General features: G+C 43.3%; 1 protein-coding gene across 2 annotated transcripts; it reads left to right on the top strand.

Moving 5' to 3' along the window:
- The first annotated feature begins 25,623 nt into the window (after positions 1–25,623).
- Positions 25,624–52,649, top strand: LOC147461466 (ABC transporter B family member 19-like). 2 transcript variants are annotated; one of them, XM_086509022.1, is made up of 11 exons: positions 25,624–25,815; positions 26,051–26,690; positions 27,061–27,115; positions 27,421–27,596; positions 27,791–27,991; positions 28,076–28,335; positions 28,429–28,969; positions 29,037–29,452; positions 29,747–30,177; positions 50,648–50,889; positions 50,984–52,648. In XM_086509022.1, exons 2-11 carry the CDS (start codon positions 26,475–26,477, stop codon positions 52,208–52,210), a joined length of 3,765 nt encoding a protein of 1,254 aa, XP_086365148.1. In that variant the 5' UTR covers positions 25,624–25,815; positions 26,051–26,474; the 3' UTR covers positions 52,211–52,648. The 2 variants fall into 2 exon arrangements, with proteins under 2 accessions (XP_086365148.1, XP_086365149.1); XM_086509023.1 differs by lacking the exons at positions 25,624–25,815; positions 26,051–26,690; positions 27,061–27,115 and having other exon boundaries at positions 27,463–27,596; positions 27,882–27,991; positions 50,984–52,649.
- The last annotated feature ends 19,440 nt before the right edge of the window (positions 52,650–72,089 follow it).

Below are 72,089 nucleotides of genomic sequence, written 5' to 3'. Positions count from 1 at the left end.
ATAAGAGAAAACCATAAAGAGCCTCTGAAAACACCACAAGTATTTCCAAATCCAATCCAAGACCCCCAAGATAAACCGCAGGGGCAAAAAGGGAAGAATCGTAAAAAGAAGGTTGGGACGTACCCAAACCCAGTAGACGAGATTGAGCAAGTGAAACATCTAAGAGGTTTAGTGGAGGAGACTCAAAGGAAACTAGAACCAGAACCCATGCATGTCAAAATTCATGAACACAGTGTTTCCCACGCAAGTTCATCCACCCCACATGAACCATAGACCGTTAGCCATATCTAGTATCATCCAAGAAGGGAGTGAGGACGGGACATCAGAAAGTGAGCATACACCTTTCTTGTTGGAAAGGATGTTTAACGAAGGAATACCTGATCCCATTGAGGAATATGAGATTCCATCCTCACCAGTTCCTAGTCAAGGACCTACACCCTGCAAAATGCCAATGAATGTTGCCAAACTAGTGGACTTCATGTCTTCTGAGGTCCGAACCACGATCATAGCAAAGCTGTATGGAGATCCTGAGTTATTCCTTGCACTTCGAGCATTCCTTAACGGAGAGCTACGAACGGGATTACCGCAGTTTGCGCAACCAAATAGGCCTGACTCGATTATGATTGATGAGGAAAATCATGTGCAATCACTTGACTTAGATGGACACGAGTCTGTGATCGAGGTACCCATTAGGGCAGTATTTTGAAGGCGACGAGTCTAATGCGACCCTACCCATCACTACCAAGGGATTAACTATAAAGGGAATTCTTGATGGTGGTGCGGGAGTTAGCATCGTTACAAAAGATTGTTGGGAATCCATGGGAAAACCCCGCCTCAGTGTTACTAACATTGTGGTAAAGATGGCAAATGGTACCATAGCCAAACCTATGGGGATGCTCAAGGATCTTAAGATCAAAGTTCTAGGACACAAGGTACGACATACGTTCATTGTAATGGATTTCTCTAAACACCTTATGTCATATGAAATGATTTTAGGACGACCATTCATGAGGGAAGCACAAATGGTTCATGATTGGTCTAAAAATCATGTCTATTTGCAATTCCAAGACTCTGTCCTTAGAGTGGATTTGGTGACTGGTAAGGTACACCCCTTAGGGAGTAAAACCATTATTGATCATCGCTCTGACACCACAGTTCACTCGGCCCCACTACAATATTGTTACACTTGTAAGAAGGATACAGACATTGGCCAAGATTCTCCTTACATGGATGTGTTACCGGGTATGACGGAATCAGACAACGTAGACTGGGTACACCTAGCTGCAACCATAGATACCTGGGGAAATAGAGGAACCACTTGGGTCACACCAGAGGGGGAAGAGGTACCACAAATTGCACCTCTGAACATGATAAGTGCCATACATGCATCTTCTAAGGGCAAGGCAATTGTGGACCAATCTGACAGTGACACCGATAGCTCAATAGAAGACTTTGACCAACACGACTTGGACACTGACTCCCAGAGTGAAACGGATTCTGAATCTCATGAATTAGAGAGTGGAGCAAGTTCACAGTCAAAACATTCGGAAGGACCGAGCACATCAACCGATGATAGCTCCCCCGAGAGTGAAGAGGACACCAACGAGGACTCCTTTAGTGAGCCAGATCTAAATGCAAATCAAAAGCAGGTCTCAAATAAGAAAAAGAAAAACCTTAAGAGGCGTCGATATCGAGCCAATGTACGTGCTAGGATAAAAAAGAAGAGATCCTCAGCAGAATGGCTCAGTTATATAGGGGCATGTGATGCTCATCAAAATTGGTAGACAATTGGGGTGAATATCTCCAAAATGTTATGTGGTGTAGACCACGACCCCATGACATAGCCCAATTAGAGATCATAGACAAGCCAAGGTTGAGCCGCACTGCAAGGAGGCGTCAAAACCAAGAGTTAGCTCGACAACACAAGAAAGCAGAAATGGAAGCACAAACCAAAGCACAACCAGAATCCACAGACTTGCATCCTGCACCAGAACATTTCAAATCTTACACCACAGGGGAAGCAAAGGTTGTGTACACAAAAGCCCAAAGAATACCTATCGATGGGAATAATGGAATCTATGATGGTCCGGCAATAGTTAAAGAAATAGAATTAGCTGACCCCGGTGAAGAATCAAAACCTGTTTTTATTGCCCAAGACCTCACAGAAGTTGAAGAGACGGTCCTCAAAGAGCTTCTCAAGGAATTCAAGGACGTATTTGCTTGGACATACCATGATATGAAAGGTGTTCCACCTTCTGTGGTCCAACATACAATCCCTATGATTAGCACTGCGAAGCCCATACAACAAAGACCCTACCCGATGAATCCTAAGTACGCAAAGATCATTCAAGAAGAACTAGAAAAGCTTATCAAATGTGGGTTTATATATCCTATTGAACACTCTGAATGGGTGTCTCCAATAGTTATCGTGCCAAAAAAGAATGGGAAACTCAGGGTGTGCGTGGACCTCAAAAAAGTTAATGCAGCTACTAGAAGAGACCATTACCCCCTACCATATTCCGAACATGTACTCGAAAGAGTTGGAGGCAAGGAAGCTTATAGCTTTCTAGATGGGTACTCAGGCTACAACCAAATCACGATAGCGCTAGAGGACCAAGCTAAAACTGCCTTCATCACAGAATTTGGCGTGTTTGCATTTCGTGTGATGGCTTTTGGTTTAACAAATGCCCCTGCTACATTCCAACGATTAATAAACACTGCTTTTAAAGAATATTTGAGAGAGTTTTGTGAAGCTTTCTTAGACGACCTTTGTGTTTACTTTCTTGGAAGGAACATCTATCATGTTTACGGAAGGTGTTTGAAAAGTGTAGGTTATATCGTATCTCATTGAACCCGTTCAAATGCCAATTTTGGGTCAAGCATGGAGTTATTTTAGGGCATATAGTATCCAAGAATGGTATCTCAACCGATGAGAGCAAAATTAAAGTGATTCTAGAGTTACCACCACCAACCAATTACAAGGGAGTTCAAAGGTTCATGGGACACGTGGGTTATTATCGACGGTTTATTTTATTTTTCGCTGAGATAGCACGTCCTTTGTACAAGCTTCTCATTGAATTTAAATGGACTGAAGAGTGTGACCAGGCCTATGAACAATTGAAGAAAACACTAGCAAGTGCTCCGATTTTAAGGACACCTAACTGGGATGTCATTTTCCATGTGCATATTGATGCATCAAACTTTGCTATTGGGTGTGTTCTCACTCAACCAGGAGAACATAAATTGGACTATCCCATTAGCTTTGCAAGCCGTCAATTGAACGATGCTGAAAGGAACTACACCACTACAGAGCGAGAAGGTTTGGCAATGGTTTATGCAGTAAAGAAATTTCGCTACTACCTTCTGGCAAACAAGTTTGTATTTTATGTGGACCATCAAGCGTTGCTGTATCTGGTAAACAAGCCATGCTCCACAGGAAGAATCACACGATGGTTGTTAATTCTTCTGGAGTTTGACTTCACGATTGTAGTGAGACCCGATAAAAGGCACGTCATGGTTGATCATTTGTCTCGCATACCCAATGGTGAAGCCCCTACAGGAGTTGATGATGAATTACCCGATACTTCCCTATTCATAGTTGAGACTATGCCTGAATGGAGTGAGAACATTGTTAACTTTTTAGTTAATGGTTTTCCACCCAAGGAACTTCGTAAGGATATCGCTCGAAGGCTAGTAAAAGAATGTGAACCCTATTGTCTGATTGCCGGAACTCTGTATAGATTAGGCAAGGATGATATTCTTAGGCGTTGTGCCCGCGAGGATGAATATTTGTATATCTTGCAAGAAGCACATATGGGCATAGCAGGAGGTCATTTTTCAGGAGACCTGACTGCTAGAAAGGTGCTGCAATCAGGCTATTGGTGGCCAACTTTATTTAAGGATGCATCACTTTTTGCAAAAGGGTGTGATGAGTGCCAACGTTACAAGACCACACAGCGCAAAGACAGAATGCCCTTACATCCTATTAAAGTAACCCAACCATTTGAAAAATGGGGCTTAGACTTTGTAGGTCCAATTAGTCCCGCAGCTCGCAACACTCAATCTTGATATATTCTAGTTGCTACGGACTATGTAACAAAGTGGGCTGAAGCTAAGGCTTCACAAAAAGCTGACGCGAGGACAACAGCTATGGGCTTATCGTACTGCTTATAAAGTGGCTATTAATTGTACGCCATTCAAAATGGTATACGGCCAAGAAGCGGTTATGCCTTGGGAGTTTGTCATTCCTAGTCTTAGGGTAGCTTCGCAAGAAGGATGGAATGGTAACCCCTTAACCGAGCGTTTGTATATCTTAGAAAAACTAGACGAAGAGAGACAGTTGGCTGTGCAAAATGCTCTTGTGGAAAAGGATAGGAGAAAGAAGTGGTTTGATCGCCATGTGAAGGACAAGGACATCAAAGTTGGTGATAAAGTCCTTATGTATGGAGTACGTAAAGAGAAGAAAAAGTTGAAATATGCTGGTAAAGGACCATATAGAGTATGTGAAATTACCCCACAAGGTACCCTTCGTGTGGAAACTCTTGATGGAGTTGAAACCATTGGATTCCTCAATGGGAGTAAATTCAAAAGATATTATGATCCTTTAAGCCAAGAAGAACTACGGGCCATTCATCAAAAGAAGGCCGCCAAAGCACAAACCGAGTTAAACAAGATACAAGCTCAAGCTGAGGCTAAGGAGCGACAACAACATATAAGACAAAAACGAGAGGCTAACCTTGGAGTCACAAATGCATTCCACGTGGAAATCGAAGAGGATGGGTTGGACTTTGACACACCTCTACGATACCCCATTGAGTTAAATAGTGCCTATGGAAAAGTGCTATATAACGCCTTATTGGACACGGGTGCTAAATATAATCTGCTATCCTATGGGGTGTGGTGTCAGTTAGGGAAGCCACCTCTATCTGAGAGTATTATCCAAGTCAAGGGTGTCAACAAGAAAAAAACTACGGTTTTTGGAATCTGGCACACTTCTGTCAGTTATGACAATGGGATTGTAGCTCAAGACTTTTTGGTCATGCCTACTGGAACTATGGAGGGTAATATAAACCTAGGCCGCACGTGGATGATAGCCACCAAATGCACTATTGATTGGGGGACTGGGGGTGTTACAACGCAAAAACCAACTCTTAGCCCTACCACTCAAGCCATAGTCCCTGAGATATTGCCTAAAGAAATAAAACCCAAGACATTGCATGTCCAGGAGGTTAAACCACACGTCCCCATAGCCCAACTCTCTAGAGCTTCAACTGATGTAGTTGAAAGAAAGCTTGAGACACACAAGCACCAACCTAATATAACACAGAAAACATACAAGTGGGTCCATAAAGCCTCTGTAGTGAGCATGGTTGATGCAAAAAAACGGAAACCTAGTAAGAACCGTACCACTCACTCCAAGAAATGTAAAGAAACGTTGCGTTGGATTCCTAAACGACTATTGGAAGCCCAAGGATACTATGAAGGAAATGATCAAATCTGGGTGCCCAAACGTAAAGTGTACTCTTACCTGTCACCTAGCCCATGTAAACCCAATCCTGTGGCTCCAAAACAAATTGAAAATCGCGGAAAGGAAAAAATCATGGAATGTTACACACCCGATCTAGAGCTAGTTTGGGTACCAAAGAAAGAACGATTTGTTCCACCTAGCTCAGGAACAGGGAAATCAAATGAAGCTTCTTGCTCTTCATGTAGTTCCTATACGCAAATAGAAGCTTCGACACAACCTCCACCTACCACTGTACATATCCATACAAGCACGAAAGAGTTTGCACCTCCCGGGGTAAGTTCACCACCTACAACAACGTTGCAAATAAAATCATGGGAGAGTACCTTACCACCCTTGCAACTAGATGAAACGCATAGGGCGGTCGAAAACTATTGGTTAAAACCTTCACCCATAACAACTTGGAACAATTGGTTTCAAAAGGTGACGACCTCCTTCCAAAAGGTATGATCTACCCAAGGAAGGGGGGAGTGTTTGCTAACCTCAATCATTCACTCGCTCCCCTCTCAACCTTCCTCCCTGACCTCTCAATTCCAATATTAGGGAATGTATATATATAGCCTTATACTCACAAAAAAAAATAATAGTAAAGAGCAAGAGCGACTAGCAACGAGAGAGCACCCTATCAGATCTTACATATAAGACCAAATTCGCCGTGTCAATTCAAGCAACACACAAAAACAACTCTTATGTTTTAAAGGCCTAACCAAATCTATCTCTCTTGTCAGAAATGGCTACTTCACCAGAGGCATGCACTTCTATTTTTTATGAAAGGTACCCTTTGTCTTTTCCTCAAGTGTTCTACGTATGCTACCCTATACTTTCTTGCGAATGGGATTTGATAGAGAGCCTTGCATGTGAGAGAAATTTTGAGGAGTTAGAATGGCTGATACGTCTATGGCTAACTAGTGATCCCTACCCAGTAGCGAATGTGTCTCCAATGGCACATGCTTATTCTTTTGCACAAGATGAGTATCCACGCATCGCGAGGTTCTTGATTAGCATGCTTGCACAAGAGGATGATGAAGAGGAACTAATAGAGACCGAGGAAGACTATGGCCTCACGGACAACGATTTTATTTATCTAGATGATGAGGATAGAGGCCTAGCCTTAGGGTGGCCACCCGGTTTATATAATATCCTCTTTCCTTGATTCCAAAAGGGGTGACAGATAGGTAGGTTAGGGGTCTAGATTGTGTTTTGAGTTTGTTTTTTAGGCGTTTTAATTTTTCACACTGACATGCCTCCTAGAGGTATAGTGTCTGTTTTTGGATGTGTTAGGTAGAACTTATATGGATCTCCATCCACATGGCTGAGGACATCTGCTTCAACGAAATGAGCCACTCCATACCTCCAGGTGTACTACTTTCCATGATTCATGTTGGTGGATATGTGTAATTGCTAATAATGATTTTTCATTCTTTGTTTGAGTGCAATAGTTATGATGTTATCTGCCATTATAGATGTATAAATTTGTCTTTGCTTAAGTTGATTGAACTCCAGTTTAATCTTATGGATGAGCCTGGAGATTAGGAGACCGTGACTTTAGGTTAACTCATTTACTTGACCACTAGGCCTAGCTAATAAAATTATCCGAGTATTTGAGACCTTAGGAATGTTTTAGGCAGAGAAAGACTTGCTCACTCAAACAACGAAAAACACTAGTGCGAATACCAAGGAAATGGAAGCAAAAAAAAAAAAAACACACAAGTGCCACAAATGAAAAATCTTACGCTGGAAGAGAAATCCTGGCTTGAATTGGTACTTCACTCACATGTATTGTCTATGGTACTAGAGCCCTAGAGGTTCCCAGTGTGGGCGCTTTTCCTTGAGAAGCAAAAAACCCCGGACATACAAAATAAGCACACACGTCACATGATTGTGACCCAAAGTAAAAAAGTATTAAAAAATAAAAATTTTAAAAAAAATTATTAAAAGACTTCCATTGAGCTTACAGTTAACATTTCAAGCTTTTGTTTGCAGTTGTGAGAGCGAGTTGGCTAATCAAAGCTGAAAAGCATAATTAGGGAATCTTGCATTTAGATAATTTTCTTAGCTTAGCTAGTACTAGAGTAGTTGTTTTAACCTTAGTCATAGCTAACTAATTGAGAGACTCACCCATAAGCTCAAAACTCTTGATTAATTAATTTCCTCAAAGTGCAATTTATTTGTCCTTAATGGCAGTCTAACATTTCATAAATCTTGCATTTACTCATTTCCACATGTACTTTACATTCCCCTCATGATTTATGGCAATATAATTCCGCTTGCTAAAACAGTGACTTTGCCTTGCAGATTCAAATCTAGATGCTCTACAACATGGACTTACCAAGCTTCAACTCAATAGCTTCCGAGGACGGAATCTACATCAGGAAGGGGGGCAATGTTAACCCTCGTGGCTCACGGACACCCTATCGCCTACGACGGACACTGTAACCATATTATTTATTTAAGTAGAGTCAGGCACCGGGCTTGTCGGTCCAATAGGGAAAGGTAGAGTGATCGCCGATGAGAGGCGCACTCTAACACGAACATGCTAGGGTTAGTTGGCTAAGCATGGGCGCCCAAGTGTGAATGGGGTGAGCTCACATAAAAGCCAATTAAACCTAAAATTGAGTCATTCTCTCATTGTGCAATAGAAGCTGCTCTTGCTCCATCTCCACCTTCTCCTTCACCATCTCCTTGTGTGTGTGCGTGTGAGAGAGAGAGAGAGAGAGTGTGAGAGTGTGTGTGCGATCGAGCGTTGCGGCGGCACGACGGCGGCGAGGCGGTTGAGCACGGCGTAGCGGCGTCTCCCTCTTCTTCGCGGCGAGGAATCCTCTACGGCAGGAGCATAAGGCGGTGAGTGACACACCATTGCCCTCTTTGAGCTTACTAGTTAAACTAGTTGTGTGCTTGGAGCCGTCTGCGGCTCGTACACGGTGTATCGGCAAGTCCCTTGCTTCGACAGTGCGGCAAGGAGCGCACATTTTTGGCGTCGTTGCCGGGGAATAGCCCTGCACTAAGCCCAAGAGGCACTTTGTGCTTCTTGTATGAGTGGTTTGCAGTAGGAAAGAAGAGGGAGAGGACGGCGTATTTTTTCTGCAAGTTGTTAATTCTGTTTTTCCAATGCGCACAGTTTGCATTTTCTGTTTTTCTGCTGCGTACATTCAGTAATTAGTTAGACAGTTAGCAAAATTCTGTTTTTCTGTTTACACACAGTTAGCATTTCTTGCGTTTTTTTTTCATTTTCTGTGTTTTCACTGCACAGTTCTGTCAAGTTTCAATTTCTGTGTTTTCTGTGTTTTTTGGTTTGTGCACAATTAGGCGCACAGTTAGTTAATTAAGTAGGTTAGTAATTAGGTGAACCACTGATTAGCAGGTCAGTAGGTAGGTGGGGCAGTAAATAGTTAGGTGAGGTCAACGCGTACCAAAACGCGTACCAAATAATATCTCAAAAAAAAAATTCTTGAAAAAAAAATCGGGAAAAAAAAAAGGAAAAAAATAAAATAAAATAATAAATTCCGGAAAAAAAAAACCGAAAAATAAAAACGCGCGTGAGTGGGAGGTTAAATTTTCGAAAATAAAAAACGTGAGTTATAAAAACGTACGGGTTGGTTTGTATAAAAGTTAGATCGAGATCGAGATCATTTGCCCAAGCCCAAGCCCAAGCCTCAGTCCCCAGTCTTATGATATATACTAGACTCACTCTTATATATATACCCTACTCCCTCAAGAGAGAATGAGAGCATGTGGGACAAGTCCTCCACTCTCCTCCCTTCTCTTCCCACTTGCACCCTTAGACTTTCTAGTTTGGGCCTAGTTCCCTACTGGAAATTGACAGTTTTAGGGATTCCGAGGGCATAGAGTGACCAAGCGGAGGGCTGTAAAGCACGGCACGACCCTCTGACCGATACGCTCGTTTCGAGCTATCACACGGCCCATTCCACGACACGCTCTAAAAAATCTAGCAAAAAAACAAACAAAAAACACGCTAAAAACTAATCACAAGGCCTCCTAGAGCAGCTTTTTGACACCTTAGGGTATCAAAAGCACATGCACTTACGCTCTGAGCGGGTGCTAGAACACGAGCATATTGAGGGTGCCTCTGTTCATACGGACACCCATTACCCATCCACGATAGGCTCTAGACCCTCAGCGGGGACACAAGGTAGCACCACCCAAGACCCTAAAATAGCCGCTAGTGATTCCTCCTCCGACTCAGAAATCATGGAAGCATACCCTACCCAAAACACTGAGAGAGAAGGCCATGCACCTCCCGAAGCTCCACAGCCTAGTACTAGTATGTTTAGCCGTTTCATGGAAACATTAGGTAGAGCTACTCGCTCGGAACCTGATGCAAATGAAGCACACGAAGGGGGTGGGAAGTGGACTCTCCTTTCACATCGCACGTGGACCCCACACCCCCAAAGAGTGTCCATGTGGATATCCTGCCAACTTCTTACCAAGAAGGCCCTATTGAGCTGCCTCCTTCAGAAGTTCCCTCTAGAGTACCGTTGGTGACAAGTAAAACCACGGGGAGCAACATTGCTTCTACCTCACAAGAAACCGTTAACACTTCGACTCTAGAAGGATTGTTCATTAATGATCATTGGACATACGACCTCCACACTGAGGTGTTGACGGATCTACACTCTGGCCACGCCTACCATGTAGGATGGATAGAGATTGTACAATCCACCTCTAGTGCCACGAGCATCGAAGATCAACAGAAAATGATCTGTAATGTTATCCATGGCATTATTCAATCAGAAAGGCAAAACCGAGGGGTAAATATACTCTCAACTGGCCCCATGAGATTTCTGGATACGAGCAAGGCTCAACAGCCTACTCTATCACAAATGGAGACTCCTCTAATGAGCCCCATGGACCCATCTTACGTCATTTCACCTGGGGTCTCTATGCAATCTGAGCCTCCGAGCGACAACTTTAGCTTCCCTAACTTGGCTCAACCCTCTATTAAGGAAAACACAGTGCTCACTCCAGGGATAAGCCTGACAGAGAATGTACCGATGACATCTACGGTTAGCGCAGTGCCACTACCTAGTGTCGTAGTACCTAATATGGGGCCTCGACCGTATGTGCCTCTAGCCCCTTATGCACACATGGCCCCCACACCTCCAATTGTACCACTTGTTTATGCTCCTCGAGTGCCGCTCCCTAGCCCTTATCCGAGTGGACCTATGCCCGGTTATGTTCCATATCCTGCATCATCCACACATATGCCAAGACCGGTACCCATCCCTCTCCCACATATGATTCCAAGAGTACCTCCACCGGCCCTGCCTCCTCACATAGGTGACTTGGCAGCGTTTGCTCAAACCATAGGTCGATCTATCGCCGAAAATATGCGTCACGCATCTGATAGAGAGCCTAGAAGTAAGGCAGTAAAAATTGCCAAACTCACGCAAAAATTCAATGGGGACGAAGATGCTAGAAAACACATTGAAGTGTTTGAACAAGTATGTGATTCCTTAGGGGAACGCAACGAACTACATAAGTGCAATGCCTTAAACTTGACATTAAGTGGGAAGGCTGGAGATTGGTATAAAACCCTAAGGGTGGACGAGAAAACAATCTACCCTACCCTTCGAAGGTTGTTTCTAAAGGAGTACATACGAGAAGGTGTGCTTTGGGGTGTAGCATCTCAGCTACAGAAGGCCGAACGTAAGGAAGGAGAGTCAGTAAGGGACTTCATTAGTCGTCTAAAGCACTTAAACTCTCGCTGCCCTGTAAATGAGCGCTTCAACAATAACCAACTGCTTGATCGATTCATTCGAGGGTTGAGGAATGAAGGAATCTATAATGGACTAGTGATTAGAGGTATCACAACCTGGGAAGATGTCACTGCCAATGCAATCCAACTAGAGGACAACTTGATGATAGCAGGCATGAGGGTGTCTACTGACACGAGATCCACTAGCTCACAAGCCATTGAGTATGAACCCATGACTGCAAAGCCCATTGCCAATGAGCCAAAGGTATTTGAGACATTCTTGACAGACCTCACCAAGGCAATCGAAGAGTCTCTTAAGGATAATCGACCCCCTCAAAATAGTCACATGTATCCAAGAAGGGAGCAACAATGGTGTTCCATTTGCTTAGGTCCACATAGCACTAGTGAGTGCCCTACGTTTAGAGTAAAATTTAATGGAACTTGCAACGCATGTGGTAGGTATGGTCACCAAGCTAAGGATTGTTTAATGATCAAACGTATGTGGCAAATAGACCACCTGTAGCCTGGACAGATGCACCTCGAGCTCCTGTATTGATGCCTGCTCCACCTGTTGAGCAACTACCACAACACATGGTCCCTAGATCTCAAAATGTTGTACAAGCTACACCGTTACCACCTCCTGTGCTAGGACCACAGCCCCCGCATCCAAGGGTCGCCCCTATGAACCAAGTGGGTTGCGAGCCATCTAATGCTTATGCAGATGGTTGTGAGGAGGAAATAGACACTAGTATTGCCTACGGACTTGATACATTGGAAGAGTGTCCTATATACTACATGGAAGATTGTTGGGGGCAAGTCAAGCCGGTTTATCAAGCTGCTGCTCTCGCATCCAGAGGTCAAAATATCAACACCCAGGCTAGGAGGCCACCTCTTCAATGCTACGAGTGTGGTGGACCACATCGGGCAGCGGAGTGCCCTATTAGGCTGCAAAAGAATGCTGCACAGATGCAAATGAATCAAGGGAGCACGTCTACAATGCCAATACTCACATGTAATCGTTGTGGCATAGATCACTTGATTGCCCAATGCCCCTATAACCCAAATGCGCCTAAAATCACACCCCTAAATTTGGTCGAAATTGCTAGTGTGACATCGCCAATACCACCCGTCGCACCCGCTTATGCGATTACACGGTCCATGCTTCAAGGACCATGCCATATCCTCGAAGAGAGAGATACCGCGTCAGTTATCCAAGCAAAGAAAAAGAAGACACGAAGGAAGAGGTCGCAGAATACGGGAAATTCAAAGCCAAGTTCCAAAACAAACATAGGAACAGGAGATGACCCCATGTATATGAATGACCTCGAGGATGATTCAGATTCAATCGAGACAATGGAGACTAGAACCAATGCCACAAAGGGAAAGACCGACAAAGAAAACCGTAACATGGAACCAAATGAAAACCGAATAAGAGAAAACCATAAAGAGCCTCTGAAAACACCACAAGTGTTTCCAAATCCAATCCAAGACCCCCAAGATAAACCGCAGGGGCAAAAAGGGAAGAATCGTAAAAAGAAGGTTGGGACGTACCCAAACCCAGTAGACGAGATTGAGCAAGTGAAACATCTAAGAGGTTTAGTGGAGGAGACTCAAAGGAAACTAGAACCAGAACCCATGCATGTCAAAATTCATAACACAGTGTTTCCCACGCAAGTTCATCCACCCCACATGAACCATAGACCGTTAGCCATATCTAGTATCATCCAAGAAGGGAGTGAGGACGGGGCATCAGGAAGTGAGCATACACCTTTCTTGTTGGAAAGGATGTTTAACGAAGGAATACCTGATCCCATTGAGGAATATGAGATTCCATCCTCACCAGTTCCTAGTCAAGGACCTACACCCTGCAAAATGCCAATGAATGTTGCCAAACTAGTGGACTTCATGTCTTCTGAGGTCCGAACCACGATCATAGCAAAGCTGTATGGAGATCCTGAGTTATTCCTTGCACTTCGAGCATTCCTTAACGGAGAGCTACGAACGGGATTACCGCAGTTTGCGCAACCAAATAGGCCTGACTCGATTATGATTGATGAGGAAAATCATGTGCAATCACTTGACTTAGATGGACACAAGTATGTGATCGAGGTACCCATTAGGGCAGTATTTTGAAGGCGACGAGTCTAATGCGACCCTACCCATCACTACCAAGGGATTAACTATAAAGGGAATTCTTGATGGTGGTGTGGGAGTTAGCATCGTGACAAAAGATTGTTGGGAATCCATGGGAAAACCCCGCCTCAGTGTTACTAACATTGTGGTAAAGATGGCAAATGGTACCATAGCCAAACCTATGGGGATGCTCAAGGATCTTAAGATCAAAGTTCTAGGACACAAGGTACAACATACGTTCATTGTAATGGATTTCTCTAAACACCTTATGTCATATGAAATGATTTTAGGACGACCATTCATGAGGGAAGCACAAATGGTTCATGATTGGTCTAAAAATCATGTCTATTTGCAATTCCAAGACTCTGTCCTTAGAGTGGATTTGGTGACTGGTAAGGTACACCCCTTAGGGAGTAAAACCATTATTGATCATCGCTCTGACACCACAGTTCACTCGGCCCCACTACAATATTGTTACACTTGTAAGAAGGATACATACATTGGCCAAGATTCTCCTTACATGGATGTGTTACCGGGTATGACGGAATCAGACAACGTAGACTGGGTACACCTAGCTGCAACCATAGATACCTGGGGAAATAGAGGAACCACTTGGGTCACACCAGAGGGGGAAGAGGTACCACAAATTGCACCTCTGAACATGATAAGTGCCATACATGCATCTTCTAAGGGCAAGGCAATTGTGGACCAATCTGACAGTGACACCGATAGCTCAATAGAAGACTTTGACCAACACGACTTGGACACTGACTCCCAGAGTGAAACGGATTCTGAATCTCATGAATTAGAGAGTGGAGCAAGTTCACAGTCAAAACATTCGGAAGGACCGAGCACATCAACCGATGATAGCTCCCCCGAGAGTGAAGAGGACACCAACGAGGACTCCTTTAGTGAGCCAGATCTAAATGCAAATCAAAATCAGGTCTCAAATAAGAAAAAGAAAAACCTTAAGAGGCGTCGATATCTAGCCAATGTACGTGCTAGGATAAAAAAGAAGAGATCCTCAGCATAATGGCTCAGTTATATAGGGGCATGTGATGCTCATCAAAAATTGGTAGACAATTGGGGTGAATATCTCCAAAATGTTATGTGGTGTAGACCACGACCCCATGACATAGCCCAATTAGAGATCATAGACAAGCCAAGGTTGAGCCGCACTGCAAGGAGGCGTCAAAACCAAGAGTTAGCTCGACAACACAAGAAAGCAGAAATGGAAGCACAAACCAAAGCACAACCAGAATCCACAGACTTGCATCCTGCACTAGAACATTTCAAATCTTACACCACAGGGGAAGCAAAGGTTGTGTACACAAAAGCCCAAAGAATACCTATCGATGGGAATAATGGAATCTATGATGGTCCGGCAATAGTTAAAGAAATAGAATTAGCTGACCCCGGTGAAGAATCAAAACCTGTTTTTATTGCCCAAGACCTCACAGAAGTTGAAGAGGCAGTCCTCAAAGAGCTTCTCAAGGAATTCAAGGACGTATTCACTTGGACATACCATGATATGAAAGGTGTTCCACCTTCTGTGGTCCAACATACAATCCCTATGATTAGCACTGCGAAGCCCGTACAACAAAGACCCTACCCGATGAATCCTAAGTACGCAAAGATCATTCAAGAAGAACTAGAAAAGCTTATCAAATGTGGGTTTATATATCCTATTGAACACTCTGAATGGGTGTCTCCGATAGTTATCGTGCCAAAAAAGAATGGGAAACTCAGGGTGTGCGTGGACCTCAAAAAAGTTAATGCAGCTACTAGAAGAGACCATTACCCCCTACCATATTCCGAACATGTACTCGAAAGAGTTGCAGGCAAGGAAGCTTATAGCTTTCTAGATGGGTACTCAGGCTACAACCAAATCACGATAGCGCTAGAGGACCAAGCTAAAACTGCCTTCATCACAGAATTGGGCGTGTTTGCATTTCGTGTGATGGCTTTTGGTTTAACAAATGCCCCTGCTACATTCCAACGATTAATAAACACTGCTTTTAAAGAATATTTGAGAGAGTTTTGTGAAGCTTTCTTAGACGACCTTTGTGTTTACTTTCTTGGAAGGAACATCTATCATGTTTACGGAAGGTGTTTGAAAAGTGTAGGTTATATCGTATCTCATTGAACCCGTTCAAATGCCAATTTTGGGTCAAGCATGGAGTTATTTTAGGGCATATAGTATCCAAGAATGGTATCTCAACCGATGAGAGCAAAATTAAAGTGATTCTAGAGTTACCACCACCAACCAATTACAAGGGAGTTCAAAGGTTCATGGGACACGTGGGTTATTATCGACGGTTTATTTTATTTTTCGCTGAGATAGCACGTCCTTTGTACAAGCTTCTCATTGAATTTAAATGGACTGAAGAGTGTGACCAGGCCTATGAACAATTGAAGAAAACACTAGCAAGTGCTCCGATTTTAAGGACACCTAACTGGGATGTCATTTTCCATGTGCATATTGATGCATCAAACTTTGCTATTGGGTGTGTTCTCACTCAACCAGGAGAACATAAATTGGACTATCCCATTAGCTTTGCAAGCCGTCAATTGAACGATGCTGAAAGGAACTACACCACTACAGAGCGAGAAGGTTTGGCAATGGTTTATGCAGTAAAGAAATTTTGCTACTACCTTCTGGCAAACAAGTTTGTATTTTATGTGGACCATCAAGCGTTGCTGTATCTGGTAAACAAGCCATGCTCCACAGGAAGAATCACACGATGGTTGTTAATTCTTCTGGAGTTTGACTTCACGATTGTAGTGAGACCCGATAAAAGGCACGTCATGGTTGATCATTTGTCTCGCATACCCAATGGTGAAGCCCCTACAGGAGTTGATGATGAATTACCCGATACTTCCCTATTCATAGTTGAGACTATGCCTGAATGGAGTGAGAACATTGTTAACTTTTTAGTTAATGGTTTTCCACCCAAGGAACTTCGTAAGGATATCGCTCGAAGGCTAGTAAAAGAATGTGAACCCTATTGTTTGATTGCCGGAACTCTGTATAGATTAGGCAAGGATGATATTCTTAGGCGTTGTGCCCGCGAGGATGAATATTTGTATATCTTGCAAGAAGCACATATGGGCATAGCAGGAGGTCATTTTTCAGGAGACCTGACTGCTAGAAAGGTGCTGCAATCAGGCTATTGGTGGCCAACTTTATTTAAGGATGCATCACTTTTTGCAAAAGGGTGTGATGAGTGCCAACGTTACAAGACCACACAGCGCAAAGACAGAATGCCCTTACATCCTATTAAAGTAACCCAACCATTTGAAAAATGGGGCTTAGACTTTGTAGGTCCAATTAGTCCCGCAGCTCGCAACACTCAATCTTGATATATTCTAGTTGCTACGGACTATGTAACAAAGTGGGCTGAAGCTAAGGCTTCACAAAAAGCTGACGCGAGGACAACAGCTATGGGCTTATCGTACTGCTTATAAAGTGGCTATTAATTGTACGCCATTCAAAATGGTATACGGCCAAGAAGCGGTTATGCCTTGGGAGTTTGTCATTCCTAGTCTTAGGGTAGCTTCGCAAGAAGGATGGAATGGTAACCCCTTAACCGAGCGTTTGTATATCTTAGAAAAACTAGACGAAGAGAGACAGTTGGCTGTGCAAAATGCTCTTGTGGAAAAGGATAGGAGAAAGAAGTGGTTTGATCGCCATGTGAAGGACAAGGACATCAAAGTTGGTGATAAAGTCCTTATGTATGGAGTACGTAAAGAGAAGAAAAAGTTGAAATATGCTGGTAAAGGACCATATAGAGTATGTGAAATTACCCCACAAGGTACCCTTCGTGTGGAAACTCTTGATGGAGTTGAAACCATTGGATTCCTCAATGGGAGTAAATTCAAAAGATATTATGATCCTTTAAGCCAAGAAGAACTACGGGCCATTCATCAAAAGAAGGCCGCCAAAGCACAAACCGAGTTAAACAAGATACAAGCTCAAGCTGAGGCTAAGGAGCGACAACAACATATAAGACAAAAACGAGAGGCTAACCTTGGAGTCACAAATGCATTCCACGTGGAAATCGAAGAGGATGGGTTGGACTTTGACACACCTCTACGATACCCCATTGAGTTAAATAGTGCCTATGGAAAAGTGCTATATAACGCCTTATTGGACACGGGTGCTAAATATAATCTGCTATCCTATGGGGTGTGGTGTCAGTTAGGGAAGCCACCTCTATCTGAGAGTATTATCCAAGTCAAGGGTGTCAACAAGAAAAAAACTACGGTTTTTGGAATCTGGCACACTTCTGTCAGTTATGACAATGGGATTGTAGCTCAAGACTTTTTGGTCATGCCTACTGGAACTATGGAGGGTAATATAAACCTAGGCCGCACGTGGATGATAGCCACCAAATGCACTATTGATTGGGGGACTGGGGGTGTTACAACGCAAAAACCAACTCTTAGCCCTACCACTCAAGCCATAGTCCCTGAGATATTGCCTAAAGAAATAAAACCCAAGACATTGCATGTCCAGGAGGTTAAACCACACGTCCCCATAGCCCAACTCTCTAGAGCTTCAACTGATGTAGTTGAAAGAAAGCTTGAGACACACAAGAACCATCCTAATATAACACAGAAAACATACAAGTGGGTCCCTAAAGCCTCTGTAGTGAGCATGGTTGATGCAAAAAAACGGAAACCTAGTAAGAACCGTCCCACTCACTCCAAGAAATGTAAAGAAACGTTGCGTTGGATTCCTAAACGACTATTGGAAGCCCAAGGATACTATGAAGGAAATGATCAAATCTGGGTGCCCAAACGTAAAGTGTACTCTTACCTGTCACCTAGCCCATGTAAACCCAATCCTGTGGCTCCAAAACAAATTGAAAATCGCGGAAAGGAAAAAATCATGGAATGTTACACACCCGATCTAGAGCTAGTTTGGGTACCAAAGAAAGAACGATTTGTTCCACCTAGCTCAGGAACAGGGAAATCAAATGAAGCTTCTTGCTCTTCATGTAGTTCCTATACGCAAATAGAAGCTTCGACACAACCTCCACCTACCACTGTACATATCCATACAAGCACGAAAGAGTTTGCACCTCCCGGGGTAAGTTCACCACCTACAACAACGTTGCAAATAAAATCATGGGAGAGTACCTTACCACCCTTGCAACTAGATGAAACGCATAGGGCGGTCGAAAACTATTGGTTAAAACCTTCACCCATAACAACTTGGAACAATTGGTTTCAAAAGGTGACGACCTCCTTCCAAAAGGTATGATCTACCCAAGGAAGGGGGGAGTGTTTGCTAACCTCAATCATTCACTCGCTCCCCTCTCAACCTTCCTCCCTGACCTCTCAATTCCAATATTAGGGAATGTATATATATAGCCTTATACTCACAAAAAAAAATAATAGTAAAGAGCAAGAGCGACTAGCAACGAGAGAGCACCCTATCAGATCTTACATATAAGACCAAATTCGCCGTGTCAATTCAAGCAACACACAAAAACAACTCTTATGTTTTAAAGGCCTAACCAAATCTATCTCTCTTGTCAGAAATGGCTACTTCACCAGAGGCATGCACTTCTATTTTTTATGAAAGGTACCCTTTGTCTTTTCCTCAAGTGTTCTACGTATGCTACCCTATACTTTCTTGCGAATGGGATTTGATAGAGAGCCTTGCATGTGAGAGAAATTTTGAGGAGTTAGAATGGCTGATACGTCTATGGCTAACTAGTGATCCCTACCCAGTAGCGAATGTGTCTCCAATGGCACATGCTTATTCTTTTGCACAAGATGAGTATCCACGCATCGCGAGGTTCTTGATTAGCATGCTTGCACAAGAGGATGATGAAGAGGAACTAATAGAGACCGAGGAAGACTATGGCCTCACGGACAACGATTTTATTTATCTAGATGATGAGGATAGAGGCCTAGCCTTAGGGTGGCCACCCGGTTTATATAATATCCTCTTTCCTTGATTCCAAAAGGGGTGACAGATAGGTAGGTTAGGGGTCTAGATTGTGTTTTGAGTTTGTTTTTTAGGCGTTTTAATTTTTCACACTGACATGCCTCCTAGAGGTATAGTGTCTGTTTTTGGATGTGTTAGGTAGAACTTATATGGATCTCCATCCACATGGCTGAGGACATCTGCTTCAACGAAATGAGCCACTCCATACCTCCAGGTGTACTACTTTCCATGATTCATGTTGGTGGATATGTGTAATTGCTAATAATGATTTTTCATTCTTTGTTTGAGTGCAATAGTTATGATGTTATCTGCCATTATAGATGTATAAATTTGTCTTTGCTTAAGTTGATTGAACTCCAGTTTAATCTTATGGATGAGCCTGGAGATTAGGAGACCGTGACTTTAGGTTAACTCATTTACTTGACCACTAGGCCTAGCTAATAAAATTATCCGAGTATTTGAGACCTTAGGAATGTTTTAGGCAGAGAAAGACTTGCTCACTCAAACAACGAAAAACACTAGTGCGAATACCAAGGAAATGGAAGCAAAAAAAAAAAAAACACACAAGTGCCACAAATGAAAAATCTTACGCTGGAAGAGAAATCCTGGCTTGAATTGGTACTTCACTCACATGTATTGTCTATGGTACTAGAGCCCTAGAGGTTCCCAGTGTGGGCGCTTTTCCTTGAGAAGCAAAAAACCCGGACATACAAAATAAGCACACACGTCACATGATTGTGACCCAAAGTAAAAAAGTATTAAAAAATAAAAATTTTAAAAAAAATTATTAAAAGACTTCCATTGAGCTTACAGTTAACATTTCAAGCTTTTGTTTGCAGTTGTGAGAGCGAGTTGGCTAATCAAAGCTGAAAAGCATAATTAGGGAATCTTGCATTTAGATAATTTTCTTAGCTTAGCTAGTACTAGAGTAGTTGTTTTAACCTTAGTCATAGCTAACTAATTGAGAGACTCACCCATAAGCTCAAAACTCTTGATTAATTAATTTCCTCAAAGTGCAATTTATTTGTCCTTAATGGCAGTCTAACATTTCATAAATCTTGCATTTACTCATTTCCACATGTACTTTACATTCCCCTCATGATTTATGGCAATATAATTCCGCTTGCTAAAACAGTGACTTTGCCTTGCAGATTCAAATCTAGATGCTCTACAACATGGACTTACCAAGCTTCAACTCAATAGCTTCCGAGGACGGAATCTACATCAGGAAGGGGGGCAATGTTAACCCTCGTGGCTCACGGACACCCTATCGCCTACGACGGACACTGTAACCATATTATTTATTTAAGTAGAGTCAGGCACCGGGCTTGTCGGTCCAATAGGGAAAGGTAGAGTGATCGCCGATGAGAGGCGCACTCTAACACGAACATGCTAGGGTTAGTTGGCTAAGCATGGGCGCCCAAGTGTGAATGGGGTGAGCTCACATAAAAGCCAATTAAACCTAAAATTGAGTCATTCTCTCATTGTGCAATAGAAGCTGCTCTTGCTCCATCTCCACCTTCTCCTTCACCATCTCCTTGTGTGTGTGCGTGAGAGAGAGAGAGAGAGAGAGAGAGAGAGAGAGAGAGAGAGAGAGAGAGAGAGAGAGAGAGAGAGTGTGTGAGAGTGTGTGTGCGATCGAGCGTTGCGGCGGCACGACGGTGGCGAGGCGGTTGAGCGCGGCGTAGCGGCGTCTCCCTCTTCTTCGCGGTGAGGAATCCTCTACGGCAGGAGCATAAGGCGGTGAGTGACACACCATTGCCCTCTTTGAGCTTACTAGTTAAACTAGTTGTGTGCTTGGAGCCGTCTGCGGCTCGTACACGGTGTATCGGCAAGTCCCTTGCTTCGACAGTGCGGCAAGGAGCGCACACAAGAGAAAATTGGTCGCAACAACCTTACAAAAACCCGTTATCCTTCAACAAGAGACAAGTCCTAGAGCTGAACTCCTGGCTGATTAATCATATGTACATCCAGTGTAATGGGAAAGTCTTCAGGCATATTAACGGGATCCCGATGGGACTTGCATGCTCTCCCATTTGGTGTAACCTCTACCTACATGCATTGGAATACAACTACATCAACTCAATCCTCAAAGACCCTCTTCATCGGCATCACCTTCTCCAACTCAAAACTCCATTCAAGTTCTTTGATGATATTTTTTGGGTTAACAATGAGCAGGCTAGGTATTTCACTATCACCAACCCCATTTATCCTCCTTGCCTCTCCATCGATGACAGCAGTACCATTTTTAAACAAGGCAAAGGTATCAGCACATCTTTCCTCAATATGAAGCTTGAAGTACATCACGGGGAGCTACATAGATCTAGGATAGACAAAAGTATGGTGTGCCCGCCCATGTTCTAAAATTTATCCACAGAGGTAGCAATAGACCTTCTAACTGGTCTCACAAAGTCATATTATCCCAAATCAAGCTCATTGTCTTTTTTAATCACTCTGTAGAACAAGCCTGCTTTGATATAAAAGCCCTTGTACAAGCCTTTTGTCAGAATGGCTTTGAAACAATTAGATTATGGAGAATCATCTACAAATACTTGGAAGCCACAGAAAACCTTCCATCATGTACAAACTTCAAAAAAGTCAACTTATGCCTCAAGAGGTGGGCACTAGGTCCCTAATGGGGGCCTAGTGCCCCCATTAGTGGACTCTCCTACAAACATAATTGACCTAGTTAAGAGATTTGTTTGATTCCTCTAGAATCTAAAGCTAAAGTGAGTGCTTTTGACATCATAAGTTTAATACTTGTTAGCCACGCGGGAAGTACCACAAATCACCTCCAGACACTTCCACTAGACCAGTACGCTGGCAAACATCCTTGCATGGCGGGTACCGATTCAGGGGTATATCAAAGAAGGGGACCCTACCACCTCTCCCATGTCGCCCCATACTCCCACCACCCCACTCTGTATGAGCAAACCACTCCCGCCTACTCTTTCAAAATGGAAAATATGCAGATCTATATGAAGGTAGCAGTGTGGGATATTGAGAGCTTGAGTTTGCAAGACTTTTTGATCGGACCATACTTGACTAACCAACTCTATATGGAGCTCCCCAATCAGGTATGGACCTTCATCATAGGATTACCTCCTCTTTAAATTTCTTGCCTTAAGCTATGGCGGACATCAATAACAAGTGTCCTTCATTGATGACACCTGCCTACCACTTCTAACTCTTTTTTTGTTGTTGGTTGTGATGGTGGCAGGGAACATTTGAAGGACTTACCATATCTTGCATGCAAATGGTTTAATGGGAGTTTTTTCTTCCTTGATTGTACATTGCCCAAGTTATACATGATGAATATACATTTTTTGGACTTTTTTTTGCCTATGGATGATTGCCTTTTTTATGCTCTGATAGTTGAAGTCATCCTACACACACACACACACACACACACACACACAAAGAATTGATGTTTATCCATGCTGTTTATAAACAATGGTAAATTTGCACGACATAAAATCCATTAGACTAGCTTTCAAAGATGTTGATAATTTGATATCCCCTACTTCTTTGTGTGTGTGTGTGTGTGTGTGCATGCGCGTCCCCTCCCCCCTCCTCTCTGCACCCTCAATCTTTTTCTTCTTCTCCTCCTTCTTCAATATCGTAGTGGCACTTTGCAAGGGAGACAACCATGCCCACCTTGGGAGGAGACCAGAAACCTGCATGATAGAGAAATCAAAGCTATTATCGAGAGTGACAAGAGGAAGATGCCAAGGCATCGTTTATTCTCTCTCTCTCTCTCTCTCTCTCTCTCTCTCTCTCTCAACACATGAGAGAGACTGAGTCGGCTAGCCATTACGAGGGAGTGAGGGTTGTCTCTCAACACCAAAGGCTGCATGCAAATTTTTTGGTTGGCCGAGAATAAGGTCCACGGACCATTAGAATTCACAGCCCACTTATGCCAACCAACATGCTCTATGTGCAATCCAATCATTTGATTTCCCTCCAAGCCCCATACAACCTAGCAAGATTTCCTCCACAAATAGGCATGTGGCTTGACCGGTTTGATCCGCTAACACCCAGAGGCTCCCTTGTTGGATGGAGCTATGCACCAGGGTTCGTGTGGCAAGAGGGCTTCCTCATAAGCCCTTTAAAGGTAGCTTTGGAGGACCCTACAAATTGCGTCTCATATATGAATTCTACCCATGGTTTGGAGAAACGGTGAGAAATCAACCTACATGTTGGAGAAGATGGGAACGACTGCTCTTTTTTCGGTGGGGGGTGCCACAACCACCCCCTACATTGCTTTTATCACCTATTGTTGCTAGTTTTAGGCTTGAGTCATGGGGGAGAGGCTTGCCATCTGCCTATAATCGGCCTATGTAGTCTATGCAAGCCATGTATACGGCCACATTGGGGCCACTGCTTGCAAAAAGAAGGGCTACGTGAGCCTTTATAGGATCTATGGGCTGGCTAACAATGTTCACAAAAAACCGGCCTTTAGTGTATTTTTAAAGGACAAAAATTGTAAATTCCCACCTAGTCTGGAGGGCCACCTTGATGGAAACTGACTGAATTTGGAGTATTTTAGTGTAAAAACCGATAAAACCCCTAAATTTTCACTAAAAATCGGGAAATTTCCAACGCTCTCCTTTTTTCCATTGGTTGCTGAGGTCTTACACATCAAGCAATGTCCGCCAATGCATGCGAGAGACGGGCGGGTAGCATTACACTCAACTCGTCGGCTATAATAAAAAGTTGTAAAAATGTTAGCGTTTCCAACACTAGCACTTCAGCCTACTAGTTGGTGCACGATGTCTGATTGGCGGGGGATGTAGTTCAACCACTTTGTGAGCACCCTCTGTTCTTTGGCGCGAGGGGTCCTGGCTGCTCAAAAGTGAGGGTAGTACCCATTTTGACAAGCGAATTATGCAACACCACCTCGCATGCAGCTTAGTGCGCATCCTTGCTGCCCAATTTTGGACGCATACTGTGTAAACACCCTCAAAAAGTTTTTGGTGAACACTCATAGGGACATACTCACTCTACTTTTTAAAAAATCATATTATCAACAAGATCCCTACCTCAGCCTAAGGCCCCCCCTCCCTCTCCTAAAGTCCCTAGCCTATGGCCTACCACCTGCGTGGACACCCTCGTTGGTTGCCATCGCCGTTGCTTTCCCCCCTAGGCACATGCTCTCGTCTCTCCACTCTACAATATATTCAACAAGCAACATCTCTCACTGTTATGGACTCATGGCAGGCAAGACAGAAGGACGGAGTCACCATGCAGGCCTTCGTATGCTGAGAGAGAGAGAGAGAGAGAGAGAGAGAGAGAGAGAGAGAGAGAGAGAGAGAGAGAGAGAGAGAGCAAAGCAAAGAGCAAGATGTGCATGCCCTCCACGTGCCCCCTTATTCTCTTGGCCCCATCCCGAGCGAGCTACAACATCAAGCCGCCTTATAGGCTAGCGGCATACATGGTAAGGACACCATTATAATTAGGTTCAACTGAAGTGGTTCACCTTTGTCTCACGGAGCCAAGGTAGATTGAAAGAGAACAAGAGAAAACGAGAGAGAGAGAGAGAGAGAGAGAGAGAGAGAGAGAGAGAGAGAGAGAGAGAGAGAGAGAGAGAGAGAGAGAGAGAGAGAGAGAGAGAGATTCCACCAACTACGGGACTGTTGCATGGATGCAAAGATGTGTAATTAGTAATTATTGATAGCATCTCTTAGATTCCTGGTGAAAGGAATTTTTCGAAATCGTTAGCACAAAGATATATCGCCCATACTGGTAGCTTCGATATTTAATTGCCCAGAATCATCGTAGATTCCAATGAGGTGACCACTTCCCTTTGCAATTCAGCCCTCAAAATTGAAGGAATGGATGGGGATTCGATCTGTCTGACAGCCACGAGATCTACTCTACCAATTGCTGCACTAGACCACTCAGGCGAAGGCATGATTTGCGACAGTGCCTCCAATCATTTTTATCTAAAAAAAATATGCACGACCACGCGCTGCCCCTGCCCCGTCCACTTGCGTCACTCTTGTCGTCGAGCTCTGCGCGAGACCCGTCGAGCTCTGTGTGAGCCTCATCCTCCTGCGGTGCTACCTGGCCCCGGCTTCCTTTTTCGCCTCAAGAGTCGGCACCTTCCCTTTTTCCTTTCATTCCAAACGGCATCTCCTGAAGATTCTAACCAAAGAAAAATTTCTGAAATGTGTATGACATATTCGTTAAATGATAAAATGTCCCTTGCCGGCCCGAAGGCGGCCCGAAGGCTAATGAGATATAATTTGCCGGCCCCAAGGCTCAGAAGATATAATGTTTAATGGGCGGCGTGATAGTATAATTTGTGCCTGGACAGAAGTAAAACCGATATGTTCGAACTTTGGAGCCTTGCTAGTTGGCATGCAGGCTTGTCGTCGTCTAGCTCATTCTACAGACACACGTGTGGCACAACAAATCAAAGACTTTGTCTGTTGCATAGCGACGGCCTCTTGATTTCTTAAACAATGGATTCGCACAGTTGCGTGCATTGAAATATTTATTGCATTTTCTTTCAAGTGTATTTCTGTGCTACGTCTCTGATTGTCTGTTTAACATGGTCTTGATTGTAGTCTGATGATGGATGTTTCTTGTTTGGGCCAAATTTCCATATTTTTGCTTAGCACTGTATATGATCCTTCATTGCATATAACTAGTCAAGTTCATCTTCTGTGTAACTCAAGTCCTCTGATTCTGTCTATGACTTTCATAGCAGGCTCATGATGATGGAATATTAGGCTGATGTATCTTGTCTGATCCCTTCCATCACTGCATTGGATGTAAGTGTATGGCATGCCAAGATAGAAAATCAGATAGCCTTAGCACAAACGGGCTGCGGCCTTTGCTCAGCATAGCCTGCTGACCGGCCAGTGTGCCTGAGGGATTGAGCACATTTTACAGCCAACTGGAAACCGTGAGGCAGCAAAGTAGAGTAGGTCATTGCTAGCGGAGAACCAGATCACGAAAGAATCAGATTAAACATAGCACTTTCATTGGTCCGGCCACATTTTGCAACGACTGGCTGTAAGAGGTAGCCCTTGAGCTTTATCGGTAAGCAGCCAGAAAGTGATCCCCACGCCCCGAATTGAAGTGGCTGGCCGCCCATTGTGCTCATTACATCTTACTATAGCCATCCATCCATGGCTTCTGATGTCCAGTCTGAAAAGGCCCCAAAACCGGTCTCTTTTTTCAAGCTCTTCTCATACGCGGAACTGTGGGATGTGGTTTTCATGCTTCTTGGCACTATTGGGGCACTCATTCATGGCTTGGCATTGCCTATTTACTTCCTCCTCCTCAAAAACTTCATTCTTGCTTTTGGCTCTCAAGCAGACATCTCCGACAAGACATCCTCCAAGGTACAATAAATATTCCAGCATGTACAACATATTTTGTATTTATTGCAGGCACCTGTAGATATGCTTGATGACTCTCAAGTTAACATTTTTGCTTTTCTTGCTACATTATAGCAACTATGTGACCAAATTGTGCAGCAGGGGATGCTAATGCGTGAGACGTATGTATACACATTGCATTAAGAAGAAATTTTACTTGATCAGTCCTTTTGTGTCCACTCATAAGGAGATATGAATGTGGTAAAATCAGTGCCTCCAAGTGTGCACATCTAGGGTCGATTTCTTATTTGGAACATTTGTTTAAATGTTCACATGTGGATTTCATCCTACTTGCTTCTCAACAACTAAGCTCAAAGATGATGTTTTTCTGCAGTATGCACTCTATTTAGTGTACCTTGGTCTCGTCTCATGGGCGGCAGGCTGGACAGGTATTGCCCTTTCTTTTCCTTGAATTTTTGAGGGTAGAAATACGCCTTTGGATCCGCATTATGGGTGGGGTGTAAAAGGAAAGGGAGTCCATTGAGGATGAGGTACTGATTTCGTTATTTTGTTTGCTCACTATTAGATTTCCCCTTTTTTCCCATTCTACGTGTTTGAACTACAAGTAACTAGCTGAAATGAACTCAAATGACCTAGCTTTTTAGCTTGCCTAATGGTCCACCTTACCATGCATTCCCCCAACTGGGCTTAGACTTCTTTTTGACATATCTCATCCAGTCCTTTGTTTCGACAGAGTTGCTGTTTTGGACGTACACCGGAGAGCGTCAGACAGTCAAGCTAAGGTCCAAGTATCTGGAAACCATATTGAGGCAGGATATAGAGGTCTTTGACACAAAGTTACAAACTGGGGAAGTGATTGAAAGTGTTTCTAGCGACATGTTGCTTATACAAGATGCCATTGGTGAAAAGGTCGAATCTATGAGCATGTTTGTTTGTATGTGTGTTCGTGAATCTAGAAAGAGAGTAAAAGAGGGAAGGCCCATTTTTATGCAGGGGAGGAGGGGGTGGGGGATGAGAGAGCAAGGGTTGAGCTTGCTTTTGGTACGATGGGTATTACATTGCTAGTGTCTATACTCTAATCCAAGGTGTGTGTGTGTGTGTAGATGGGGAGTGCTATTAGATATTTGTCAACTTTCTTGGGTGGAAACTTTGCTGGCTTTGTCACCATTTGGCAAATGGGGCTTGTGACGTTAGGTGTCATACCTTTGCTTGCTGGAGCAGCTGGAGTTCAGGCTTACATGATGACGTTCATATCTTCTAAAAGTCAGGAGGCATATGCACAAGCAGGCATAAATGCAGAACAGGTTTTTAGCAAATTTCAATTCCTGTGATAACCTCAACGAAAGTTCTTTTTTGATTAAATACTGTTTTTATTTATTCCTGCTCAGGCAATAGCTCAGGTTCGGGCTGTGTATGCATTTGTGGGGGAGACTAAGGAAATACAAGCATACTCTTCCAAACTCGACTTTGCAGCAAAATTGAGCTACAAGATGGGGCTTGTTTCTGGGCTTGGAACTGGCACATTATTTGCTACAGTATATGGGAGCTTTGCTTTGTTAATATGGTTTGGAGGAGTCCTCGTGTTTGATGGAATTACAGATGGTGCTTCAGTCCTTATCACCATTTTCAATGTTATCATTGGTGGCATGTAAGTAAGGTTGGAATTCTATTAATTGCACCCACACACTTGATTAATCTCCATCTCATCGTCCAATACACACTCAATGACATCATGTTACAGCTCGCTTGGGCAAGCTGCTCTTAGCTTCTCAGCCTTTTCCAAAGCTCATGGAGCAGCTCAGAAAATTTTCAAGCTTCTGGAGAATTCCAACGGTGTTGAAAGACTCGATTCAGACAAAGACCAGCTTCTGACCTTGCAAGGCAGAATCGAGTTTCAGGATGTCAGCTTTTCATACCCTTCAAGGCCTGACGTGCCTGTTTTGCAAAGCTTTTCCTGTGAAATAGCACAAGGGAAGGTGGTTGCTCTAGTAGGGAGCAGTGGCTCAGGAAAAAGTACGGTGATTGCACTGCTTGAGCGCTTCTATGAACCGAGTGCAGGCCATATACTCATGGATGGGAATGATATCAAGTCTTTCCAAGTCCAGTCACTGAGGTCACAATTAGGTTTGGTGAGCCAAGAGCCAGTCTTATTTGCAACCTCAATCCTGGAAAACATACAGATGGGAAAAGAAGGCGCTACTTTTGAACAAATAAGAGCTGCTGCAAAAGCCTCCTTTGCTGATGAATTCATTAAGCAGCTACCTGGTGGCTACGACACTCAGGTTCGCCCATCATGTGTGCTGTTATTTCCCTAGTTAGTCATTTAACCAGTTAGATCTTGCTACGCAGGTTGGAGAAAAAGGCATACAGTTATCAGGTGGTCAAAAACAGCGCATTGCAATTGCAAGAGCAGTACTAAGAAATCCCGCAGTGCTTCTTTTAGATGAGGCCACCAGTGCTTTGGATTCTTCGTCAGAGAAGGTGGTACAGGAGGCACTTGATCTTTTCATGGCAGGGAGGACAGCAATCGTGATTGCCCACCGCCTGTCAACAATTCAAAATGTCGATACAATTATGGTGATGGAGAAGGGTCAGCTCATAGAGATGGGTACACACAAAGAACTTCTGATGCATGAAGAACATGGAACCTACTACAAAATGGTGAAGCTCCAAGAGATGACCCCGGGTGCTTTGGCAGAACCCAAAATTTTACAGTCAAAATCAACTCCCACTCCCAAGAAATCTTCAAGAAGGTCAACACCTAGGTAGGCATGAATGATGTCATATGCATTATGTGGCAGATTGTCAGTTCAGATTCTCTCTCTCTCTCTCTCTCTCTCTCTCTCTCTCTCTCTCTCTCTCTATACAGTATATACATTATGTGTGTAGCTATCTATCGACCATTTTCACCTTTGCATTTCCAGATTTAGCGATAGGATACTCTAGATATAGTAAGATTAAACGACACACAGACACCAGCACATGCATGCACCCGCACACCTGTGCACACTTGCACATGTGTCATGTCAAATGAGGACAATATTTTTGGTTTGTTGCAGACATATCTCACCTTCAATCTCTGCAACTGTGATGGCACTCTCGTTGGGTTCGGACAAATTGTCAAGTCTGTCCATCGAACATAGAGAAGTTGACATTACTTCAGACTGTGAAGATGATGAGAAAACAAATGGTTCCCATTTTTGGAGGCTTGTCAAACACAACATTTCAGAGTGGCCTCAAGCACTCATGGGCTCATTTGGTTGTGTTCTTACAGGAATCGTAAATCCAGTCGCTATACTGATAGTGGCATCTGTGCTCACTGGTTATTATAATCCAGATCATTCTCGTGGGAAAAGAGCCATCAGAACTGATGTGGAATATTTTATCATACTATCACTAGGGGCCATCATTGGATACAGTCTTCAAGAATACTTCTGGGGCTATGTGAGTGAGAGAGTGATTAAACGTGTGCGTGAGCTGATGCTTTCAGGTGAGTCCTTTGCAAGCTTCTGCATGCTCTCTCTCTCTCTCTCTCTCTCTCTCTCTCTCTCTCAGGGCTATATTATATGTTCATGTAATCAATCATGCTTACAAGACATGCGTAAGCCTAGGTGGGAAGTGAGGCTCAAAGCCTTAGGGAACCAACCCCTTAATCAATAACAAAAAAAACTGCTAAAACTGTCTGATGATGGAACACCTGGGGAAGTGATGACCATTCCAACTTGGCTGGTGTGACATTAAATTAAGTACAGACCAGCGTAACCGCGAAACGTTTCAAACCCGAAACGTTTCACCCCGAAACGTGGCGTTTCACCCCGAAACGTTTCACCCTAGGCTAAGGCTTCAGTGAAACGTTTGACTGAAACGCCAATTTTGTGTGTATATAGAGTTATGTATCGACAAAATAGGTGTTCACAGTGCAATGAGTAGAGACACATGCTATGTTAACCTTGAAATAGCATATACTTTATAAATAAATAACTATTTAATGGCTAAATTCTCTAAAGGCAATTTTTCATTTCAGGCGTTTTACTCCAGGTGTTTCACCTTGCAGTGAAACATTTCACCCGTTTCACCCGTTTCACCCGTTTCAGGCCTGTTGAGACGCGTTTCGCGGTTACGCTGGTACAGACCAAGCGAACCCTATTAAAGTGGGATGTACTATGTAGTGGGTTCAAGTCCCAGCTCCCAAGGGCACAATGGGTCAAGCATTTTATTTTTGCTTTCTAAAAGAAACCTTAGTGTTGTGCTGGGTTAGGGAGACTTTCATTGTTTTCAGTGCATGATGGAGACTTACCTTAAATGTTTATTTCACTTTCATTTCATATATTGACATATCTTGACTTTTCTTGCATTCTATTGTTTTAGAATGTTAAAGTGAAACTTCACTTGTTCCTTGAACCAATGAGACGGCTCACATCGTTCAAAAATTGGGAGCCGTCGATCCCTCCCAAAAGGACAGTGTCAATAATAACTTTCCTAGCCATTGCGTCTTGAAACCAAAAGTGCAATTATTTTGTTGATGTGTTTTCATCGTTCGGACTTGCACATGATTACAGTTTTTGAGTGGCCGCGTCTCACATGGTTTTCAGGTTCTTTCTCTCCGAGACTAAAAATTTTCATTGTTACCTGAAGTGCAAATAGTAACAAAAATGAGAACGAGAAAGGGACTGAAAATTGTGGAACCCAGAGATGCGAGGAGGGGAGAAGGGGAAAACTTGACTTGTAACAAGGGCAAAGGACCCTTGAATCTTGAGCACGAGGCTCAAGGCCTTTGGGTTTGTTTAGAAGAAGGGGGCGAGGGTACTTGTAAATGTTGAAGAGGGTTGCACCGGGAAAAAAAGGGGTAAAAAGGACTTTGCTGCCTCTGGCCATTCCAGTATGCAGTCTATGACTGGCAGGAACGACATTGAGCATCAGTACGCATTCCCGCAAGCGCAGATTAGTGAGTGAGGGCTGTTTTGTGGTTGTGCCCGGCCATGTTTGAGGTAGACGTATCTTTTGGCGGTTTGAAACATGTATATGCCATCATTCCTCTGAATTACGCACTAGAAATATCCATGTCTCAAGTGAGAAAACCCTCTTGCTTATTAATCCAGTTATTTTGAATAATCTATTTGGAATTATATTTGTGGCAATTACTCTTCTTTTAAGGGGAGGGTATGCCACAACAATGATGACATGGCATAGAACCCGCCAACATAAACAAGTGATGATGTGGCAGCCTGTACGGCAAATCTCGGAAATTACGGTGCTCTCTAAGGAAGTTGACGTGGCAATTTTTCCAGGAGACAAAAGAAGCATTTTGGGCGCTAACTTTTTTTTTTTTTTTTGAAGAAAGACAAAACCATCTCTGCAAGAGAGGGCTACGTCAAAAACATGGGGAGACTCTCCCAGTGTGAAAACAAAGTATGTACAATTAGGGGTAGATCACGATATGGGAGGAGGAAAGAGCCACACTGGTGGCCGGTAGTGCCATCTAGGCACACCGTGAACCATGGTGAAGAAAGGCCCTGGGCGCCAAAGTCGCAAGAAAGCCTCTCGGCGCTCCAGCATGCGGTTGGAGTTGCCCTGAAGTCTCTTAAACTGACCCCTGAGTTTATGAATCAGCTCCAGCTAAATGTCACGAACAGTCTCTGCAGGTGGCACAGGGCGAGCCTTGAAGATGCGAAAACAGTGGGCCTACGAGATGAACCAAAGTGTCAGGCTGCAGATGAGCTCCCAACACCACTCTCTATCACTGCCCCACTCCTGGGGGATGAGCTTTGTGGCAAGCTGAAGTGTAGGTCGACCCCCCTGAATCACTATCATTTTGCTGGTGGAAGCCAACTCAAAATGGAGCGTAGGGCCTGTGACAGTGGACAAGGCTGCAGCACCCCAAGTGTACAATCGGGCTGTGGAGAGGGCTGGCATCAGCGAAGAACCGGAAGCCAAAACTGTCACAAAGTGGTGACGTGGCTAACCCTAACCTATTGAAAACCCTAATCCTAACCCTAACCCTAACCCTAACCCTAAAAGGCAGCAAGGAAAAGCAGCCGGATGCTGATGTGGCACCGTATAGCAGATCCCGGAAAACGCGGCGTGTTTCACGCTGGACTGTACGGCAGCTTTTGCCATGGGAAAAAGCTACGCAAACTTTTGGGCAGCTTTTATTCTACGCAATTGAAAAAGGCCTATTTTTGCTTTATTTTGATGAACTCAAGAGAGCTTGTGAGAGAAAGAGCCTTGGCTTTATTTTTAGGCTTTTAATTCTAAGCTTTTGGGGCTCTGCTTTTGGCATCCCTTGTAAATAAATAAGTTGTTTGGGCTCCCACTCTGCAGAGCATCTGGACAGAGAGTCTGAGAGTGAGACCCAACCACTCTTGTACTTTGAACTCAGATTAATACAAAAAGAAATACTGAAAGGGGCGCCAGTTTTTGGGGCCAATATCTCTAGGCTCGGAACTCCGTCACGCCAGTGTAAATCTATTGTGAATTGTGAACTGTTTTGAAGTGGTTATTTGGTGTTGTTGCGGTCGATTCTTGACTTGGGAGTGTCCAAGCTGTTACAGTGGTATCAGAGTGCGGCCGATTTCTCTTCTACGGGAAATCCAATCTCAAATTTTTTTCCGCGGTACCTATGGCTTCATGCAAGGATCAGTCGACTTTCTCTGCATCCGGAGATGCGGCAAGGGATCACAACGAAGATTCCGGCAGAGAGTATGGCCCGCCTCGGCCTACTCAGGCGGAGCGACGAGATATGGAGCGTCGTCAATTGATCGGCGATGCAACAAAGATGATGGTCAATTTTGCGAAGGACCCAAAATTTGCAAAATATATGAACGAGACTTCTTTTCAGGAAGTGCACGAGCAGTGGCAGAAAACCACAACACCACCTCCGAAACCCGCTCTCAAGAAACCTTCTGCTCACAAGAAATATTCAGAGAAGGAATTAGAAGAGATGGTTGATGCACGGATTGCTCAGCTTTTTGACGCGCAAAACAAAGCTAAAAAGCACAACAAAAAGCAGAAGAAAGGCACTGACTTCCGGGGATATTTGGGTCGTCAGTCGACATTTGATAAGGCAAAGAAGAGTGTTTGATTTGAAGGAGTACCCAGTTCTTCTTCTTCTTCTTCTTCTTTTGACAGTTCTTCTAGCTCTTCTGACTCGAGCGAAGAAGATTGCAAAGACAAAAAGCGAAGCAAGAAACAACGCTTCGGAAAGGGCAAGAAAAAGGCAAAGAAGTCTAAATCTCGCCCAGTGAGTGACAGTTCTACAGAGGACTTGTCTACAGATAGTTCAGGCTCTGACGACGGCAACTTTTATGCAAACAAGAAGAATTTTTATAAAGCCAACCAGTATGACTTTTTGGAAGACAAAAGCAAGAAAGTCCGAGAGTTTAAGGAAGGTGGACAGTTAATTAAATTTGACACGTTTTCAGGATATAAATATGCTTCGAAGGCTTTGTCTTTTATACAGCAGTTTGACATCGCTTTCGTAGGAGGACGCTACTCAGAGCACTCTAAGATTCGGAGAGTTGCCTCTTATTTTAAGGGGAATGCTCGAACTTGGTGGTCCACGCTTCTTTTAAACAAGACTGCGCTAGTTAAATGGCTGAAATTTAAGAAGCTTTTTATTTCTTCTTGGCTGACTCAAGAGTATGAACGCGATATACGAGCTGCTTGGAACCATCTTCGGATGACCAAGAGAGATACAGTGGACGTTTATTGCGAGAAATTCTGGAGCTCTTTTTTACCCGCCTTTTCATTCAAGAAGATCTCGTCAGAAAACAGATTGAGCGGTTTACCTTGGGTCTACCTACAGAGATCCAAGATCACTGCTTGGAACAGAAGTCAGCTTCTATTCAAGAGTTGATGAGTCATGCGAAACGGGGTTTTACCATTCACTGTGGCAATTTGACCTACCCCACCGATGAGGTCATGACACAACGAGCCGAACAGACTTCAGCGAATGAAAGTAGAAAGAGAAAGAGCAACCCTGAAAAGAAGGATGCACGACCCAAGCTTACTCCTAGGAGAGAGCTCGCTTCATCAGGGAGGCGAAGTGCTTTGGATGCGGGGAACATAGACATATCTCCGCGAAGTGCCCTAAAAAGGCACTGAAAGGACAGAATGACAAGGATGATGAAAGGCCTGAGAGTTCGAGAGCAGCTGAGGAACAAGGAAGAAAAGGCAAGATGAAAACAGGACTGGTTCCAGATTGTGTGGGTACCGATCCCAACACCATGGACGAGAGTACAAAACTTTGCCGAGCTTGGGGCAAAGTGAAAGACCAAGAAGCCCTGATCTTCTTTGATGGAGGAGCCAAGGCCAACTTCATTTCACTAGAATTGGCGGCGGGGCTCGAGATCACTCCCGATCGGATGGGACGACTTGCGGAGACTGTTGTAGCGGCACCCGGCAGGGACGTAGCCATTACACCTGTCATTGGCAAACTTCGGTTGCATTGTCAGGGGTATTTAGGGCATAAGGACTTTTACATAATGCCTTTGGAAGGTTACGATGTTCTCTTGGGAATTCCCTGGTACCACAAGAATAACGCCGTGGTTGATTATCGGGCGAGGAAAGCAACATTGACTACAAAGAAGAGCAGAACCATTGTACTTGACATTAAACTAAAGGGCGAGTCTGTCCCTTTTGTATCGGCTTTGGCCGTTTCTAAATTAATGAAATCCAGTCTGTTTGTTACTCGATCTTTATGAAAGAATTGAGTGATAAGGATAGGAAAAATATGTCTAAAACTTGATAAAGAACGCAAAGATTTTCTCCACTCTCACGCCGATTGCTTCTCAGAGGGCCTACCAGGTGAGTTACCACCTGCTTGTCCTGAAGATCATACCATTGATCTGATACCTGGAAGCACACCACCGAACCGGCCACCTTACCGTGTGAGTCGAGCACAGAATGAAGAGATTATGAACCAAGTGAAAGACCTCTTGGAAAAGGGTCTTGTCCAGCCTAGTACTGCACCGTATTGCTCTCCAGTGTTGTTGGTTTTGAAGAAAGAGGGATCTTGGAGAATGTGCATCGATTATAGAGCTCTCAACAAAACCACCATCAAGAATAGATTTCCGAGTTCTAGGATCGAGGATATACTCGACAAATTACAGGGATCCTCGTGCTTTAGTAGGATTGATTTGAAGAGTGGATATCATCAGATCAAAATCGCGCCGGCGGGAGACGTCTACAAGACAGCTTTTGGACAACTTTTGGGTTATTTGAGTTTTTGGTGATGCCTTTTGGCTTAACCAATGCTCTTGCGACATTTAACCGGATGATGGACAGGATTTTTTGAGAGTACAGGCTATTTGTTGGCACGCACTTTGACGATATCATTGTTTTCTCCAAGAATGAGGCAGAACATAGAGATCATTTGCTTCAGGTCTTTCAGGCATTACGAGATCACAGGTTAGTGATTAATGCAAAGAAAAGTGAAATTTTTCTACCAGAGATACACTTTTTGGGACACATTGTCTTAGCAGCGGGAGTGCAAATGGATCCGGCCAAGATAGAGACTATTTGTGATTGGCCCGATTTGAAGAATGTCCATGAAATTAGAAGCTTCTTGGGACTGCGTTTGTACTACACGCGGTTCATTCAAAAGTTTGCAGAGGTTGTTTCCTCTTTGCATATCTTGAGAAATTGACTATGGGACCAGTTTTGACTTTGCCGGACTTGCAGAAGTCATTTGAAGTATATTGTGAGGCTTGTGGTCGTAGTTTGGGTGCGGTCTTAATGCAAGAAGGCTATGTCATTGCTTACGAGAGGGGACTGTTCTCAAGGCCGGAAATGACAGCACAGATTTATGAGAAGGAGCTTTTGGTGGTTATCCATGCTCTTACTCAGTGGCGACATTACCTACTCGGAGCGGATTTTACTGTCTTTACAGACCATTAGAGTTTGCGTTGCTTCTTGTCACAGAAGCAGCTATTGGAAAAGCAAATGCGGCGGGCGAACATCTTGTCACAGTTTCACTTCCAGATTGTCCATGTTCAGGGACAGAAGAATGTGGTGGCAGATGCTTTGTCTCAGAAGCCGTTGGTTCTGGCTATTTTTGCGATACATCATAGGAGCTTCGAGGATATGGTCGACCAGTATGCCACAGATACAGATTTTGCAGATGTTTTCACACGGATACGTGATGGGAAGACAGTAGCGGGATATTCCATTCGGGATGGCTACTTGATGAGAAAAACCATGTTGTGCGTTACAGAGCCGTTGAGGGAAAAGGTTATGACCAAATGCCACTGTTCACATTTTACGGGTCATCGCGGCATTGCTACCACCATGAAAGGGGTAGAGAGATACTTCTTTTGGCCAAGACTAAAGAAGGATGTGGAAGAGTTTGTGCGCAGTTGCTTGGTATGCCAGAAGGTCAAGTTTGACAGGCATAAAGCACAGGGTTGTTACAGCCTTTGCCCATACCCACCCGCTCCTGGGAAAGTATTGCAATGGATTTCATTTTTGATCTCTCGAGAACACAGAGTGGTCACGATGGTATTTGGACTATTATTGATAGATTTAGCAAACAGGCTCATTTCATTCCAGTGAAGAAAACAGTCAACCCGGATCACTTAGCGAGACTGTTTGTGGCCCAGATCTTCATATTACATGGCATGCCTGAGACGATTGTCTGCTGTGCCATGGGGCAGTCCCACAAACAGTGACGCTGACTCTCCAAAGGGTGGCCACAAGCGCACATGTTGCCGAGAAGCCGCTATGTACCAACCAACTCCCAACTGCTGTAGCCTTGTGTGCAACTAGCCACTGAAACATAGTAACTCGCCTCGGTTGCCTGTTGTCCCACAACCGCTTCGAGAAGCTTGACAAGAACTCGGCTGTGAGACCCTCCTCTTGGCAGTGAAGTGCTGCAGCTGGGCGAGCCTCGCTCCGTGCTGTCAGTGTGTGTCGCCCCAAGCAAGCTGTGTACTAGAAAAAAAGAGTCCCTGGGTGATCGGCTGAAGAGAACGGATCACGCCAGATCCACTCTCCCGTGTCCCACTGCACTCGTACCAGAGGGCGGCTCTCCCAAGCCCACAACCGCTAGTGTCTTGACTCAAGATGTGCTGGCTCAGGATCTATGACACGAGTCCTCCCACAAATGCTCACAACTCGGACCCTCTGAAGACTACAGACGCTTAGCCACAGAGGAGCCCGGACGCCCATAAGAGGAGCTTACCCAGATATTGACAGAAACTTTACATGATGCATCAGTAAAGGCATACCCCACACCCAACTGGGGCCACGTTCTGGGAGTATGCCCCATAATAGTTGGTATGATGAGGATTGTACACTGTAGAGAGACAAGAGCCACACTTTAGAGAGGTGCTTCTGGGAGCCATTACTTATAAACAGTCACAGATAGCCTTCTGGCGCCTAGTGAGATGGTAGAAGAGGACTTACATTGCTCGACTAGAGGAGGAGTTGTAGAAGCTATTCATGAGCCAGGACTTAGGCGAGGCATGGAGATATTTTCATGAGCATTCCCCTCCACCGGCTATCACATCAACAGACATATGCAACATCTCTGTCACGTGACACATCCAACCCTATGTGTCCGTGGACAAGCTACAGCATGACCAGGGTTCAGTCAGTCAAGTCAGTCTAGAATAGGAAGTGATCTGGCACTTTTGTGAGTGTTCGCAGACCGTGCATGACCAATCACTTAGATTAGATGCATATCCTCCGCTTGCACACAGCACGATCATCAGATTTCCATCAAAACCCATCAGGAGCATTTTTCCAGTGCATAGACCTATTTTTTCTATTTTTGACATTTTTCACTTATTATTTTGAAGTGACTTTTGTTGGGAACTAGGTCGGGCAAATTTACTAAGTTGTATATAAGAAAACCTAGCGCTAGCACTTTCTGGCAGAAGAGGCAGTAGGAGCACACGCTCAACAGGCACCGTGGACCCCAACAACATGGCTTAGCGTTTTTGCAACTCAGCATCAAGCTGCGTTTTTGCAAGGACAGATCAGCCTTGGCGATTTTGCATTGCAGAGGAGCTTCAGCATTGGCAGACACAACAGAACCATTTCACGACGGCAGATCAGTCCTAGCGTTAGTGGATTTTCCCCCAGCAGCAGAATTCAGCCCTAGCGTTTTCAGAGCAGCACGCGACCTAGCGTTTTGTAGCTCCTTCGCGATGGAATCCACAGTAGCACAGCGTTTTCAGTTTTCAGCACTTAGACATCGCAGAACAAGTCCCGAACCTCGCAGATCTCACCTTCCCGCAGTGGATCCTCGTCGCACGGTCAGATCCCGCGAAGTTTGCAGATTTCAGCCCGGAAAATGCAGATTTCAGCATCTGTATTTTCAGCACGTCGTCGTCATCGCCGTCGTCACCGACATAGAGTCATAATTCAGCAAATAAAGATTTGCAGATTTCAGCCCTTAGCACTTTCAGATTTCAGCCCATCTCGTCGTCGTCCTCATCGTCGTCGACATCGTTGGCAAGTCCACAAAGCATTGTAGAGATTTGTGCAATCATAAGTAGACCGCTCTCGCCATAGAGAGTGGGGCCTTCGGAGGAGGGTTTTGACAACATTCTGGTGTCGTATTCTTCTCTCTCTATCTCTCAGTCTCAGAACCTTCATTCACAGCGTTTATCCATTTTGTTTGTGTTCATTGCACTCTCTCACTAAAGGAATGGAAGGCTCTTCCTTCCGTAAGTAAAAGGAACCTTGAGCACAGTTCGGAGCACTCATCTTGAGCAAAGTTCAACATTCATTCTGCTGCACCTTACATTGGTATCAGAGCTTTGGCAGTGTTCCACTTTGTTTGTGTCCATTGCACTCTCTCACTAAAGGAACGGAAGGCTCTTCCTTCCGTAAGTAAAAGGATCCTTGAGCACAGTTCGGAGCACTCATCTTGAGCAAAGTTCAACATTCATTCCGCTGCACCTTACAATCTCTTTACACAATATCAGGACAACAGTCTCTACCTGACCCTCCGGAGCCATGCCCAGAGACCTGCACTCTCTTTACCCCTGAGATGGTAAAGAAATCCATTGACAGGATGAGGACAAGGAGAGCATATGATCATGATGGATTGATGGCAGAGCACTTTATACATGTTAGAGATATGCTTGCAGAGCTTCTTGTAGTAAATTGTAATGTTCAACCGAGCCGTGTGTGAGGGTTTTTCGGATACTTGGAGCATGTCTACTATAGTGCCTATCTTCAAGGCAAGAGACCTCATGATACTGGAGAATTACCCTACTATCATGATTGGGCACACACTAGCTAGGTTGTATGCATCCGTTCGAGTAGCTGCTGAGTAGATGGGTAGAGAGAGCAGGCATTCAAGAATCAGGCCAGGCAGGTTTCAGGGGGGCTTTTCTTGTTGGTATGCACAAATGAAATCATGGTTTCAGCTACATGGTTTTAGTATGGACAGACTACCCGGATGCACCCTCCTTGTCCCTCACACGGACCGAGATTACCCACCTCATCAGTCAGAATTTGATTCAACTAGACACCAGGAGGACTGGGATAGAGCTGACACAAGAACGTGGCATGAAGATGGCTTTCTACAGAGAACATCTTCTCTAGCTCATAGAGGATAGATATGTGATGACACCTGCCTATATGGACACTCATTTATGCCATGGGATAAATGAGCACATCATTGCATCAGTTAGAGATTGATACTTGTAGACCAGGATTTACTAGCTGTGTCATATGGAGCTAGAGACAGAGTTACATCACATATGTCATTGTCCGGTATACGAGGCCGCTTTCATTGTATATTTGGAGAGGCTTTGGACCACTGTCTAGAGTCATGAGATATTAGGATCAGAGATGCCTCAGGTTGTTTTTGCTAGAGCTGCGCAGACACAGGGAGAGTCTCTTGAGGAGATCAAGCAGTGGGAGACATTCACAGAGGGAGATCATTGACTTCTTTAGAGCAAAGACTCGACACTCAAATAAGCAAGCTTCTCAGCAAACTTCAAAGCCCACCTATACCAGAGGTATATTAGTTGAGAGAGCCCTTGAGCTCGGGAGAGCTAGTCGCCCACGTCTACGAGGGCCACCACAACATTGACGGAGGCTCCATCAGAGGATCATGACTATTCTAGCACGACGTGGGAGACTCCAGTACGACTATTTACGGAGGCGGAAATTTGACGATGCTCTATAGCGACCGACGCAATACATTCTCGGACAGCGCCCGATGTTGGGCATCCTCAGACATTGATGATGATGATGATCATTTTAGTTGTTACTTTACTTCATTTTTATATTTTACCTAGACATTGTATCAGATCCACCAAGATTGTATCAGTTTTCTCTCCCCCCTCCCCCCCGGCCCCCCTCCGGTGTTTATTGTCACCTCTAGCGTTTTCAAAATGCTCCCTCCCCCTCTCTAGCCTTGTGTTCCCTTGCAGGAACATGTGTGTTACGTCCCCAAACATCAAGATTGATGCTTGAGCTATATCCGAAGATGGCCCTATGGTTAGGGTGGTTAAGAAATCCTATAAATAGGATCTCGGGCTCATTTGTGAGCAATCTTGTGTGATCACTACACTTGGACTCTAGGCCCTTAGTAGCTCTACCCGCACATCCATAGCGGTGTGTGCTTGGTGGTATGGGACACCAGCCTTTGTGGTAGAGGCTAGGCGGAAGTTTTTTTTTTGTTTGGAAAATGATGAGCGACGCGAATTTTGCTTTTTTTTTATAAAAAAAGAAAAAAGACTCTCTAAGAGATAGAGAGAACTGATGCTTTTTATTTTAAAAGCTTTTGGGGCTCTGCTTTTGGGCATCCCTTGTAACCTTTAAATTAGTGGTGAGGGCCTCACTTCTCAGAGCATCTGGATGCAGAGTTTGAGAGTGAATCCCGACCCACTCTCTTGTACTTTGAATTGATTAATACAAAAAGAAATACCGAAAGGGGCGCCAGTCTTTGGGGCCAATATCTCTAGGCACGGAACTCCGCCGGGCCAATGCAAATCTATTGTGATCTGTGAATTGTTTTGAAGTGGTTATTTGGTGCTGTCGCTGTTGATTCTTGACTTGGAGTGTCCAAGTCTGTTACACCAACTTACTGCACCCCGTCTGATGCGGCCTAAAGCTAAGCACACACACATACACGCAAAAGACTTTCATAGATATAATGAAGTGGTAGGCCGAAAAATGCGTTGACATGGTGATGACATGGCAGCTATACGGACGCCCTCATTTGACGCTACTGACGTTGGAGCTATACGGATTTCCGCAAATCGTGCTGGCAGCTTTGCGCATGCTTTTGGACTTGATGCTTTTTATGTAAACTGCTTTTAGATGGCCCGGGCGCTTCCACTAGCTCCCCCACCACCACCGTCTCCTCCGTACAATGGTTGGAGCCCGTATGGATATCCTACTATCCACATCCGAGGTTTGCACCGAATCAACCAAAAGATTTCAAGAATGGAGAGACGACAATAAAATTTTTCACTTTTTTTGAGTGAAGGATACAAAGAAAGCCTTGCAGTTCCTTCAACAATTTGACAACATTTAGGCTTTGAGGAACTACACCAAAGAATCAAAGATTTCTGGAGCTGTGGGCTTTCTCAAAGGTTATGCTATGGAGTGGTGGAGTTCAATCACTACCCAACCGCATGCTCCATTACTTGGCGGGCTTTCAAGACTGCATGCAGCTACATGACATCCCTGTTTGAAGTCCAGATTTTATCAGAATGGGAAAACTGGAAAATGCTTACCATGGAAACCATGGAAGACTACAACCAAAGGTATCTCGACTTCTACCTTCCGGTGAAGCACTACCTTCGTCTTGCTTCAAGTTGATTCCCTTGGAGGACCAATGCAAGCGATATACCATTGGATTGCCATCATCATCACAAGACTGTGGTCTTTCCAACAAGTACCAACAATGCAAGAACTTATGGACCATGTTGTGGTCGTTATGAAAGTGAAGCTAGAGTTTACTACAGAAGAAACTCCGGCAGACACTCAGAATCCTCGGCCACAATGAACAAACCCCGGGAACCTCGATAAAGTCAACCTCAAAGGCCTTGTTTGACATAGCGTCAAGGAGAAACCCTATTACATGAAGGCTGATGCTTTGAATGTTTTCAGATAGGGCATAATTACATTTCATGTCCTCAAAGAACAGATACATCCTCATAGCAAATCCGCGCTCTGATTGTAATAGACTTGGACACTCCAAGTGTCACAAACGGGAGCGCATAACAATATGAAATATACTCGGATAAATAGAATTTATCACTCAATATTGAAGCCAAAGGATATAGAGAGAAATAAATAGAGAGAGAGAGAGAGTGAGAAGATCGACACTCTACTGGGGACCAGAAGATAAGCTGGTCCTCCCCCTTAAAGAGAATTCTTTATTAGGGAGAATCTTTTTTTACAAGCACAAGAACCGGAGAAAACCCCTCTGTTCTAAAATCTTTGACTCGATGGTCGTTCCTTCCCGTAAGGGAAATCCGAGAGACGATCTCTCAATCCTTTTTCCGTCTGTACTCGGAGTCGAGACTCCGCAGACAATTTCCGAATTCCGTTCCCGGAATTCCCAAGCGTAGGCCGAAGCCTTCTCGCTTCTCTTTCGCAATGAAGTACCTGCAAACACACACGCAAACAAGCGACAACCATTCGTATGGCGAATCCACAATAGATACCTGTCGCTCTTTCGCGGGAAAAGCGACTTTCGTGCTTCGTAGTCTCGCGATCTCTTGCATTATTTGGCGGCAGAGTCTTCTCTTGCTGACGTGGATAACCTCCTTTTCAGTGAGGGCATGTGGTGCTTTTATAGCTCCTTGACCACGGCACGAATAGCTGCTCGCGTAGAGATCGCGGCTGTTTTTTTTTTTTTTTTTTCTTTTCAAAAATTTTTTCCCTTTTTTTTCGCTGTTTTGCTAGAAAAAGAGAGAGAAAACGCTGGCTGATCTGTTGCCTTATTTATCAAATGGCTGCTCACTTATTAAATGGGCGACCGACATATTTTAAAAATAGTCTGAATCTGCCCAAAAACTCAATAAAACCTTATAAGTTAAAAACAATGCTTTCACAGCACTTCCCAGGCGTCCTTGGATGCAACCACATACACGAATGCAATGCAAACATAGATTCCTCGCGGGAAAGTGTCTGCTCATTTCGAAAAACTTGTTAAAATATTCCGCTTTTTAAGCAAAGCTTCTCAGAACCCATCTTTATTCTTGTGCTTGCGTCTTTACACGTATTCCTCTTTTCCAGTTCGGATTTCCTCTCGACTATGGATATCCCCTTTCCGATGCACCCGTCACCCACCTTGTGATGCATCAGGAATACCCATCACCTAGTCCTTTCCTACCGAACTTACGGTACAATCCCCTTCACGATGCTCTATGTCACCCATCCTATGACGCATCAGAGATGTCCGTCCCTGGATGGTCGGATACTTCTTCCCGATGCTCCTTGTTAGCCATCCGATGTGACGTATAAGAAGTACCCGTTCCTGGTGGCCTTACAGATATTCCCGTTCACGGTGCTCCCGTCATTACTTTGAATGACGCACTAGGAATACTCTGTACTCGAATGTCTCTAGTGAGAAAAACCCTCTCACTTAAAATTCCGATAATTCATTTAGAATTATTTTTCCTTGGTGTTCCAAGCGAGAAAACCCTCTCACTTATAAATCCAATAATTCATTCAGAATTATTTTTCTGTCAAATAAAGCCAATTTAGCAACATCCCTCTCACTCATAAACAGTTGTCCTCAACTGTAGAGGTCGAACTGAACTGCCGGGGAGAAACCGGAAAGATTCCAAATCTTGCTCAATGGTGAGTTGAGCCAGTCCTTTTTCAAAAGAGAACTTAAAATTTAAATTAAACAAAATTTCAAAAATTCAATAATTCAATATTCAATACTTACCTTACCGGTTCATGTCTTTCCTCTAGTACATCGAGGATATCCTTCACCTTTCATGAAAGTTACAAGCCATGCTCGTCAGTCGCGTCTTTCCAACAGATCGGAAGTTTCCTCATTCGAGAACCTGTTAACTCAATTCCACCTTCTCAATCCCGAGAAGAATAATCCTCCTAGAAATCAATCTAGGTATCTGTCCTTGCGCATAATCATGCGCTGTTAGTCCAGAGGGTATTAAACCTCTTGTGTCCTCCCACATAGGGAATGCTCAAGTCATAGAGCATTAAGCTCGATGTCTTTCTTCACAAACAAAGTTTGCGATCACCTTAAAGAAGGTTTTTGTTTCGGGCCGTCGCTCAACGTAGGCGGACGGTTCCAATCCGAAGATTCTTTGTGCACGGCGGCACTTCCTTCCAATTTTTTTTTCCTCCTGCGAGTTATTACCACCAACATTGTTTTTCCAACGCCCATTAGCGTCTCTTCCTTACAAAATCATAAAAAATGATTCACCTTGCGAGCATCAATGACGACTTGCAAAATCTCAGGCAGATAGGATTCTAGCCATAGCATTTTCTGAACGTACGTTCAAACCCGGTTCACAATAGAGCGAACCCTCTTTGATTCTCAGGGATGTTCTCCCATATGTAATTCTTACCATTTTGAAACGGTTGGCGAATTATACATAATAGTTCGAATTTATTCCATCAGCATGTAAATGGTACTTGACCTGCTTATGAAGAAACATATACCGCAACCAAAAGTTGCTACTGTAATGGTAAAAGCACATAGCGTACTCAATGATCAACGACCATAAAAAAAAACCTCTTCTCCGTAGAGACTCAAAGTCCTTCTACCGAACACACTTCAAATAGAGATTCTCATGTCTGAATATCCTTGTGCGCAAAAAGGCGCTCAAGAGAGTATAACAAACTCCCGTCCAGTTCCTGAAAAGGAAGTTGGTTCATCTCATTCCGTTCAGCAGAAAAAAATTCGATTGGTAGATGACCCACCTTAGCATAGGTCCGCATCTTCGTGTGTTATCCATGTACCCAAAGGTGTACATAAGTTTCAGTGAGCCTGGGAAATTACCTTCCCTTCGTAAGATCCTTAGAGCGAAGACGCTCAACTTGTCGATCCCTTGGCTCAATCTTAGAGCAAAACCCGCTCATCAAATAAATTAGGATTTTAATCCTTGGATTTCTTGATCACAATCCGTAGTCGTTGTTTGTTCCTTCCCTCGTAAAGAGAGTGTTCATTCACTTGTGCAAAAAGCACTACCATATCTTCCCTTATCGGGTAGGGGGTGTGGGCTTAAAGAGTACTCAAGCTTCATGAAAGCTTTTCTTTGCTTGAAAGCTCAGAATGGTTCCTTCATAATTTCCTATCCGCTATAGCAAGTAATTTGTTCAAGAATTACTAGATACTAGATCAATAGTTGACCGTCCGGCTAGTTAAGCAAACCAATTCATCTCAGAAAACAATGTTTCAATTTGATCCTGCTCTCATAAACACTCGAGAGTGAGTAGTCTCGGTCAGACATAACCATACCTCGTGCAAAAGAGCAAACAAGCACAATGCACTTTATGATTTCCTCAAAGATGTAACTTTGATTAAAAACCTACCCTCTCACTTAAAGTTCGAGGGTCTTCTATTCAAGAACTTAGGAGTTAGGTTGAATTCCCTTACTCCAAACTTTCTGTGTTCCCGTCCCACTACGGGGATTGGATTCTATGTACACTGAGATGTACACTTTCAGTTTGTATTGCTGACTCCACCATCTGTTGCAAAGTATCTTGTAGATGCGTCTACAAAATTCGGGCAAAAGTCCTTTGTTGAATTTGTTCATCTTTCCTTCCTCAGAGAGGATCAAGAATGGAGCTACCTTGGCAAGAGTGAACCACTACTTGCTTTGCCTCGCTCGTGTTCCTATTGGGCAAACCAATCCCAATCTTCTTGAATGCCTTCCTCAAAGCGTAGAGGAAAAAAATTTGTCGGAAAATTCAGCCTTGGATTGTTGTTGTAAGTTCCTTGCAAAGCTTTGGTATACCACCAAGTACTTGCAATCCCCCTTGAGGTGTTTGGTCACATGCCTCACCTTCGACACTTCTTAGAAATTGCCGTTTGCAAAGGCAACTTCAAACTGTCAAATGAAAGCGGTAGCTTTCGGGGCATATTCCGTTCCATCAAAAGTATCAAACTTGACCGGAGTATTCTGAGATCTAGAGACCTTCTGCATATCCTTCCCGGAATGATGGGATTTCATGGCTATAGTTCTGGATTGATGTTCATGGATATCTTTTGGATTCTGAAGGATCTTGAGCATTCCGCTCCTTGGATTCTCTAGGTTCTTGAGCATCATGCTCTTGTCACCCTTTCATAGAGAATTCCAAGTCTTGTGTCGACTTCTTGCAGAGAGGAAATTTTTTTCCAACTCTGCTAGCTTTTTCCTGCAAGACTTAGGTTTCTGCCTGCTTACTTCTCTCTTGGCTTGTCATGGCTTCTTCCCGTATCTTCCCAGAGTCGTCCTCCTTTACAGAGAAAGAGAGGAGACCATGCTCTGATATCACTGTCACAAACGGGAGCGCATAACAATATGAAATATACTCGGATAAATAGAATTTATCACTCAATATTGAAGCCAAAGGATATAGAGAGAAATAAATAGAGAGAGAGAGAGAGTGAGAAGATCGACACTGGACTGGGGACCAGAAGATGGGCTGGTCCCCCCCCCTTAAAGAGAATTCTTTATTAGGGAGAATCTTTTTTACAAGCACAAGAACCAGAGAAAACCCCTCCGTTCTAAATCTCTGACTCGATGGTCGTTCCTTCCCGCAAGGGAAATCCGAGAGACGATCTCTCAATCCTTTTTCCGTCTGTACTCGGAGTCGAGACTTTGTAGGCAATTTCCGAATTCTGTTCCCGGAATTCCCAAGGGTAGGCCGAAGCCTTCTCGCTTCTCCTTCGCGATGAAGTACCTACAAACACACACGCAAACAAGCGACAACAATTCGTCTGGCGAATCCACAATAGATACCTGTCGCTCTTTCGCGGGAAAAGCGACCTCCGTGCTTCGTAGTCTCATGATCTCTTGCGTTATCTGGCGGCAGAGTCTTCTCTTGCTGACGTTGGTAACCTCCTTCTCAGTGAGGGCATGTGGTGCTTTTATAGCTCCTTGACCACGGCACGAATAGCTGCTCGCGTAGAGATCGCGACCGTTTTTTTTTGTTTTTTTTCTTTTCAAATTTTTTTTTCCATTTTTTTTTCGCTGTTCTGCCAGAAAAAGAGAGAGAGAAAACGTTGGCTGGTTTGTTGCTTTATTTATCAAATGGCTGCTCACTTATTAAATGGGCGACCAGAATAGTTTGAATCTGCCCAAAAACTCAATAAAACCTTATAAGTTAAAAACAATGCTTTCATAGCACTTCCCAGGCGTCCCTGGATGCAACCACATGCACGAATGCAATGCAAACATAGATTCCTCGCGGGAAAGCGTCTGCTCTTCCCGAAAAACTCGTTAAAATATTCCGCTTTTTAAGAAAAGCTTCTCAGAACCCATCTTTATTCTTGTGCTTGCGTCTTTATGCGTATTTCTCTTTTTTAGTTCGGATTTCCTCTCGACTATGGATATCCCCTTTCCGATGCACCCGTCACCCACCTTGTGACGCATTAGGAATACCCATCACCTAGTCCTTTCCTACCGAACTTACGGTACAATCCCCTTCACGATGCTCTATGTCATCCATCCTATGACGCATCAGAGATTTCCGTTCCTGGATGGTCGGATACTTCTTCCCGATGCTCCCTGTCAGCCATCCGATGTGACGCATAAGAAGTACCCGTTTCTGGTGGCCTTACAGATATTCCCGTTCACGGTGCTCCCGTCATTACTTTGAATGACGCACTAGGAATACTCTGTACTCGGATGTCTCCAGTGAGAAAAACCCTCTCACTTAAAATTCCAATAATTCATTTAGAATTATTTTTCCTTGGTGTTCCAAGCGAGAAAACCCTCTCACTTATAAATTCAATAATTCATTCAGAATTATTTTTCTGTCAAGTAAAGCCAATTTAGCAACACCAAGCCAAAGATCTAATACAACACACATGAGAGAAACTGAAACAAATGAATAAAACTGAGAGAAAGGCGACACGGCACGGCGGGATTCCGTGCCCAGAAGCTGTAACAGGCTTGGACACTCCAAGTGAGAAATCAATAGCAACACATGAATAGAAACTTCAAAATTACTGAATATATATATATATATATATATATATATATATATATATATATATATATATATATATATATATATATATATATAGAGAGAGAGAGAGAGAGAGATGGCACGGCGTAGTTCTGAGCCTAGAGGTATTGGCCCCAAAGTTTGGCGCCGCTCTCATACTCTGCATCCAGATGCCCCCCAAAGTGAGGCCCCAAGGGCTCTTTTATTCTTGCCCTAAAAGCAGAGCGCCAAAAACAGTCAATCCCAAAAGCATCTGGTCCAAAAACTGCCCCCAAAAGCAGCCGACGCAAATCGTGGAAACCTGTACAGCCTGCCACGTGGCACAACCAACGCAAAACGCGGAATTTCTGTACTAGCTGCCACGTTAGCATGTCAACGCGATTCGTGGGCAGTCCGTACAGCTTTGGCATGTCAGCATTACTTGCGCAAATTAATTTTCCTTTGTCTCTTTGGCCCCTTGGGACGAGGTACCATAAGTTGGTTACAACTTATACTTATGGTAACAACTTATAACTTCTAGTCTTTCATTTTTTCCCCAAAAGGACGTCACACTTTTCCAAATGCATGATGTAGAAGTCCTTGTACCTTACATACCCCTGAAATGCAACCTAAGTTTGCCTATGATAGGTGTAATGGCAACATCTTGTCCTAGTGTCGCTAGAACTACCTCGGCCAGAGGTCCCATTTCTTCGGGCGTAATCCCAAGTCGAGTCTCCAATTTAGTCGAGATGAAGTTGGCCTTGTCTCCTTCGTCAAAGAAGGTAAGGGCTTCTTGATCTCGTACTTTGCCCCACGCTCTACAGAGCTCCATACTTCCATCCATTTGTCTACCGCTGGGGAACTCTTTGGCTTGTCCTTGGCTTGATCATTGGACGCTTTGTTACGGCACTTGGCAAGCACATGCCCCTGCTCCTCGCATCTGTAACACTTGCCCTCTTTGTAGTACTTGGTGCGTTGCTCTGTTGACAATCTAGGTCTTGATAGTTTCTTTTTCTGTTGTTTCCCCTTCTTTCTGTTACCGCTAGTCGGTTGTTGTCCGGTTTGATTGCCACTAGTCTGTCGGTAGGGTAGGTGAGTGTGCTAGCATGCATAGAAAATTCTTGTTTGGCATGTCCTATTAGCCGTTGCATGGACTCGTGTAATAGACTTGGGCACCCCAAGCCGAGAATTTGTTGCAATACACGTGAGAGAAATTGAAACAACTCAACAAACTTGAACAAAACTAAGGAGAGGCGTCACGGCACGACGAAGTTCCGTGCCTAGAGAGATTGACCCCAGAGACTGCCGCCCCTTTCCGTATTTCTTTATTATTGATGCTTTGCAAAGTACAATGTCCGAGGGTCCTCAACTCTGCCAAACTCTCACAACATCATAATAGCCAGAGTGAGGCCCTGGAAGTTAATTTATAGGCTCATGGCCTTCTAAAAGCAATTACATGAAAAGTTGCAAGTCCAAAAGCATCGTGGGTCCAAAAACTGGCGCTAGCGGCAGCCAGCACAAATCACGGAAATTTGTACAGTGTCACGTGAGCAGTCAGCGGAACAAAACCAACAGAAGCCATAAACTAGTTCAGTAGACATCGACTCTAAGTATTGACGCACTAGACAACACATATCCAGCCCTTCACAACGACGATAGTCACTAAACATTCAAATCACATTCACATCACTATCCCCGTCGAGATCTTGGATGAGAATCATAATCTATTGTAACGTATTTAGCAATCACATCCAGATCTCACCGATCTCTCACGTGTTCTTTCTTTCTTTTCTCTCCCCCCCCCTCTCTCTCTCTCTCTAAAATTTTGTATGGTAGTCACCAAAGGATAACACTTTTGTGTGTTGAGACAGCTATTTTGAGTAATGAAGTTGGGTGGTTCGACAAGGACGGACATAGTAGCAGTCAGTTGAGTGCTCTCTTAGCTTCGGATGCTGCAAATCTTCGGAACGCGTTTGGGGGCAGGATCGCTTTGCTAATACAAAATCTCACAGTATTTGCTGTTTCGAGCCTCATAGGTTTCCTGCTTTCTTGGAAAATGGCACTTGCCAATCTTGCAGTTTTCCCTTTGGCAGTCCTATCAGCTCTTGGCGAGGTACTTCCTCATGACGTACTCTTAATTTGGTCTATTCTGGAGTGATTTTTGACCTCTTGCCTCTGCATACCTTGTGTTTTTTTCTTGGTTGTAGAAAATGATGCTCAAAGGCTATAGCGGTGACATCGAGCGTGCTCACAGGAAGGCTAACTCTATCGCAGGAGAAGCTATTGCAAACATGCGAACTATTGCTGCATTCAGTGCTGAAGGTAGAATCCTTCAGTTATTTGAGAAAGAGCTCCATGGGACCAAGAAGAAAGGTTTAAAGAGAGGACAAATAGCAGGATTTACATTAGGAGCTACCAAGTTTTTGCGATTTTCTGGGAATGCATTCACTCTCTGGTTTGGGATTTATCTTGTTAAGCACAAAGGGGAAGATCCATTTGATGTGCTCAAAGTTTTCTTTGTGATTATGGCAAGTGGGCTTGTCATTGGAGATGCCATTGGACTTATTCCGGATTTGGTAAAGAGCGGACTGGCAATGGTATCAGTTTTTAGGATCCTGGATCGTCAAACACGCATACATCCAGATGACAAGAATGCACAATTTGTTGATAAGGTGAAGGGTGACATTGAGCTTCAGAATTTGGGATTCAGTTATCCAACAAGGCCGGAAGTGCCCATTTTCCGAACCTTGAACTTGAAGATTCCTGCTGGGACAAGCTTGGCACTAGTTGGGCCAAGTGGCTGTGGCAAAAGCACAATTGTGGGGCTGATAGAGAGATTTTATGACCCCACAAAGGGCCGAGTCACGGTGGATGGGTTGGACATCAGGAGCTACAATCTAAAAGCATTGAGAAAACACATAGGGCTAGTACAACAGGAGGCAGCCCTGTTTGCGACAACCATTTATGAGAATATTGCATATGGGCACGATGAGTGTACGATGGCAGACATACAGGAAGCAGCGAAAGCTGCCAACGCTCATGAATTCATAAGTGCTTTACCAGAGGGGTATAACACTTATGCGGGAGAGATGGGTGTGCAGCTGTCGGGTGGCCAGAAGCAAAGGATTGCCATAGCCAGGGCTGTGCTAAGAAATCCAGCTATTTTGCTACTGGATGAAGCCACAAGCGCACTGGATGCGGAGGCGGAGAAGGTTGTGCAGCAAGCGCTAGACAAACTCATGGAGGGTCGTACAGTGGTGGTGGTCGCACATCGCCTTTCTACCATCCAGAATGTGGATAAGATTGCTGTGCTGCAGGATGGTACAATCATAGAGCAAGGCTCCCATTCGTTCCTTGTTACAAAACCTGACAGTGCTTACTCTCGCCTCATTGCCTTGCAAAATCAGCATGCCGGGTCATGTGAAGACACTTGAGCACCTACTAGACCTGAGCGGCCATCAACTTATCATCAGCTTCATTTTTTTTTCTGTCAACATTTTTTATTCATTTGAAGGGAGAATCTTCATGTCCCTTCGTTAAGATAATAGGCTAAATAAGGGTCAACAAGATGAAAAATTCATCAATTGTCGAAAGATTCCAAGCGTTGAGCAAAAAACTACACATTATTACATTTCCAATTTAGTTTGTTAAAAATTATAATGAATTTCTATGGAGGATCCTCCATGGATTCTTTCCTCTGCCATCATTAAAGAAATGCAACACTTTGGAGTCGTTCAAATCAACAGACAATGATGTCATCAATATTGAGTTTCAAAGGCAATGTTCCCAGTCTTCGGCACCACTAGAATATCCAAAGGAGATATGCCAGGATATCTTGGTATATAATGTTGCTAATTCTTTCTATCTTTTATGGTGTGTATCATTGTATGCCCTATCAATTACCTCATTTTTGTGCTAATTTTTTCGATTGAATGCTTCTTTTAGTGCTAGGCTTCATTATGGTCGAGTCTACCCTTGATCTCCGGAGTCATGACAAAAACTTAGTATGTTGAACTTTATGTTTATGTATGCTCATGTGTGTGCGTGTGGTGTGTGTTATGTTGGGGAGCATATGTTAGTATCTAGTTCTACGCCCACTATTGGGCACTGATGACGTCAGTGGGGATATCGTGGTATTTAGTCAATACTATGCATGATGGAGCTGATGGTTATATTGTCCTGTGGGTGACTACCATGGGTCTATACCTTGCACTTTCCTTCAAGGGTGAATCTGGGCGTATCCTGGATTCATCTAGGTATATATAATGTTGCAATGCCAGAGCAAGGCCATTGGAAATAATAAGGCTATCCTTGGAGAACAACTGGCTCAACCAGTACACGTCAACCTGCCACCTCCACCTGTTCCTCTCCCACCACCACCGCCACTGCCAGCGGTTCAATCAAATGATAGTGGAGAAGGATAGGACCCCACAGCCAATCTACGGCAACGGATGGATAGCTTGATCATCTACCATATAGTGCTGCATTCTGGGCCTTAAGAAATAAAGCTCCATCCATCCACTTTGATTCTTTATCATTAATGGTTAGTTTGTATTTGGCCCTAGTGAATATTCATCAAACACTAGTATCCCGTAGGCTGACTTCGGCCTCTAGTAGACCTTTTTTCCTGTCTATCAAGGTGGAATATTCATAGCATCAATTAACAAGGCTCGCTAAAGAAATAGTTCCATTCTCAAGTTTGTGACGTTGAAGAACAATGACCAAAGGATGATCTAGCCTTGTAAACACTTCGCTTTGAAAAGGCATATTGGGATGCCAACTAGCTAATCTTTGCAATGCATTGCAATGATACAACCTTTTTTTTTTTTTTTGGGGGGGGGGGGGGGGGGGGGGGGGGGGGGGGGGGTTGGTTTGCGGTTTTGTGTGCTAAGTGTAGGGATAGCTTATGGCTTCCCTAATGGACATGTGTAACGAACTTGGACACCCAAGTCCAAGATTCTATTGCGACACAACACAGATTCACTTCAAACTTATTCACAATTCACAATAAAGTCGACACGGCCCGGCGTAGTTTTGTGTCAAGAGGTATTGGCCCCAAAGACTGGCCCCCATTTCGGTATTTATTTTTATATTAATCTTTGAGCAAAGTACAATGAGCCTGCGGGTGCTCGGGTGTATTTATTCTTACTAGGGATGCCCAAAAGCACAGCCCCAAAAGCTTTCAAACTCAAAAGCAATTGATCTCCAAAAGCTTTAAACTTCCAAAAGTAACTAGTTTCAAAAATTTGCCAAAAGCAGTCAGTGCAAATTACGAAAATTCTGTACAGCTGCCACGTCAGCATGTCAACGCGAATTGCGGCGTCTGTACAGCTGCCACCTCATTAGTCAATCACGTCATCGGCCAGCCACGTCAGCCTATGGACGTCTTTTTCGAGATTCTCGCAAGGTGTGTGTGTGTTGTGTGTGTGTTTATGTCCGAGGGCATGCCACCTCATTAGTTTGTGACATACCCACCTCTTGAAAGAATTGTAATCGCCCTCGATTACGCCTGTAAAAAAGACGAAGGCCATAAATTGTCTTAGTAGACACTGACTGTTAGTATTGACACACTAGACACAACACATCTAGTATTTGTACAAAACGACAGTCACATCACATGACAAATTACATACAAATTCATTCCAAATCTCAAACTATGATTAATCGGCAACGCATTTAGTAATCTCATCTAGATCCATTCCGAACCTCACGGATGCTCGATTAACTAGTCCTTATTGCAATCATGTCTATAGATTTATGAGATCGAAATGCTGCAGTCATTTCGTCTTTCACTTCTTGCACTCAAACAAGTCAAGTACAAATCAATCATTTTTATTTTCGAAAATTCCAGTTCATAAAGTCATACAACAGAATATTGTCTGCCCATCAGTATCCCTGAAACCTAAAGGGGGACATTAGTGACTATATTCAAAATCGGGGTAATCCGTTGACAAAGGAGCGGAGTGACTCCCCTCTTGTGCAAACCCGCTGCATTACATTCACCCACGCTGAAATCGAGGTTTGATCAAAGTAGACTATGCTAAACCGAATGCTTCAAGGTAAAGTTCCAAAATCCGAGGAGTATTTGCTAGGTCCTCCTCCTCCATCCACTTTGCATCCAATGCAGGATAGTTCTTGAACTTAACCAAGAACCGCCTAATCACTTTACCTTTTATCTGTCTGTCCTTGTGTGCCAATATATGTTCTGGAACGAGTATCTCCTCGCTTTCCTCCACTTTGGGTTTCTCATCTGGCTCCCCATCATCGGGCACATCACCTTTAAAAGGCTTCATTAGACTCACATGAAATGCATTGTGAATCTTCCAAATATCGGGCATCTCCAGTCTAAAGGAGACACCATTAATCTTTTCTTTTATCTAGAAAGGGCCATATTACCTCATGCAAAGCTTTGGAAAAAGCCGCTCCTTTCCCTTCATTTTCTTAGACGTGCCTTCTCAAAAAGTAAGAGCACCCAGTCGTCTTCCTTTAATTTCTCACACACACACACACACACACACACACACACACACACACACACACACACACACATTGCTACAAGATCTGATTGGTTAAACCATGGTCTTTTTTTCGTTAAAAATCTACCCCGGTTTAGGTTATGGTTTCCCTGCACAAAGAGCACTCTTGCACAAAGAGCACTCTTACACTCACTCCCCCTCTTTCCTGCTATAAACAATCAAGAACAAGGCACCTTTTCTTTTTTTCTTGACCAATGTCAAAAGAAAAGGAGGGGTCTGTCTGGACACCTACCCCCTTGAGGTGGCTAGTTGTTAGCTTTGTACATAGTTACCTCTTAGGTATTTTCCTTTCCCCCGTGGGGATATACCCTTATTAAGGGTGCATGGTAAAAATAACCTCGTGATGGCAGAATGAATGTGGCGGCTTAATTCTCTTATTTTCTCCTCGTCCTATCGAGGACCTATTCACACCCCTATTGCCTTCTCCCCCCTCTCTATCTCTCCCCCTCTGTCACATCATCTGCTCTCAGATATCTCTATGCACCTAAACTCAAACTTTCATACTCCTGCCCTCCACTGAGGTGGCTGCATTTGTGTTCCATATAAAATAGTGCAGTGGTGGATCGTGCAGATAATGGTGGGAGTTATCGCCTGTAGCTTGTCATGATGCCTCAACCTCGACTTGCCTCTATTTAAAGAGGTGATTTTTGCCCCTCACTTAGCCTTTATTGTGTTATAATGCGTGTATGTGAAAGAGAGGAGTGTGATTGTCGTTGCTTATTGAGTGGAAATGGAGATCACGGAGCAACCTTCACAAGTCTATGAAGTACTTGGCTTGGTTTTGTTATGCATTTTTGGCACATTGATGACATACTGCACTCTATTGAATTTTCTAACTATATAAGGGATACTCTATTTTGTTGAGGTGCTTAGGTTTTTCTTTACATAAGAAATGGGTTTTTCCGTTAGGGACACACAGACCATTGGTTTATTTCATCACTGGGGCCTTGATGTGTGTATTTCATCACTATTAATGTTGGTTGGTGCATACTGTGTAAAAGTAAATTGGTTTTTTAAAAAAAAACCTTGCTCTGTCGCTATAGTATACTGTATGAAGGCCCCTGGCATTTTGTTGGATTCCATGCTCTTCATCTGTGAGCTTGATGGAGCTTCTAAAGGATGAAGGTAGGCTCGTGTTTTTGCATACCATATTTACTCACTATTTAAGGCGGCAGACATTGGTTTGCGTTTTTTGGTGGCACTTTGAGATAAGATGCACCTTCTAGGGAGATTCCTTCACCAACCCGTATTAGCTGTATATATGATTTTTTGTATTACGAATGTTGGAAACATCATATGGGAAGATTCCCTACCTGAGTGGCTCTGGTTACATTCAGTATCTGTTAGCATACTTGTGTTGTTACTTTTTTTACCCTACTGCACATTTAACAATGGACTAATTGTCGGACTACATACTATGGTTTGGATTTTTAATGAAAAGGTTGGTCTTGTAGGCACTTTGTGATTGTTCTTGTATCATCTGCATGCGGGTGTTTTTGGTTGAGCGAGTTGTAATTAGAAAGTTTTCTTCTCACTTACAATGCATAACATCATAACTTTAGTTAGTTTTCTAATTGGGTTACTGCATTTTTTTAGAGAAGGGATGGATGGGAACCTCATTCTCAGTTAGGTCATCATGATTTCTTTTTTCTTGATATACATCACTGGGTTGAAGCCTAAGCCAAACTAAGAGCTAAATTTCTGAGGGATAACACCGTATTTTTGAGTCTTGGCTTATACAAACGATATGGCTACTGTGTTAAAGAGTATGAGGGATAGAGGCGGTATGAATAGGACCACTAGCACTTGCTTGGTTTGGATGAGTTCTTGGACTAATTTTTCTTCTTTATGAAGGATTATGTGGTATTGTAGGACTATTGAAAAGGTTTTTTTTTTTGGGGTTGCTATTGGGAGTAAAACATTTGGATCGGAAGGGGTTGTGGCCTTATCAGAGTGATATATATGTGAATAACTATTTAAGGTTTTAAAAAGTGGGGATATATAATAACCATATCTATAACAACTACAAGAATACATTATCTATTGTGGGAAGAGAATAACAGTTTCTAATGGTAGAAGAATTTACCTTTTAGAGGTTAATGCATACTCATAGATTCGCAATTTACTAGGGGACAACCACAATTGGCAAGAACCAATCTATGTACTTTATGTAGATGAATTTCACTTCTTTCAGCTTGTATATTTCTTCTTTGATCTTTCCAAAAAACATCTCATTGTACGTGTATGGATATTGTCTACTTGGTTTTACATCACCCTTAAGAGGGATAGTATGCTAACAAATTTCAGGATCCACTCCTTTAAGATCTTTATATAACCAAGCAAACACACGTCTATATTACTTGAGTGTTTCGATCAAGATTTCCCCTTTTTCAAGGGTTAGGTCATTTGCAATGTATGCCATCCTAAGCTCTTCTCTTGGTTTGCTTTCTTAGATCCATCAGAGGATGTTTTTGGATCCTTAAGTTCTTTGTAGGGTTGTTGTATCACAATCCTTATGTCATGGATCACATATCTCTTGTAATGGGATGGAATACTATTTAATATGACTTGGAGTCTTCCTCACTCTCGATCTCTATTGTCCAAACCTCTTTCAAAGTTTGTTTTAGCTCTTGGTATTTTTTGTGCTCAACTTTGGTCATTTTTGGCTCATTGTCTTTGGATTGGGCATGCTTGGGTTTGGTTTCTCTCCCCCTTTTTTTTCTTTGCTTGTTTGCTAAAGGAACTAGCACATCTCTTGGTGATCTTATCCTTTAACACAAATTTCACACCTTACAAGCATCAAATAGTGAGTTTATCCTTAAGTGTCGGTATGGGATTCTTCCTTTTGGTACCCTTTTGTATGTCTCATTTTGCTTTGTATCATGCTTGTCATATGGGTTTCTAGTTAAAGAAATTGTAAAACTTCTCCTCATTTCCCACAATTAGGTCTTTGTTTTCTAAAGCCCCTGATTTCTTATCGTCTTTAGCCTCATGCAATGGCATGTATCTTTAGGAATCATGAAAAAAATTACTCTATCTTGGAGAGATATCTTTTTGAAATATTATCCCTCACTCATATACATGGTATTTTATTCTTTGCACTCTCTTCCACATTGTTAACAATGTTGTCTTGAATTATTCCAACCATTTGGAAGGGAATAATGTCTACCCTTGTTTATCACAAAAGTTGGTAGGGTTGAATTCATTTACACACATGTCCATGGTGGCTATGATCTGACTCCACTCTAGAGATTCAAAGAGATCCTTTGGGAAAGGCTTTGGTATATAGGCATCATCCTCCAATGGTTTCTAATTTGAGACTTTCTTGATGAGACTATTGCAATCCAATGCTTGACCTTTCCAAATGTGAGCTTTGGTTTGAAGCCATGCAACAATTTCTAGTTCATTTATCATGGTTGAGTGTGACATATCTGTATAATTGACCTTTCATGCTCACTCTAGTAGTTGTTACCTTATGTTTCAACTAGATATGTCATAACCCCAATTTTGAACCATTTTAAATTGCATGAATGCACGTCTCAAAAAAAATAAAAAAAATCCTTCCCAAAATCTACTATTGCAGATGTATGCATGTTTTCAATCCTGTACGATGTGACTACAATTTTCTCTAGCATTACCATAGGCTTTTCTACATAGCCATATGCCAGCTGCAATTTCATGCGTGTTTTCCTTAGGATTGGTTTTTCCTATTTTTCCTAGGTTTCCTTTGTAAGTAGGGATACACCTTCTCCATTGTCAAGAATAGTCAATGTTTTGGAGTACAAATAAAAAGGTAGTGTTGTTTTTCCTTTGTCACTTGCACAGTAACCTCTCACTTTATTTATAGGCACTGCTTTTGTGTTCTTGTGCTATTTATTTCCTTGGGCTCTAATTCCATAGGAAATTTAATTCCCATGTTTTCCAAGTTTTTTTCCTACTTTGGCCCATACACATGGTTTGATTTTTAGCAATTCAACTAGCATTATCATGCATTGGATAGACAACAACTTTTATAAGCTTCTTAAATCGGTTATCTTTGGCATTGCTTTCCATTGTGAGGATAAAACTCTCAATTTTTCATATGGTTTCATGCTCTCCCGTATATGATGGTAGAGTCTTCAATGTGCATGGTCTTGTCTCTTCGGATACCACAGATCCAATGTCTCCATAGAGTGAGTGGAACTCTAGGTTTTGGTGCTCATGCTCTAAATTCACCTTGGGGATGGATACATATTGGTAAGTTGTGCTTTCCTCCTTTGTCTTCCTAATGGCTTTCCACAACTTGTTTGGCCATGATCCCTTTATCTTTACGATAGGTGACATGGGGTATGACTTTGTGCCTTCTATGGTGTTTGTGACCACTCATTCATCAAGTCAATTTTCTAGTTTGGGGAACAATTTGTGGTGATGTTTCTACTTCCCTTTCCCTATGTGGTTTTGGTTCAACTCTCTGTTGTTTGGTCACAAGGTGTACAATGGTTGATACAAGTTCAATCAAGGCTTGGGCAATCTCTATCAGCTTCTTACACATTTCCCACATTTGTCTCTCAGTTTCTCGTAAGGATAGGTCAACCATCTTTGTTTAATGTTTAGTGAGCATTCAATCTAGCCTCATATGCTTGCAATAAAGCATCTGAGATCCAAGACTTTGTCTGCTAATAAAGATTCTCTTGAACTAATAGTTGGGGTTTGTTTGGATCCACTAAGGAAGCTTCCTTTTCCTGAAGTTGTTTCAGTTGCTCTTGAACTTGAAAAAACTCCCTTGTCATAGTCGCCTACTCCTGATCTTGTTTGGATTTCAAATATTCTCTCTTGGCCCTGCAGACTTACATCGAGTCATAATGGATTTGACATTAGTTTCTATTGGGATTATCTCAATCAATTTCTCTTTGCCACTCTTTAGTTCATGGATTCTAGAGCTTGAGCTCTTCTTACCACCTTGATAGGAGCTATTTGCTTTAAATCTAAACTACTTGAACTTGGTATAATGTTTATCATGTTCATTGGTGTCTTTTTTGCTTTATTAGGGTGCTTTAGATCGTCAAATTTTTTGATATGTTTTGCAACATGATAGACAAAATCCAAATATTCTTACTATTTCTCTCTTATGTGGGCAATTCCTGCCTAGAGGTCACCTCTACACTCATAGCATGGTCCTATTTGTCGAGTCTATAGAGGTGGTGGATGTGTAAGGCCAAGGGCAACCCAGGGGGGTCACGGACCTAGGCCAAGGGCCGACTGCCAAATGTGGATAGGGAATCCTAAACATAGAATGCCAAGGGCTTATAAATAGGGTGGTAGGGTGGATGATTCTCACAGAAGTTCCTTGGGCTCTCTCATTGGTATCATAGCGGACCCAGGACAAGGGAAAACTACCTAGATGTGAATAGGGAATCCTAAACATAGAAGGCCAAGGGCTTATAAATAGGGCGGTAGGGTAGAGGATTCTCATGGCAGTCCCTAGGCTCTCTCATTGGTATTAGAGCTCTTGATTTTTTTTTGGGGGAAAGAGGTCCTGGACACTCTCTATTTTTTTGCATTGGTTTACATGCATGCAAAGCCGTGGAAGAGAGGTCGAGGGACGACCGTGTGTAGAGGGACTTAGTAAGTGAAGAAGATCCGGACCATGTGTAGGCCCACTAAGCAAGAGGAGAGGCCATGTCAACTTGCACCAATTTGAGCGGGGTAAAGTGCAGGAGGATCGCCTTGAGGAGAGGAGCGAAACTCGCTTCTTTTTGCATAGGCCATCTCGGCGTGTAGTCAATGCGGGGAAGCATTTGGTTCATGAGCTTGAGGCCACCATAAATTTTGGTCTATAGAGGGCACCCGTTGTTGATTTGATCACCCACCTTGATTGAAATTTTGAGGCCAATTAACCGAGGGAGGGTCCCCCCATCCCCCTCTCCCATATTCTTCTATTTTCCATAACCAAGCAAAGCCTGGCACATAAGGCAAAAGCAACCAAGGCCAAGCCAAACCAAATTTCAGAAAGTTCTCTCAAATTACAACAACATTTTCCAAGAGCCCTAATTATTGATTTTTAGCATAATCAACAATTGGAGGGATATATGTTGGGATGCGAGGTTTTGTTGCATCTCTTATGTGAACAGTCTCTTCCACCTAGAAAAGCCTTATGTGTCAAGCCATGTGAAAAGCCTCTTACAACCTTTGTGTAAAGAGAGAGCCACTTGTATTTGTGCATTGGCGGCCACCTCTTATACCCATGTGTCAAAAAGCTGTCTATTTGTAAAAGCCTATATAGAGGCAGGTTTTGCTGAATAATATAAAGCTTTATCATTTGAAACTATACTCTATATTGTATTGTGCATTAGTTTCTCTCTCAAGATCTAGAGTAACCTCTCCAAACATGCTTATTCCATGAATGGCACGCTAACCTATCCACCTTAACCCTACAACTGGTATCAGAGCATGGCTTAAATTAGCATTTTCTAATCTTTTTAAAATCCTAAGCATCCTCACTATGCTAGATTGCATTGACGTCCTCTCTCTCTTCGCCATCGTAATCGTCAATCAAAGCTCTTTTGCATTGCATATTAATCATGGTGCTAATCACGTCATTAATTTTCTTCTTTTGAACACTACAACATAACCCAAAGTTATCGACGCCCTATATATCGACGCCCGTACCTTTCCACGTCAATATCGACGTTCTTACACTCCGTTGATATGTGCATCGATAACTGTGTCGATATGGCCGTGGATATTAGCGTAGAAAGGTAAAGTTTTCCACGCATATATCGACGCGCTTATTGACGCGTATATCGACGGACATATCGACGCTAAAAATTTGGGGGAAAAAAAGCCAAACCCGCGCGCAGGGCCATTTTCGCCCTCAACGCGCGTGTTCTCAGATCTTGGCCGAAACCTGCGCAGCAGGTATTATGGCATCCCCCCCCCCCCCCTCTCTCTCTCTCTCTCTCTCTCTCTCCACATCGTGTGTGTAGGAAAGATATAGAGAGAGAGAGAGCGGTGTGTGTGTGTGTGTTTGTGTAGGAAAGAGAGAGAGAGAGAGAGAGAGAGAGAGAGAGAGAGAGAGAGAGAGAGAAAGAGATAAGTGTGTGTGTGTGTAGGAAAGAGAGAGAGAGAGAAAGAGAGAAGTGTGTGTGCATGTAGGAAATTAGAGAGAGAGAGAGAGAGAGAGAGAGAGAGAGAGAGAGAGAGAGAAGAGAGAAGTGTGTGTGCGTGTAGGAAATTAAAGAGAGAGATAGAGAGAGAAAAATGTGCGTAGGAAATTAAAAAGAGAGAGAGAGAGAGAGAGAGAGAGTATTATGGTTTGCGTAAAAAATTAAAATTAAAGAAAGAAATGAAATGAAATGTTATATTAACTCTTCAAAAGGCCAAAGTGACCTATGAGACCAGAAAGTTACAATGCGGTAGACTGATACAAAGTCAGAATAACAAGATGACAAAATGACAAAATAAAATATTATGAAATCCTAAACTGCTGGGTGTGGACTACGCAGCTGAAACAGCTAGCTGGGATAGGTAGATCATAGGAGATCCAGCATCTGTCTCACTAGCGGACCTCATCAATCTCCTCCATGGTCAGTAGTCTGACCGGGCGTTGTGCATGTCGAGCCAAAGTGACCTGGATCGTCTAATGCAGCCTCTGTCGATGTTGTGTAGTCTGGCCTCTGCAGTCGTGGGCGTTCATTTTCTCCCTAGCTCAGTCGCTCGTTCGATCAGTACGTAGAGAGATAGGGAAGTAGACAGCGAGAGAGAGAGAGAGAGAGATAGGGAAGTAGAGAGCGAGCGAGAGAGAGAGAGAGAGATAGGGATCGAGAGAAAATAGAGAGAGAAATTAAGAGATAGAAAATAGAGAGAGAGAGAGAGAAAGAGAGTGATATATATATATATATATATATATATATATATAGAGAGAGAGAGAGAGAGAGAGAAAGAGAGTGGTGATATATATATATATATATATATATTACTGATCTCTTTCTCTCTCTCTCTCCATTCCCTCTCTCTCACTCTCTTTCTCTCTCTCTCTAAATATATATATATATATATATATATATATATATATATATATATATTATTGATCTCTTTCTCTCTCTCTCTCCATTCCCTCTCTCTCTCTCTCTCTCTCTCTCTCTCTCTCTCTCTCTCTCTCTCTATATATATATATATATATATATATATATATATATATATATATATATATATATATATATCACTCTCTTTCTCTCTCTCTCTCTCTCTCTATTTTCTATCTCTTAATTTCTCTCTCTATTTTCTCTCTCTCTCTCTCTCTCTCTATATATATATATATATATATAGAGAGAGAGAGAGAGAGAGAGAGAGAGGGAATGGAGAGAGAGAGAGAAAGACTTAATTTCTCTCTCTATTTTCTCTCTCTCTCTCTCTCTATATATATATATATATATATAGAGAGAGAGAGAGAGAGAGAGGGAATGGAGAGAGAGAGAGAAAGAGATCAATAATATATATATATATATATATATATATATATATATATTTAGAGAGAGAGAGAAAGAGAGTGAGAGAGAGGGAATGGAGAGAGAGAGAGAAAGAGATCAGTAATATATATATATATATATATATATATATATATATATATATATATATATATATATATATATATATATATATATATATAGAGAGAGAGAGAGAGAGAGAGAGAGAGAGAGAGAGAGAGAGAGAGAGAGAGAAAGAGAGGGAATATAAAGAGAGAGAGATAGAGAAGTGGAGAGCGAGACAGAGAGAGAGATAGGGAAATAGGAAAATAGAGAGAGAAAGAGAGATAGCGAGAGCGAGATCGAGAGAGAGAGAAAGGGAGATAGCGAGAGCGAGATCGAGAGAGAGATAGGAAAATAGGAAAATAGCGAGAGAAAGAGAGATAGCGAGAGCGAGATCGAGAGAGAGAGAAAGGGAGATAGCGAGAGCGAGATCGAGAGAGAGATAGGAAAATAGGAAAATAGCGAGAGAAAGAGAGATAGCGAGAGCGAGATCGAGAGAGAGAGAAAGGGAGATAGCGAGCGCGAGATCGAGAGAGAAAGAATGAGAGATAGGGTACATAGACAGAGAGAGAGAGAGAGAAATAAAGAGATAGAGAGTGATATACATATATATATATAATCTATATATATATATATATATATATATATATATATATATATATATATATATATATATATATATATATAGAGAGAGAGAGAGAGAGAGAGAGAGAGAGAGAGAGAGAGAGAGAGAGAATTAACTAGAGATAGCTACAGAGATAGAGAGAGAGAGAGAGCTTTCTCTCTCTCTTTCTCTATCTACTATCTAACTCTCTCTCTCTCTCTATCTCTGTAGCTATCTCTAGTTAATTCTCTCTCTCTCTCTCTCTCCCTCTAGAAGAAACTATGGAACTAAAAGAGGCAAATGGGTTTTGCCCGCTACATGCATTGCCATGTACACCTGGGAGTGCACGTATGTGTCTACCCATATAGGATTTGACCAATAAAGACGAGATTTTGACCCGGTGGTCTTGATCTCTGTACACCTCTAGACCGAGGTGTACGGAGATTGGGCAAGAATAGAGAATGCGAGGTAGTTTACATTGTGAGGAGTATATATATTAAAACAACATTCATAATCATTGTAGATGGCAACGTCATCAACTAACATGGAGGAAAAGGTTGCATGCTCGTGCACGCTCTGCAAGTATCAAATCCTGTGCAAGCGTAGGATATGTAATGAGCATGTGCACAAGTACGGAGAGTTTGCTAAAGAAATCGTACAGAATCTACGATACGACTTCTACGGAACGGGCATTGATTTTCGCGACATAGCACCTACATCTGAGAGAGAGAGAGAGAGAGAGAGAGAGAGAGAGAGAGAGAGAGAGAGAAAGAGAGAGAGAGAGAGAGAAAAAGGATTATGCGTGAAGGTCCAACCAATATAGAGCCAAGGATGGAAGCAAAAAAGGACTTACAGACAGAAGACGGTGGCATGGAGGAGATGCTGGATGCCTTCTTCCAGACAAGAGAGGAGAGCGCTAACGAAGTAGCACCAGAAGCCGTGCGCCTATCTCCTGAAGACATGTTGAGGAAGTTGGCACGTCAACCAATTTATGAAGGCACCAAACACTACAAGAGGCTCTTCATATTAGCGACGCTCACATAGCGACGCTCAAAAAAAAAAATCCCGGCGTCGCTATGAGCGTCGCTATAAGCGTCGCTATGAGCGTCGCAAATTTACAAAGAAATTTGCGACGCTTATAGCGACGCTCATAGCGACGCCAGCTGGGGTAAAAAAAATAACCGAGCGCGCCCAAAAACTCAGATCTCAGATCTGAGTTTTTCGGCGCCCTCAAGCAAAGAGCAGGTAACGCTCTCTCTCACTCTCTCTCTCTCTCTCTCTCTCTCTCTTTTTCTTTTACACACACACACACACACACACACACACACACACACACGAGGAGAGGAAGGAGAGCCAGGTATGCTCCTTCCCTCTCCTCATTCTCATGTTCCCTTCCCCTCTTTCTCTCTCCCTCTCTCTCTCTCTCTCACACACACATACACACACACACATAGTGTTTTTGAGAGAGAGAGAGAGAGAGAGAGAGAGAGCGAGAGAGAGTGCAAAAACGCACACACATACATAAACAAAGAATGCACACACACATTGAGAGAGAAAAAGAGAGAGAGAGCATGCATAAACAAAAAACGCACGCATTGAGAGAGGAAAAGAGAGAGAGAACATGCATAAACAAAAAACGCACACATTGAGAGAGGAAAAGAGAAAGAAAACATGCATACGATCCAAAAAAACGCACACACATTGAGAGAGAAAGAAAGAGAAACTAAGGGAGCGTCGTAGGAAACTAATTAAAATTAAAAGACCTAAAGATCTAGCCGACGAGGAGTTGAACTGAAGACCTATTATTCAAGAGAGAAATGGCATAATCAATCTATCATACTTGGCATGGGTGATAGAAAGGTTATACCATTTATCTCTTTTTATTGGCACACACATCCACACACGCGCACACACACAGGAAGAAGAGAGTTATAACGTCGTAGGAAACTATCTTAAAAGACGTTAAAGATTAGGTTATATGTAGACTTACATTAAATTAGATTTAGGTTTATTTTTAACTAGATTTACGTTTATTTAAGCTAGATTTAGATTTACGTTATATTAGATTAGATGCGGGTCTCCATAGACTGCGATGCCTGCATGAAGCGGGTGAAGAAAGCCCTCAATGGAATATAGGGTATTGCTGCCTTCACTCATGGTGGGCTCCGTCGATCCAAAAGTACTGGTGAAATGTCTTCAGAAGATAGGGAAGAAGGTGGATCTTCAGGGCGGCAAGAGTCACTACATCCCCGACACAATGACCATCTAGACAACCTCTAGTCATTAAACTTACGTTAAATTAGATTTAGCTTTATTTTTAGTTAGATTTACGTTTATTTAGATTTACGCTTATTTACGTTAGATCGAGTCCACGCAAGAATTACTTACGGTTTAGGGTTTAGAGTTAGACGAACAGTGAAAAGATCTACTGTGAAAAGATGTTAAGATGAAGTGAAGTGCTACAGCTAGAGAAGAGGCAAAGGGATTTTGTCCACTACATGCAGTATCATGTAGACGTGGGTGTCTAGATTTCTTGTACCCACAAATATAGGTATTGACCAATAAAGACGAGATTATAACCCGGTGGTTCTGATCTCCGTGCACCTCTAGACCGAGGTGTGCGGGGATTGGACATGACTAGAGAATGTGAGGTAAAAAGAGAGAGAGAGAGAGAGAGAGAGAGAGAGAGAGAGAGAGAGAGAGAGAGAGAGATAAGACGAAGAATGCCAATAGAATATTAAATTTGTTGTCCAGGTTATAAGTTTTTTATCCTCATTATGAGTAGCGACGAGGATGTGGGACCGTCCAACCGAAACACCTATCTCTCAACGAGGGTCTTATGTCCTTGTAATCAATGCAAGCATGCTGTGCGACGGACAAGACGTGTTTCTTTGCAGCACGTTCGCGAATTTGGCGAGTTCGATCCATCTATTATAGATCGAGTTGTTGCCAATTATAACTTGTCGGACTCTGACGCTGGCCAACAAGCAGCAATCTTGCAACCCAATAGACGTATTCGCAGGCGCTTTGGTCAAGCAGCATATGTGAGGCCACAAGATGTAGCCTCTGACAGCTCGGGGGATGATCATGCAGAGCACATTCCCAACGAGGCAATGTTTGAGCCCGAGATTGATGAAATGATCGAGACGATCATGGATTCAGAAAGGCTTATCTATGATGATATGAAAAGTGAAGCCGATACATCATTGTATAATGGAGCACGTATGTCTAGATTGAAAGCACTCCTGGTTCTTCTCAACATGCAGGCAAAGTTTGGATGGAGTGACACTAGCGTCACAGCGCTTTTCAGGTGATCTATTACAATTAGTTTACTTTAATAGAACTCTAAATGTATAATGATCTGATAGATTTTTACACGACTGTATCATATTTTTATGTTGTGTAGATTGCTGAAAGAGCACATTCTACCAGCTGACAATGTGATGCCAGATTCCCGAGATGAAGCAAGAAAGATTTTGCGAAACTTGGGGATGGATTACAATTCTATCCACGCTTGTCCTAATGACTGCATTCTTTTCAGAGGGGAATACACAGACATGGAGAAGTGTCCGAAATGTGATTCCGAAAGATATCGAGTAGATCTCCACGGGACAAAAATTCCACAAAAGGTTTTGCGACATTTTTCTTTGCTTCCTCGCATCAAGCATTTCTTCGAATGTAAGTCCATGGCCGCCCTAGCATCATGGCATGAGGAGAATAAATCTTCGGATGGTGTGCTACGAATTCCTGCAGATTGCGCAGCTTGGAAACATATAGATGGAACATGGTCGGATTTTGCCAGGGAAGCTCGAAATTTGCGCTTAGGCCTGGCTATGGATGGCGTAAATCCATTTGGTCAAAGATCAACATCTTACAGTGTATGGCCCGTTGTCATCGTCAACTACAACATTCCCCCGTGGTTGACTACGAAGAAGGGGCACCTATGGCTAAGCTTGATTGTGCCAGGGCGATATAAAGTGGGGAATATGGATGTGTATCTTCGTCCACTATTGGAAGAGCTACAACAATTGTGGATTGGCATAGAGGTGGTGGATATGAGCCGACACACAGGACGACGAAATGCTTTGATCAGAGGTATTCTAATGTGGACCATGCATGACTATCCCGGGCTAACAGAATGCTCAGGTGATCTATTGACACTCCTCTCTCAGACACTGTAAATCTTGTTTTTCCCCATAGTTGATCTATTATGGGACCATTTGACCGGCAAGAAAGATACTTTGGGAGCCAGAGTTGACCTTAGAAATGTGGATCGTATGGAGCAATATTGGCCACAAACAGCGTCTGATGGATCGATAAAACTTCCTAAAGCACCATGGATTTTCACAGGAGCCCAAGAACGCAAAGTAAAAGAGGCCATTCGATCTTTGCGGACCCCCACTGACGTAATGCACTCGCTCCGAACGTGTTTTACTAAAGAAGGAAAGCTTACCGGTTTGAAGTCACACGATTGGCATAAAATGTGTCAGGTACGTTCATAGTGGACTTTAATATCATTGCATAAAATGTGGACTTTAATATCATTGCTGCACATACTTTACAGTTTATTTTACCGGTTGCCATTGAGGGATGTTTGTCTCTCGACATCCGTAACACAATCTACAAACTTGCAAAGCTGGTGCAATGGATCTCACAAAAGGAGATCGACGTAGACTCCATACCATTCGCCAAACTAAATGCTGCGGAGCTTGTGTGCATGTTTGAGAAACATTTTCCTACTACAATACTAACCATTCAGGTGCATCTTCTTATTCACATAGTTGATGAGGTGGAAATAGCTGGCACAGTTCATTCCAGATGGATGTTCTTCTTAGAGCGTTTCATGAAAACGCTTAAGGGATATGTGCGTCAAAAGGCACGTCCGGAGGGTAGCATGGCAGAAGGTTGGTTGGTATCAGAGTCCCTAGTGTACATTGGAGAGTGGCTAGACGGATTTGATAAATCCCGGGACACGCTATGGCGAACCATAGATGATGAGCGCATATCTGGGATTGTCATGTGCAATCTCGGTGTTGAGAAGAAGATGACGGAAGATCTAGAGGCTAAAATCAACCGATTTTGCATGCTTCACAATCCAGTGATGCAAAAGTGGATTTCACAATATGAGGATGCAAAGCAAGAGCGACAAAGGGCACGAATCGAGTGGAGACGGGGAAGACGACCACCGATGCACTATCCAGCGGTTCTGGAGAGCCTACCAACCTTCATGAGCTTAAGATGGTTGCACAACCAATTGAAAAGCGCACAACAATGCGGTGACGAAGTGACTGAAGAAGAGTGGGAGTACTCTCGGGGTTGCGCGACCAAGGTAAGTTTGCAATGTACGACTAGCAAGTGACTTTATTTATAAACGTTTGAATGGCCACTCATAATCTTTGTTCGTTGTAGTATAAGTCATACACAGCAGCATGGTGTAAAGGTCGACATTTTAGGGTGGAACGAATCGACAAAAAGCGTTTTACTCAAGATTGTGGAATCATGGCAAAATTTGAACAGTCTAGTCGACGACGTTCCTCTGATGCAGATCCCGTGGTGGCGGAACTCACTTACTTCGGCACGCTGCAAGAGATTTTGAGGATCGATTACAGAGGATTTTTTTTCGACTTGTTCGACGTGCAATGGTTCAAGATAATCATGGAGGGTCGAAACGCTACTGTGCGTAGAGGAGAGTCTGGTTTTCTTGAGGTGGATTCTACTAAGAAATGGACTGACCTAAGAGACACTTTCGTACTACCCGAGCATTGTGAACAAGTAAGTATATAAATAGTTAACATCCCCCTTTTACAAGTTATGTGCTTGAAAGCTCTCATGTAAGTTATGTGGCTCTGGCAGGTAGTATTTCATCCTACAAAGTCTACATCAAACTGGTGGTACGTCATAGAGGTAGCCCCTCGTAGTGCAAGGACGTATGAAGGCTACCATGTGCCAATCACAACGACATCAATGGAGGAGATCAGAGAAGATGCTCAATCAGAAGCCGCTGCGGTGGTGCCAGACGAGCATCAAGATGCTACTACTCTATATGGGGTGCATGCAGAGGAGCTACAAAATGAAACAGAGGATATGTGTTTAAACGGAGAGCTCTATACAGATATAGGAAGTTATGCTGAGTTATGCGAGGATGAGAGAGAGATCTCTTAAAGCCACAAATATTGTATTTGAACAATTTTGCTCCGTGCTGTAAAAGCTCTAGCTCTCTAAGTAGCTTCCATGGTGTGTAACGCTCTTTTCTACTCGCGCTCACATCTTTTGATTGAAAATTCTGAGTTTTCGACTTGCCTCTTCTATCACTCGATTCATTGCGTCATTGTATTTATATGCGTCATTACGTCATTGTATTTAATGGTCTTTGTGTCATTGTCTACTCTATTCATTCAATATTAAGTTTAAATATTCGTGTGTTTAATGCAGGTATGGATGATGAGGAGTTTCTTTCTTCTTTGTCACCGCAGCAGAGACAGTGGTACGTGGAGCGTCATCGCTCTGGCGCATCATCGCGCGTTCCTACACCATCCGCATCTCCCTCTCTTTCGGAGCATTCGGCGCGCTCCGAAGCTTCGGCGTCGACGAGACGAGCGTCACACTCGTCTAGACACCGGCGCTCTAGTGGTGGCGGTGGCGGTTGTTGTGGGGATTCCGCCACCGATGCCTCCACACCGCCTCGTGTTCGACGAGGCTCTTTACCCTCCCCTTCTTTGCCCGCCCCCACACCAGCCACAGCATCGCCGTCTACGCCAGGTTTTGCACGGCTGACTGTTCCTAGAAGCTACACACCTCTACCTACTCCACCAGGAGCCACCCCACTCGACACTCCTCGCTTCGGCGCCCAGACGCCGATGGAGACACCTGACGTCCGTACCCCCATCGACACGCCGCTAGAGACCCCTGCCGAGACACCCAGGTTCACGCGTCACCGGCCAGAGGGCTTGCCTTACTCCGTCGACATCAGCGGCGGCATCATCATGGATGATGACGGCAAGAAGGTGATCTCGCGCATGCGTGGTCTTTGCTCTCAGCTGTTTAGACACTATATACTAAACAAATGGAGTGAAGTACCAAGTGATTTAAAAAACAGAGTCATCAGCATACTTCATGATGAGTTTCCCGTTCCAACACGGGATCAGCGCTTCAATGAAGACCTGATGAAGATTCGAATGCGCGAATACTGCAAACACAAGCGTTCCGAAGTGCAAAAAGCAATCAAGAATGGGTGGAATAGGCCAGATTGGCTGGCCAAAGAAGATTGGAAGAATGCGAAGAAAGCAGCGCGCGAGAATCCCGACAAGTGGAAGCAACAAAAGGATGCAGCCAGAGCGCGAGTAGAGGCAGGGAGCTCGCACCACTTGGGGAGCGGTGGATGGGCATCATTTGAGGCCGATTTTGTAAGTCTTTTCACATTGCTCTTTATGCATGTTCGATAGTTTAGGGTTTATGAGTTTTTTAGTTCTAACATAATGAAATCTTTGTATGTTTTGACAGTGGTCGATGACAGGACGTGATCCCACACCGTACGAGCGCGAGTACGCAGGCAGGAAGGGCTTAAACGCCCTGATGGACATTCTCAGTTCTCCCGGCGGCATGGTTAGTATTAGGGTTTACTCTTTTTTATTTTTTGTATTGTTTTATAAATGTCGTTATATGTTTA

The sequence above is a fragment of the Adiantum capillus-veneris genome, chromosome 3, assembly GCF_014529385.1.
Source record: "Adiantum capillus-veneris isolate H3 chromosome 3, ASM1452938v2, whole genome shotgun sequence".
NCBI lineage: Eukaryota > Viridiplantae > Streptophyta > Polypodiopsida > Polypodiales > Pteridaceae > Adiantum > Adiantum capillus-veneris.
Note: the sequence above shows the minus strand (reverse complement) of the source record. Positions and strands in the feature narration are given on the sequence as shown.

Bases quoted from the DNA above. Each gene is read 5' to 3' on its own strand.
- LOC147461466 (XM_086509022.1), top strand. From the start codon at position 26,475: ATGGCTTCTGATGTCCAGTCTGAAAAGGCCCCAAAACCGGTCTCTTTT. The intron at 27,597-27,790 runs GTCGAATCTATG...GTGTGTGTGTAG, and splicing joins AAGATGCCATTGGTGAAAAG to ATGGGGAGTGCTATTAGATA. The intron at 29,453-29,746 runs GTAGGCATGAAT...GGTTTGTTGCAG, and splicing joins TCAAGAAGGTCAACACCTAG to ACATATCTCACCTTCAATCT.